The 72,089-nt window shown below is 48.0% G+C and overlaps 1 protein-coding gene across 1 annotated transcript; it reads right to left on the reverse strand.

Annotated features, from left to right (window-relative positions):
* Positions 1-1,673: 1,673 nt before the first annotated feature.
* Positions 1,674-50,493, reverse strand: LOC144726636 (zinc finger E-box-binding homeobox 2-like). Its single transcript, XM_078605417.1, has 9 exons — positions 49,936-50,493; positions 14,084-14,368; positions 12,525-12,599; positions 9,293-9,457; positions 8,021-8,196; positions 7,267-7,372; positions 4,983-6,859; positions 4,113-4,305; positions 1,674-3,227 (listed from the first exon to the last, which is right to left on the reverse strand). Exons 1-9 carry the CDS (start codon positions 49,991-49,993, stop codon positions 2,683-2,685), a joined length of 3,480 nt encoding a protein of 1,159 aa, XP_078461543.1. The 5' UTR covers positions 49,994-50,493; the 3' UTR covers positions 1,674-2,682.
* Positions 50,494-72,089: the final 21,596 nt, after the last annotated feature.

The following is a 72,089-nucleotide window of genomic DNA, read 5'->3' on the forward strand; positions in this document are numbered from 1 at the left end:
CGAGTACCCCACGGCCCCCAGTCAACGTCACTTCAACCACGACGCTTCAACGACGGCACGCCGAGCCGGTGAGCACCCGGGTGAGGGTTGACAATCAGCACTCGGGTGTGGTGTGAAGAGAATGAGGTAGGTCCGTGCAGTGGTTCGGGGGGGGGGGGGGGGGGAGTGCTGCGTTCGTCGAGGGCGAGGGCCGTCCACGCTTCTTTCGGGACCGGACGTCATACCAGGAATCTCTCCGCGGTGCTCCATGTGGCTCACAGACCCTCGTGCCGTTCACAGATCAGGGCAACAGGACTCAAAGCTGCCCTCCCCTGAGCTCTCTCTCTCCCTGGCCGCCGTGAGCTCTCTCCACCTTTCGACCAATCCCTTGCTCTTCCGTAACATCGCTCTGGTTACCACTTTCCTGTAAACCCACCTCCCCCAGTATCTGCTCTCGCTTAATCTCTATTCCCAGTCTTCACTCTCCCTTATCCTCTCTTTCCAGTATTTGCTCTCCTTTAACCCCCCCCCCCCATCACTGACTTTCCCTTAACCTCTCCTTGGAAGGTAGCGCCTGTGTGGGTTAATCGGACACAATGACGGGGGAGCAAGATGCCAAGTCACAAATCATGAAATCACTCTCATTCACTCACTCGCTTATTCATTCCTTTGTTCCCATTCACAGCCTCTCATTCACCCACTTGCCCACCGAAGGGACACTGTTGGTCCCCCCCCCCCCCCCCGATGTGAGTGATGGCCTTTCGCCAGCTTAAATATAAAAAAGTCGCGCCTTTTGACAGGAATTGCCTGCGATTCCTTCGCATCGGCAGTGCGTGAGGAAAGTCCAACGGCGCTTGCGTGAAAGGGGCCCGGTTGAGTGACCGCGGACGCAATGGCGCAAAAGAAGAAGAAAAAAGGGCGACACCACGCGGCCCTTAAATCACGTCTTGCGATGGTGGCTGCACGTGGGGTGTGTTTGATCGCGAGCTTCTCTTTCCTGTGGCCCTCTCGCCCGTTCGTCACGGCCTCGCCACCGACTGAACTCTCTCGCCCAATTGCTCTTCTGTCCTGCGAAGTCGCCATCGCCACCACCGCTATATTTGGAATTTTATTTCACTTAAAATACACCCATGAAATGGGTTTTTTTTTTATTTCGCATTTGAATAAAAAATGCATTCGCTCGTGATGTGTGTTGAGCCTCTTTCGCACCGCACGTAGCAGACCGTGCTACAATCGGAGGTGCGGGGGGAGGACAACACACACGCTTCTGTTTACTTAATGGGAGAACGTTAATTTCGAACTCTGGTTATACGCAAGCAATGGAAGTGTGCGTTTCTTGTCCTAAGAGAGGATCGCGCATGCGGGAGGTGCACACCGACACCACCCACCCCCCGTGGCCCCCTGTCGCGTCGAGATGTACCTGCGCCCGGCACCACCGTGTGGGAACACGCGACTCGGCTCGTGGACACGTCGCTTTGGATTTGTGCAGCCGAGCAGCTCGAGACAAAGCAGGGGACAAGGCCCAGGACCACTCACTGGGGCAGCACAATGGGTCTGAAACAGGGGGGGGGGGTGGCAGGGAGGGAGGGAGGGGGGGGTGGCGGGCAGAAGGGGGGAGAGGGGGCAGGGTGATGCCCCCCCCCCCCTGGCCCGCATTGCAGAGCAATGCGATCATTACGATAAAGACGCTGAGATTTATTTCTGAGTTTTAATGTACAAATTCAAGTGTTGGCAGCCTTGGCTGCATCGGTAAACAAAATGTATTCAAATGGAAGCTCGTTAAAAACGGGGTTGTACATCCAGGAAAAATACTGACGTTTGTCAAACAGCAACTTCGAAAGAGAACGCTGAAATGCACTGCAAAAATAGTACGCGCAGTACAACGCAGACCAGTGGTCTGAACGATTTGTGAAAATGTTACAAATATCTTGCTCAAAGAGTATTAATACTGAATCATGTTCTGGCTGGCAATTAGAAACAACAACAACAACAACATCATCATTCTACTTGCATCTAAAACGGAATGAATAAATTACAGAGATGGCAACGTGTAAAAAAAAACAAACATGAAAACAACGAAACATAAATTAACGGTCACCACAGCTTAAGAGAGACGACGGTGCACGTGGGAGCACCTCTAGGGTGACGATGATAATACCGTGACGACGACAACAACAACAACAAGAACCGAGGAGGAATTGCACAAACAGTGTAAACTACACAAGCTGCATGCTATGTCAAATAATACTGTGTGAATGTTTAGCAGAATACTTTTATCTTTCCGAGACTAACAAAAACAAAGCTTTAACATTTTAAACATTGAGTAACACTGCTTTTGTAAAAGATGGCACTGGTAGAAAACTTATTATTTTTTTAAGTATGCATATAAAAGGCTTTTTCCAGATCGTTCTTGTATCTCCCAACTACAGATGTTCCTAATCATAGCATTATCTATCCACATTTAACATGCCCATTTTCTAACTCCGTCTTCCACCTCTTTACAATCATTTTAATACGAAAAACACCTAGCCTGTAGTACCCACTCATTCCAACAGCATTTGAGTTAGTCCAGAAATACCTTTGTTCAAAAAAACCGTTCCTACATAATTTACACATTCTGTGTCCAGAAAACATACTTCAGGCACGGCAGTGGTCTAGTTGCAACACAACACATTTGTTCTCAGAAAGTCAGAGGCAGACCAGTTAGTCATCACAAGTCAAAGCATCATTGTCATTTGCCCCATCAGATCCGGATTTTGTTTCTTGGTCTTCACCCGGCGGAGCCTCCATCACAGTATCATCTCCGTCAGCACCGTTCAACTCAACGGCGGGATCTCTCTCTTCGTTTCCCACAGCCCCCGCGCCGCGCGCATCCTCCGACTCTGCCTCGTCATTCCGGTCCTCTGCGACGGCACAACCCTCCGCCCCGAATCCGTCCTCGCCCTCGTTGAGCTCTTCGGCGCTTTCCTGCGACTCCGTCGCCCCGAGCTCCGCTCCCAGCGCCCCCAAATCCGCTCCCGACAAGCCTTGCCGCCCCCCCGGCGCGCCCGGCTCCCCGGGGTCTCCGCGCCGGCAGTACGAGTAGCGGTGGTTCATGTGCTGCGAGTAGGAGCCCGAGTGCGAGAAGCGCTTGCCGCAGCGGTCGCAGCGGTACGGCTTCTCGCCCGAGTGCAGCCGCGAGTGCTCGATGAGGTGGTGCTTGTGCTTGAACGCCTTGTTGCACACGTCGCACTGGTGGGGACGCTTGCCTGCGACGGACAGGGAACGGCGGCGCAATGTTATCACCCTCGCCCGGCATGCAGGTGGTCACGGGTTCGATCCCGGCACTGATAGCCCGATGTATATTTGGAGTTTGCGTGTTCTCTCTCCCCATGGTGGCGTGGATTTATCCTCCAGGCGTGTTTGGTTCCCCCCCCCCCCCCCACATTTATAAACATGCATTTAGAGTATTTGGCTGCTATAAATTTCCACGTGAAAAGCCACTTAATTGGGCTACAATTTGTGATCGCTAGGTCGATTCTGAAAAAGAGCTACGTAGCTCAGTGGGCCTTACCTGGTGAAAATAAGAGTTAAGCGGGTTTTTTGTTGTTGTAAAAGAAAACATCAGCGAGGCTGGGGAGGCTGCGAGATTCATTGCACGTGGCTAACGGTATGAAACCAGGGTGGTAAATACAGCGGTGCCCACTGGGGATACTCTTCATCGCCGACATTATAAGCCCCAACATGAAATCGGTTTTACAAATAAACACCAGCTGTGCTGCTAATTGCACTCCGGCTTTGTTGCACGGGAGTGTTTCTCTCATGCTGGTGGGTGAGCAGCGTGTTGACATTACGAGGCAGCGACACCCAGAAACCAAAAATACCCAAGCGAGCGGGCACACGCACGCACGCACGCCCAACCGCGCACAGAATCGTGTTTCTGGGCGACGCCGGTTTATTATACGGCGTGTCCGTCATGCCATTCATTCTTCCATTTCGTTCAAAAATTAAGCAAGGAAAACAAGCGACGACGGTCGTGCGTCACCCGATTATAATCAATCATCTGCCCGCACCTCCGGAGAAGTCGTGCGAGAGCGCGCGACGGACGAAACCCGCCGCTCGCGAGCACAAGCGCGCGGGGACGCAACGCGTACCTGTGTGCTCGTACTTGTGGCGCAGCAACGAGCTGCTCTTGTGGAAGGTTTTGTCGCACAGGTCACAGGCGAACGAGCCCCCGGGCACGCACTCCCCCCTCCTCTGCCGCTTGCGCGTCGGCACTCCCGAGTCGGAGTCCGTCACCTCGTCCGAGCCCACGGGGCTTCCCTCTCCCCGCTCAGGAGACTCTCCCTGTGGAGCGCGATCGCCGGTGAGCCGAGGTTAACCGACGGAATTCCTCTCCTTTGCGTATTTGTCTCTCAGCGACCCACTCGGCCACCCGCTCAGCCACCCACTCAGCCACCCACTCAGCAACCCACTCAGCGACCCGCTCAGCGACCCACCCGCTCAGCTACCCACCCACTCATCCAACCGTTCAGCTACCCACTTAGCCAACCGTTCAGCTACCCACTCAGCAACCCACTCAGCGACCCACTCACTCAGCTACCCACCTACTCAACTACCCACCCACTCATCCAACCACTCAGCTATCCACTCACTCAGCTACTCACTCACCCAGCTACACCCACTCAGCTACATCCTTATGGATGTGCACAATGTCAGCAGCGTTGATTCAGAACAAGCAAATTCTGGAATCGATATTCGACATACAGTGTCTCATCAGCCGAGGCAGACTCGCTTGCATCAACATTTTATCTGCAGGGACCCTCTCTTTAATATGTGGATCCGAGTTCGACGCAAAATTACATAATACGAAGGATATAAGCAACGAAACATTCATACATCTATCTCTCCGCACAATGAACAAGGTTCAACACGTGAATTGTAAACCAATGGCACCACCTGTGCGTGTGTGCACATGCTTCCGTGTTAGTCCAACAGCGCAATCTCGAAGCCGTTGCTCTTACGTGTGCAAAGTGGCGCATCTGAAGGCCCCTCTTGTCGTGGAAGTCGGCGAGAGCAGCCGCGTCCGCAAGGCCTCTGTACGGTGACATGTGGGACAGCAAGGCTGCTTGGTCCAGGCCCATGTAGGGCCTCAGGCCGGGGTAACCCATGTGGAGGGCCGGAATCAGACCGGGCGGCGACGAAAAGGTGTTGAGCGGCGGAAAGGCCGTGAACACGGGGCCGTTGCCGTAGCTGGAAGTGACCATGTTAATTATTGGTTTGTTCTCGTGTAAATGGTCAACACTGTTGTTCGATGAGCCATTGGTCATGTAAGAAGCACTCGAGTCGAGCTTGGCGTTCGATTTTCTTTTGACGCTTTTCAGAGCTGAGGATCTCTTCATGTAAGTTAAGTTTAACGGCTCCTCTTTGCAATTAACACCGCTCGAATTATGGAAATTAGCGAAGCCTGTCTCTCTAAGCCTCACTTTGCTCAACTTTGGCACCGACAAGTCGAGCGGCTGGGCCTGTTCTTGACCGTGGTGAAGGCCGTTCGCCACGCCGTTGGGCTGCCCGTTCTTCGCGTGACCTGCTCCGGGGCCGTGCAGGGCGCCTCTGCCTCTAGGCGAGTCGGACCGGGCACCCATCGGCGAGCCCAGTGGGTGCTGCACCGGACTTCCCTCCCTGCCGTAGCCGACCTGCCCAGCCGGAGAACAGCCGCGGCTCACCGGTGACAGGGCGAGCTTGTAGGAGGGCGAGCTGGACGCACAGTGCTCTTGCACTCTGCCCGCTGCGTTGGATTTCTTATCCAGCCACTTGGAGAGAACGTCTCTGGGGAGGCTCATGGCCAACGATATCTTAATCAACTCCTCGGGACTTGGCTCAACATTTCTGGCAAAGCAATACGACTTCAGGAAAGCCAATTGGTCTCCGAGCGCCGTTGCGCGGCTCCCTTTTAACCCCTTTCCAGCCGACAATTTCAACTTCTTTGGTTGAGCCGGAGACGAAGGTTGCGGCGCTGACGGTTGAAGCACCGCCTTGATCTCGTCGTTCATCTTGCAGAGATAGCGCTCGTGTTGGTGCAGAGGTATTGGACTTGGAAATGGTTCGTTGCAATACTGGCAGGCGTGGTGAGCCGCCCCTTCCACGTGGGAAGAACGCTCGTCCAGATCCGGCTCTTCCGTCTTTATCTTGACGGACGGACGCCGCGTGGCCTCCAGCCCAATGCTCCGCAGGAAGTCCTCCTCGTCGGCGTCGAACTTTTTCTCGGAACGCGCGCCACAGTCGTCCTCGTTGCCATCGTGACTTGAGCTCTGGGTGGATTTGGGAGACGTGGCGGTGGTCGCTTCCCTCTTGACGGCGTCAGCCATCAAGGCACCGGCAACTGGAGATGCCTTCGCCTGGCAATGGAAGCCGTCCGCGCCGCCGTTCCTCTTCCCCGGGCCGTGCGCCGGATGGCCGTCGCTCGCCGGCCCCGCCGCGCCGCGCTGACCGCCGAGACCGAACTCGCGGTCCCACCGCCGGGCCGCGGCGAGCGCGTGAGCGGCCGCGGCGACGCCCCCCGTCGATGCGTAGCCGTTCAGGAAGGGAGCGAGGCCGGAGAGTCCGCGCGACGCCACGACGACGGTGCCCTCGTAGTCGCCGCCCGCGAATTCCGCCGGCTCTTCCTTGACCCGCAGGTGGGCTGTGGGGCACTCTGCCGAGGGGGGGCTGGCGGCGGCGGCGGCGATGCCGACGACGGGGGAGCGCGGCGGCGAGGGAGCCCGGCACGGCGCCGCGGCCGCCCGCGCCCTGCCGTTCACCGGGACGGAGCCGACGCACTTCTTGCTGCTGATGTGCGAGCTGTACGAGCCCGAGTGAGAGAAGCGCTTCTTGCAATTTGGGCACTCGTATGGCTTCTCCCCTGCAATTACAAACAAATATATCGATGGTAGAGGTTTCCGGGTTACATCGCGTAAATATAAATGTGTCGTTAAACCCGACACAGCCAATTCGTTAAGTTTGCTGACGCGAACAAAACATGGAGATTCATTACTAGCTTAGCACGCCGGTGTGCTGGAGAGTAAACCTACGACATTTACAATTCAAGTACGACGTTTCGCCAGTAATTACAACCAGCATCATCAGGTGGACAGCCAGAATTGTGGATCATATTGGTCGCGAAGGTCGCCGTGTTAAACCAAAAAATATGTACGCATCATCCAAAGTGCCATGTAGTGCAGCGAATGCAGCCTGCGCTGTAGACATATGCGCAGGAATGAAATCAGTGGGTGCGTTCTGCCAAACGTTACGGTGTTCCATCACACTCACCGCTGTGGATGCGGAAGTGTTCCTTGAGGTGGTGCTTGTACTTGAAGGCTTTCCCACACTCTGTGCACTTAAACTTGCGGCTCCCGGCAGCGGGAGGCTGACCCTGCTGCGCAAAGACGGAACAGAGGTGCGAAGTGAGAATCAGAATATTTTGTATTTCCTGGAGGAATCGGATGAGCTGTAAAGCTCTTTAGCACAGATGTTCGGTAGGGGCAAGTAAGCGCGACTCCGCAAGCAGCTCGACGACGCAATGCGACGGCGCAACGCGGTTCAAACTTCTTTTCCCCCGCACACATTCAAACGGACGCATTCAGACAGACGTATTCAGACGGACGCATTCAGACGGACGCATTCAGACGGACGCATTCAGACGGACGCATTCAGACGGACGCATTCAGACGGACGCATTCAGACGGACGCATTCAGACGGACGCATTCAGACAGACGAATTCAGACGGACACATTCAGACGGACACATTCAGACGGACGCATTCAGACAGACACATTCAGACGGACACATTCAGACGGACACATTCAGACGGACGCATTCAGACAGACGTATTCAGACGGACACATTCAGACGGACGCATTCAGACGGACACATTCAGACGGACGCATTCAGACGGACGTATTCAGACAGATGCATTCAGACTGACGCTTTCAGACAGACACATTCAGACGGACGCATTCAGACGACCGAGCCGCCGCTGTAAATTGCCCACGTGCGACGATGCCGGCAAACGTGGTCAGTTACCTCGCCCGCCTGGGGAGGAGGAGGCGGTGCTTTGTGGAGATCCACGACGCCACCGTCGCCCGCGGCCCTCTCGTGCCGGTAGCGGATGTGCTCCCGGAGCGAGCTCAGCCGTTTGTAGCCGCGGTCGCAGTGCGGGCACGCCAGCAGCGCGGCAAATGCGCCGGGCGTCCTCGCGCCTAGCGGGGAGGCACAGGATGAGGGATCGCGTCTAGAGGTGCCCCTCCCGTCACGCCCCGCGCAGCCGAGATGTGATCCGACCGATTTAACGGACTGCTATCGAGTCGGAAAGATCGGCATTCCCGTTGACGAATTGCGCGCGTAGCAACTGATATGTATAGATTCGTGTATGTTGCAGGTTCAAAGGGTTACGTGATCCTTCCAGACACTGGTGGCCGCTACGTTCAGCGCATTGTTAATAATGAGAAGATAATGATTGTTCTCGAATCAAATTCCGACCCTGAATTGTAACGATTCACCGGGGAGGTGAATCACTGTATCTCCATTGTGTATACAGTTGACGTTGTTATTGCCCATTAACACTCCGCGAAATTGCTTGTGCTTGTACTGCCCTCGGCATAAACGATGCTGAATTTTTGCATTATGCATTCCAGCTCCAACCCCTGAAGACGCACCAAGGAATGTATCAGCGGGCATTCGGTGTTCATGTAATGTTCAACAGAATGAAGTTAGCATTTCTGAAATCATTCTACTGTCATCTGGTTTTCAGAAGGGGCTTTTGAGTTTTTAATTTTAATGTGGTCCAATAAAAGCCGCGTTATGAAAGCCGGCAATAAGTCTTTATTGTGACGCAACTTTAGACACACGCTGCCGTCACCGAGCGGAGCAGCGCTTCTTACTGCGCACGCACATCACAGCTGATCATTAAAAGACATTCAATTCAAATCAAAATAACTCGATGCCCGAATTGAGCATACAGCAGTGCTCATCGCCACTGGGGAACATCTGCCCATTTGTAGAAATGCCATGTTCCTATGACGGGGCCAGTTTATAGAAATAAAAAAAAACGACTCCTGACAATCCACAAAGTGGTGCTAATTGTATCAACCCTGGAGCGACTATGATGATGACCGATTCAACCCAGAACCACAATTTGAGCTCGTCACCTTACGAGCGCTTTAGCACAGTGACATCGGCTGTTACACCGCCAGTAGTAGCAACAGCAAGCGAGCACCAGCAATGGCAAACAGCAGCAGCTGCAGCTGCAGCAGCAGCAGGTGGCGGCGGCATCGAAGGGCGTGTGCGTCCGCTCACCGTTGTGCCTGCGGAGGAGGCTCTCGGGTGAGGCCCGGTGCCCTGGGCCCTCGTCGGGGTCCTCGGGGAAGATGACGGCGGTGTCGCGGCGCCGCAGGAACTCGGCGAGGCCGTCTTCGCCGGGCCCCTCGCCGCCGTCAGCGGCCGCGAGCCCCTCCTGCGCGTCTGCCGACGGAGGGGGGGATTGCGAGCGTCAAGGTTCCGCCACCGAGAGTCGTCGCACGCCCCGAGCAGCACGTGGGCACGCGCGAAGCGTGGCAGTGGTCGAACGTTACCGCGTTGAGAAGGTTTTCCGAATTCGAAGGCAAGCGGGGTTCTTCATTTTCTTCGCCGAAATAAGATATTTGCTTACTTTTTTTTTTAACTCAGGTGCACTGTGGCACCGTGTTTGCGACTTTTGTCCGCGGAGTTTCTGTACTCCCTGGCAATGCCGCGGTTTGTGCTCTGGACTGGGCTCCTATTTAAATATAACCAAAAAATTAATCACGTTTTGTAAAATGCTGTTCACGTCTCTGTCGAGTGGGGGAGGGTCGAGATGAAGAGTGACACTACGCTTACGCGATGATCCGACCCAAAAGTAACTTGATTGTCAATCACAATATTGGTCGTGAAAGCCGACCTATGAAATCAACAACCCATGTCCCCGACAGATTGATGCACATTACGAGATAAACATCTCTGGGCAAGCAACAAGCAACAAGTTTATCTCTAAAAAAGAGCCAATAGCTCAGTGGGCTTTACCTGGTGAACATAAACAATTTACGTTTTTAAGTTTATCTCGTCACCGTAGCAATAAATGCTCCTCTCATCTCACAGTTATTTCTAAAGACGGCCTCCCCGATGCTTGGCGTCACATTGAATTCCCAAACGCAACATTACTAATGCTCCGAGTGCAAATGGGCCACGTTGATTGCGGTTATTTCCCACAGGCGAACACGCACGACCGTGAACAAAACCACTCGCGGCCAATCTCACCGCGCATGGACGATGGCAGAAATTGGGACGCGTCAAGATTTTCCTAACAACGTTTATTTTTCTACGCTTTTCTTCACAGGGGCATGTTCGCCAGCTGGCCTTCAAAGATAAACACGAGCAAATAGTTTTTATTTTTTTAAATCAAGCCCCATATGATTTTTTTAAACAAAGAACAAAAGTGCCTCGTGAAATACCGTCAATATTTCTTTAACCATATGCTATCAAGATCGTGGACTTTATTAATGCGGCGAGTCGGCAGCTATGCTGCTGCGTGGGTTTGTCGTCTTAAGGGGCGAGGCATCAGCCCCTTTGAACGGTCCGCACAGATGCTTTATCTACTGCCTCCGCCAACGTATCACACAAACACACGTTTGGGCAATAACACGCTTTTAACTACAGCTCAAGAGCATGGCTCTCTGCAGTAACCATGACTGCTGGCTCATAAAACACGTTAATGATAATGCAACGCTAATAACTAATTAACGCTGCTCGGTGTCCACGATGCATTAAACTCTACAAATATTGAACGCGCAACCTTTGTTATACGGCGAATCCCAGGCCTCTTAACGCCACCGCCGAATAGTTTATGCACGGCTCACTTTCGCCCACCGTAATGCGCACTCCCGCGTTTGGCTACGTACGACGCGAGAGAGGTTCAACATACACACATACATTGCACTGCACCATTTGGCACGGCCTCTGCCATGAGAATGTCGAATTTCCACCGCTGACCAACGAGACCAATTTCGATCGGAACGGAAATCGCGACTACCAAGAAGATGTACGAGTTGGAAGACACTTTGACTTCCACACCGCGTAGAGAGCTTTTGGGAACAGAGCGATCAAAAAGTTGCGGCGACCTCACATTCAAAGTTTACTTTTTAGTTAAGTGAAGGCATCCGCTGCACGCTCAAATATCGCTTGACAGCGCTCTTCACCCTCACTGGCCACCTTGGGCTAGCGGTGGACACTCCATGTTCTGATGGTGGGGGGGGTGATCATTACAATGGTGTGTAGAACAATACACGCCAGCCTCCGAGTTGATGTCCGATTCTTAAAAACAGTGGCCACTAATTATACACCCCCCCCCCCCCAACTTAATGTCACCAGCACGGTGGCGAGATGTGAACTCCCTCGCCTGGTATACAGAAGGTCGTGGGTTCTATCCCAACCCAGACGCCTGCTGCTGCTGCTGCTGCTGATGATGCTGCTGCTGCTGCTGATAATGATGCTGCTGCTGATGATGATGCTGCTGCTGCTGCTGCTGATGCTGCTGCTGCTGCTGCTGCTGATGATGCTGCTGCTGCTGCTGATGATGATGATGATGATGCTGCTGCTGCTGCTGCTGATGATGCTGCTGCTGCTGATGATGATGATGCTGCTGCTGCTGCTGCTGATGATGCTACTGCTGCTGCTGATGATGATGATGATGCTGCTGATGATGATGCTGCTGTATATTTGGAGTATATTTTGAGTGGTCTCGTGGATCTTTCTCCGGGTCATCCGGTTTTTCCCCCCAAATTTAGAATCAACGTGCATTTAGAGTATTTGGCTGCTATACATTTCCACGTGATAAGCCACTTTGTGGCCAGGTCACTTCTGAAAAAGAGCTTCCTAGCTCAGTGGGCCTTATCTGGTAAAATAAAAATAGTTTAGTTTTAACTAAATATCAACTCTGATAGAGAAGCGTTCCTCGCGGTGAGTTCTTGCCTGAGTGTTAACAGCGTGTGACTGACCGATCGATCGATCGAACACACGCTATTCGTGAGAGCGCATCCATCGTGTTGGCTGTACTGCAATGGATACGGGGCAAGGCTCTAGAACTGAGAATGACATGGGTTCTATGGAATCAATCGCTGCTATGAAAACAACAAAGTTTTATGTTTGCAAGAGTTCGGTGCAAAGGTGAAACACGTGTGAGATTTTATTACCAAATTTAAATAACTCATGCTCTGAATTATACATTTGAAAATAAACATTAAAAAGTCTTGCCGATTGCATCGTCTCTCCAAAGGTTACATTCTTTCCCTTTTGATAGTTTTTTTTCTCTCCCGATTTTAACCATTAGGAACACGTTGGGCCATCATTGTTTTTCTAAACAAACTGTGGGCGTGGGAAACGCAGGGCGTGTGAATGACAATGACATTTGAGTGAATCTGCCGGGGAAAGAGGTGCACCTTTAACAACGGGTTAATTACAGAGCAGGGGGCAGGCGGCTAACGCACCTATGAGTGGACACTTAATTTGATCGCTATACCTGGGTCGTCGACACGTCCTTGAGAGCCGAGAGAGGCTTCGGTGCCCGGGGCGTCGCTGTGATCTTCCATTTCCTCTGAAACGCGGACAGAGAAAGAGAAGAAAGGATGGGGGGGGGGATGGTGGTGGAACTCCATGAGCCAAAGTGATTGCGCTTGTTTCTCGTGCGGCAAAGGCCCCCGCTGGCTCACACCTGCTGAGAGGAAAGGCCGAGCTCCGACAGTTTTAAATGAAGGAGAGGGTGTCAAGCGTTTGCCCCGCAGTCGCGCATAATACCTGGCCGTATTGCATTGGGCTGCCCGCCTCCCTCTCACTCCAACCCTCTCACTTTGCCGCTAGCTCTCATTAATTCCTTGCGAGTAAACAGTGGAAGTCTTCGGAATGTTAAGCCACTTTTCAGAAAGTTTCTTTCTCTCGCATTCACCCAAGAGCCCCCTCCCCCCCCCGCCCCCCGCCCCTAGTTTGTCGCGATGCACAGACAAGCGCTCACACGGGGCAAGCAGAAACAAATTAGCTGGCGACACTTAAGCCATATAACTTGGTTGACAAGTGTCATTTAGGCTCAGCGTTTGCTTTAAAAAAAAAAAATCCCTTTTTTTAAATCAAGGGTGAAACCTCTGCGAATACGTAGCTTAACGGAGATGCCACCGCCTGTGTTGGAAAATACGGCACTGCCGGCTGTCTTGCGATACCGCTGCCGGCAAGTGTGGCACGCCCGGCTCTGGTTGGCCCACCCCGAACCGCTGAACGTAATTCTCACTTGGCGCGACGTTGTGCGCCGGTGAAATTCGCCGCAATCCAAAATAACGTGTGGCCACGTGGCCCAGGGGTAGAGCGAGTGGCTCGCAATCGGAAGGCTGCGAGTTCAAACCGTCGTTTGGGGGGGGGAAGTTGATTCAGCCCATCATGTCGCCCGGGGTCGTTTAAACGAATACCGCTTTATTCTCCCACCGCCATAGGAAGATGAAATTCCCACCAGTGGCAATGAATCGGTACACGTGAGACGATCACAGCTGCCTCAATGCTCGCTGGAGCAGAACATATACTTTGTGGATTTTGATTTTGTTGTTAAGTCGACAAATTTTCGATTTAAAGCTTTCGCGACTGCCGGGATTTATCTTCTTGGTTCTTTCGGTAAAGTCACGTAGAAGGGAAATAATAATATAATAAAAATAAAACATAATAAAATAAAATACAATTGTATTTATTTGTATTTTATTATGTTTCATTTTTATTATTAATAAAACATAATAAAATAAAATACAATTGTATTTTATTATGTTTTATTATGTTATATTTTTATTATTTTATTATTTCCCTTCTACGTGACTTTACCGAAAGAACCAAGAAGATGAATCCCTGCAGTCACGAAAGCTTTAAATCGAAATTTAAACCACTTCTATGTTTGTGGCTCTGTGCGAGTGGGGAGCGGTGGTGCAGCGATTAGCGCTGCGCTTTGAACCCGGCGACCCGAGTTAAATTCCCACTCACGGCCAACACCAGTGACGATTATCTGACAAATGCTATAAAAGTGTAAAGTATGAGTACGTGCGCTCTTACCACGGTGAGTGGCCCCACTGCCCGGGACATCGCACTCCGCCACCATCCCGTCCTGCCTGCCCAGCGGCTCGGCAGTCTTGTCCACGCCGGGATTGCCGCCTGTCCCCTCTAAGTTCGTCTCTTCCTCCGCCGCCGCCGCCGCCGCTTCCTCCTCTTCGTCTTCCTCCTCGTCTTTCTCCTCCTCCTCCTCTTCTTCGTCCACCTCCTCGATGATCTGCAGCCTCTCCCCCTCGTCGTCGTCGTCCGGGTCACAGTCTCGCATTGCCGCGCTCGCGTAGCTCACCACTGCAACGGTAAGCGAGCAGAGCGGCGCGTCAAGAGCGTTTGCCGCCGACGCCGCCTTTAAAGTTTTACAATCTTACCTTCGAGGGTGTGACTCAAAGGAAACAACCAAGAGGGCAACTGTGGTGGGCATTGGTTCAGGCTCGGTTCTAAAGATCCATTGTTTTATTATTATTATTTTCTCCCCCCTCCCGCTCCTCTATTCCCAGTGTGTGGTCTAGCACATCCGACACGAACATCATCACATTAGCAGCGAGGATGACCGGGCGAGACTGACGCCACGTGTTTTGCCAAGGCCAGTTTTTTTTTTCTTCCTCCCTCCCACTAATGACTTAGGTCTGTGAATAAACTTTTACATTACGGAGGATCTGTATGCCTATGAGGAAGTGTTCCTGCATGTGGCAAAGACTAATTCCATGCCGTACTGGCTGACCATTCATGGTTACAGCAACGCACAGTATTGCTACATGTTCCACGTTTTGTTTGGGTTTTCTTATCCCAAAAAAGTTCGCTTTATTTGACGACCGTACGCATATTTTTCACCGTTGCTGAAAAATATCACTAAAAAATTTACCCGTAAAAAAATGTTTTCACTATAAATCCTTTATATGCGTGGCGGCTAGAGTCCTCTCGTCCTCTGGCTCGAGATGGCTGCCACCTATGGGTCAGATGATTGCCTGCCACCATTAAGCAATTGGTAATTAAATATATATATTTTTTTCCTAAACAGTGTAAAAATTTGGAAAGAAAATTTCACGAAAATTAATTGTCACGCACAAAGAGTGAACACCGCTTGTGCTGATTTCATTTTTTTTTTAATTGCACGCTCAACCCACGTTTTAGGGAAGTCAACAATTGTCGCCCGATGGATAGACTTGCTTGCGCCACTGAAGCGACCTGGCCATAAATGACAACTCAATGAAGTGGCTTAATCATGTGGAAATGTATAGCAGACAAATACTCTAAACGCACGTTGATTCTAAATGTGGAGGGAAAAACCGGAGGACCTGGAGAAAAATTCACGCGACAATGGGAAGAAGATGCAAACTCCAAATATACAGGCGTTAGGGTCAGGATTGAACCCACGACCTCCTGTATACAGAGATGAACAGAGCCACAATGGCTCATGTGATCATGGAAATCACTCCACCATTTAACTTTATACAATTTACAACACCCTGATAATTTTCTAATCTTTTTTTCAGCCAGGTAGGTGAGCAATGTGTTTCCTGAGCTACGAGCGTTTTTATTTCTCTGCCGTGATAAAGAAAGTGCCTGGATCCGTTCCCGGTGCAGGAAATGATGGTTACGTGCCTCTTGAATCGATGCAATGCTCAAATTGGCCAACACATGCACACACCAGCTGTTTCCCACACTCACCTCAAACACAGTCGCAATACAGAAGTGCACAGACGTTCTCTGACGGTGGTTTTCTTATCTATGTTAATGGCAAAAGTGTTGCCATCTTTTGGTCACCTTCAGCCCACAATACCTGGCAAAACCCGAGTGGTCATCCGTGCAAGTACTGACCACAGTAGATTTTCAACGTTTGTACAGTATACGTGTCAATTCATGTACGATATCTATGTGGCAACTGACACCCTGGACAACCTTGCAAATGAGATGTTCCATCTCAAGGGATTATCCACGTGAAATATTTTAATTAAAAATAACAGGCTCAATCCCACTCGGTTTCCGACATCCAAAGAGATTGGGCACACTTAGGGTGATTTTTTTCCATCCCCTGTGTGGGCCACAATGGCACGTGTGAGTCCTGACACAGGCGGTGGTGATGTGACAGCACTTGACAGGGCCGCCCAAATGGGGAGGGCAAAAGGGGCATTTTGCCCAGGGCCTCACGCAAAGGAGAGCCCCAAAACGGGCCTGTTGCGTTTCTTTCTCCGTCGGTAATGAATACCGGGGGCCACACACGTGGTGTTCTCATTATCAGAATATTTATTTGGACTAGAGAAATCCGATGAGCTATGAAGCTCTTTTTTTCACGAGTGTCCAGTAGGGGGCGGGTCAGAACGTGACAACAACAAATGATTAAAAAAACACACGATACGAGTGCAAAGCAGAGGAAAGGTAAACAAATGACTTAAACAATTGTTTTTATTTTAGCAGCTAAAACCCACTTAGCTATTAGCTTATTTTTCAGAAGTGGCCTGGCCACAAATGATAGCACAACGAAGTGACGTATCGTCATGTGGACATTTCTAGCAGCAAAATAATGTGAATAATCTACGTGCATGTAGATTTCTAAACGTAACATTCTGCCCAGGGTCTCCAGCCCCAGGGTCATGGAGCAAGGCTGCAACATCCCCGTTACAAGACGCAGTCATAAGCACATGACGAACACAGCCGGGGAGGATCAGCCCACACCTTAATTAACACACGCGAGCTCACTCTGTAATCAAATTTTACAGAATAAACAATGCTCCTGCAAACCCCATTTCTATTGCCGTTTAATTATTGAAGGTATTTAAAATAAAATGCAAATGACAGCGGCACAAAAAAAAACCTGCACTCTTGCCATCCGACACAACGTATGAAAGGCGATGCATGTGGGAAATTAAAATTTCATGTCCGTCATCAAACATTGAACAGGAATACATCATCGCAGAGTTGTTGTATTCATTAGCGTTTTTTTTTCTTTACAAGTATAAGCACCAGCAGCAGACCCATGTTTCAACGCGGATTTAAGTTGTATATATATGTACGTACGTATCGCTAATGATATTACGACAATAATCCACTGCGAGCGAGCGACAAAGTCTTGTGATCAGGCAAACCGCAGCCACATGTGCTCACGGTTTTACACGCTTCAGAGCAGAACGCACTTGGGTTTGAAATGTCCGTGCCGCCCCCACCCGCCAAACACAAACCAACTGCGAGTTTTTTGTTTCATGTTTCCTGTGACAATAGTCATGCTGAGGTTGAGGATTACGAAGAGGCGAATGCTGGGCCAAGCCGAGCAGCCAGCTGTGATTCATGATCTCACAAGACGCCAGGACGTCCAGGCCTCCGCTTAAGCATCCCGCCGCGTCACACAAGTTCACCCCAACACCACGACAACGTCACACAAGCTCACCCCAACACCACGATGTCACATTCTCACCCCAACATCACAACGTCACAAGCTCACCCCAACACCACAAGCTCTCCCCAACACCACGACGTCACACAAGCTCACCCCAACATCACGATGTCACATTCTCACCCCAATATCACAACGTCACAAGCTCTCCCCAACATCACAACGTTACAAGCTCACCCCAACACCACTACGTCACACAATCTCACCCCAACATCACGATGTCACACAAGCTCACCCCAACACCACGACGTCACACAAGTTCACCCCAACACCACGTCACAAGCTCACCCCAACACCACAAGCTCACCCCAACACCATGACAAGGTCACACAAGCGCACCCCAACACCACGACAATGTCACAAGGTCACCCCAACACCACGACGTCACACAATCTCACCCCAACACCACGACATCACAAGCTCACCCCAACACCATGATAACTTCACAAGCTCACCCCAACACCACAACATCACACAAGCTCACCCCAACACCATGATAACTTCACAAGCTCACCCCAACACCACAACATCACACAAGCTCACCCCAACACCACGACGTCACACAAGCTCACCCCAACACCACAACATCACACAAGCTCACCCCAACACCACGACATCACAAGCTCACCCCAACATCATGATAACTTCACAAGCTCACCCCAACACCACAACATCACACAAGCTCACCCAACACCACAACATCACACAAGCTCACCCCAACACCACAACATCACACAAGCTCACCCCAACACCAAGACGTCACACAAGCTCACCCCAACACCACGACATCACAAGCTCGCCCCAACACCACGATAATGTCACAAGCTCACCCCAACACCACAACAACATCACAAGTTCACCCCAACACCACAAGCTCACCCCAACACCACGACAATGTCACAAGGTCACACCAACACCACGACAATGTCACAAGGTCGCACCAACACCACAAGCTCACCCCAACACCACGACACGTCTGAAGCTCACTCCAATACCACAGTCAGCTTTCCCAGAAATGCTCTCACTTTTACAGAGTTTAAAACCCGACAATGATACCACTTTAACCGAGCATCGATATTTCCCAGGCCTCCTGCCACTCTTATCCCACGTGTACAAGAATAAAGGCAAGCCTGATTCTCCGCAAAGCGCCAACGTGCATTTAAGGCACACACAAAAGACAAAGATCCCACCTACATCCTGGGACAAGTGCTGTTAGCGAGCACCTATGAAGGCCGGCATGGCACGCGGGGCACACGCACAAGCGCAACGGTTTCGACAAAACGAGCTGTAAAACATACCTCTCTGTAGGTTTACAGCCATGGTCAAAGCGGACTTGACGAAGAACAGAGAACGGCGATATTCGAACGTAGGCTCAACTGTGGCGTGCGATTACAAACCAGCGCGAACGACGACTGCGCGCGGCTATCAGCGCACACCGCCTGGTGTGGAGCCGAGTGCGCGCACCGCTTTTTATTGCCAGAGGCCCCAGGTGCAGAAATGCATGTGGCGGCCGTAGCAGAGCGCACCACTTCATCTCTCGCCTTGAATGCCACCTGAGTCCCTTTCACCTGCCACGGGGGCACGGAGGGGGGGAGAGATGAAAAACTGCCCGTCCCAGCAGGAGACATGGAATGGGGGCTGAGCTTGACAGGATTAGCATGGCCACAGCTCATTCCCCCATTGGTTGTCAGGAGCAAGAGGGGGGGGGGGGGCTCGTCCCTCCGCACCTCAGTGGCCGTTATTCCTCGAGAGCCATCGGAGCGCGCGGACATCCCCATTGGACGGGGCTGGGTTGGTTGTCCCCATGGAACTTTTTTTTTGACACGGGCTAAATTGGATTGGTTAAATGACACGGGGCTGCCATTGCACATGTGCCGGTGAAGAGGTGGGGGGGGTGTGGAACAGACGCACTGCCCGTCGCAGCAAGGAATCAAAACCCCCTCGAGGAGAGGGGGGGGAGGAGGTCACGGTAATTAGCCACAAGATATGACACAATAGATAGTGCCTCCTGTGTCCTACCTGCTGTGCGAGGACATGTGGCTTTAATACCCTTTTTATGGCCACCAAAGCGAAGAGTGTGAAGCCCCCACGCCGTGTACGTGCAAAAAAAAAACCAGCATGGGTGCAGCGTCTCTGTTTTATCTCGACAGCACCCTCCTGGGTTACTGAACTCTTAGAACAACAGCGGAATGGTGGCTTTAGCAGGTTAATCCCTTCCTCGTGTGAGCCAAATCAACGGCACATGTGGGAGAGGGCGTCCACTCAACCTGCAGAAGGCTTCGTGAAGTTTTGGTCACTTGAAGTAAAAACAAAAAAAATCAACAGCCACCACTAATGAGATGGGGACCAGAAAGATGATACTCATAAGCCTTTTGCTATTGCTGAGCTCGTAAGGTTTTGGCTGCTCGTCTTGCCGAAGGCGCGCAGAGGGTAATTTATATGTTTTAATATAAAGCACTACTGTCTGCTAGCGTTAACAGCCTGAATATTTGATTGGTGTAAACAATTGCGTTTCTCGGTGCGTTATTGCGGAAGTAAAGGTGATAGAAAAACCCAAAACTCGTAACCTGAAATTTACCATTTCCATAACCATCACAGTGAAAGCATATTTGGAATTGAAGATGATAACTATAATATCAATACCGAACACGTATAGTCTGCTAAATGGTGAACATTAAATGTACGGTTGCATTGTACTGTATGGAGAATAATGTGTAAACTGTGGAGGAGGCTGATTGGCTGCGGGGTCAGACCACGGAGAGCCGCCACCACTGAGATCATGAGCTCGGCACACATCTGGAATAAAACCGGGGTTCTCGAATTTAGCGAGTTGATCGTCGCAACCCCCGGTCACCGATGACTGCATGCAAAAAAAAAAATCATCACATTCAAATTTGGATTTTCACTTTATTTGCCTCGTTGCAATTCAGGGACTTGACAGAAAAAAATGCTTGGACTTGACACTGCGATTAACTACAATTCACGGGGCATTCAAACACTGTGTCTCTATGCTGCACACGGAGGCCGAGTGTGTCACCTACCAGTGTTACCTGAACGGTGCATGACCTGAATGTTGTTTTCCTCCAATGTGTTGTGCTACTCAGTCTGCAATGTTATCATTTATCCACTCCCGTAACTTCCTCTTTCTTTCGCCAAGGTCCTGCGCGGGTCATTCTTGTAAAAACAGCTTAGCGGGTGAGCGCTTCCTCGCCGCATCGACAAATAAAATCAATCGATCAGTCGATAGTGGAGTGACCTCAGCAAGTAGTTCTGTGACGTCATCTTCTCCGGCTATTCGATCACACAGGGTGGTGCACCGCCAGCTGCAGAGTTCCCGAGCGGAAATCTCACGGTGCCGATATCACGATTGTAATATCATCGGGATGAAAAAAAAAACTTTTATCTACCGATGTAGCGATAGAAATGTATGTTGATGAGCATGATATCTACTGTCAAAATACATTTTGAAACAAAATATTTAGATTTTAATAATTCTTTATTATTAATAATTTTGTATTCTTGGTTCTTACGGTAAAATCACGTAGAAGGGAAACAATAAAATAATAAAAATATAAAACAATAACATTCTCACGACGTTTCGACTGCAACACAAGCAAAGTCGAAACGTCGTGAGAATTTTATTGTTTTATATTTTTATTATTTTATTGTTTCCCTTCTACGTGACTTTACCGAAAGAACCAAGAATATGAATCCCTGCAGTCACGAAAGCTTTAAATAAATTTTTTTTTAATCATTTTTATCTATAAGGTGCTCTTAAACAATGGATCTCAGAGCGCCATGCATATAAAAACTAAAGCTACTACTTTTATTTTACTCGGTAAGGCCCACTGAGCTGTATAGCTATATTTCAGAAGTAACCTGGACACAAATAATATCTCAATGAAGTGGCTTATCAAGTGTAAATGTATAGCAGCCAAATACTTTAAAACGCGTGATGTCCATTCTGAATGTGGAGGGCAAAGCCGGAGGACCCGGAGAAAAATCCACGTGACCACGGGGACCAGAGAGAGAGAGAGCGATGGGCAGGCAAACTCCAAATATAGAACGGAGGGATATAAGTGAGAAGCAACTTGGGGGAGAGACCAAAAAGAAAAACACGAAAACCAAAGAGAGAGAGAGACAGGAGGCCTTGATAAACAGGTGGTGGGGCCTTCGGCAGCACTGAAAAGTGTCCACAGAATATGGGCTCCCTGGCCTCTGAGCGCAGGGAATTCACGAGCCGGGCTCTGCGCAGACAAATTGGAAACCAAAAAAAAAACAGAAAAAAGAAAGTATATCTCTTGTGGATGTCAATACGCAGCGTCACATCCAGGCTACATTCTGAGTGGTTAGTGAACCCTTGGGACAAATCGTTTCTCAGCGAAAGAGATCTCCTGATTCCCCACGTTTTACTTATTGCACACAATGCACTCCGTCGCACGTTCGAAAACGTGCCTTACGAATACCAAACGTACCTGTAATAAATGGGGGACGTCCAAATAGATAGGAAACTGTAACGGTGGTTAATATGGAAGTCGCATTGTCCAACAGATGCGAGTGCTGTCGATACAAAAAATTGTTAAAATATGTACAATGATTTAATCTACATTCAATAACAATGTATTGTTCTATGATGTTACTGTGTTTTTTTGCTATCAGAGAACAATGATGTGATGTTCAGGTCGTGTAATAAATCCGTTCACAAACTTCATCTGACCCAAACATCTATTAGGAATCACATTGGTCGTGAAAGCCAATGTGTTAAACTCTGTAAAGTATTCATGCGATTATTAAACTGTAGACTTTGGAGGTCCATACAATGCATTTTACTGCAGTGGACAGAACACCAAGTCAGAGTCAAGGTGGGTGGCGCTCAACTCTTCTGGTGGCCCTAATGCAGCGAGTAGAAACTCCACGTTCCTATGGCGAGGGCGAGTCGAGGAATCGGGCGACCTCTGCTGACTTCCCACAAGGCGGTGCTCATTGCATCGCCCAAAGGTGGCGATTCGCGGAGCGCTGACCTCCGACCGGGATTTTTGAAACAGCGACTTTCGGGACACTGGTCAAGGGGACGTGACGTGTCCATCGGCCGCCCGGATATTTACACCGCACACGTGACGCCCTTAAAGTGGGTACGCTGAAAGCCGCCGCATGGCCAATTTATGGTCGAGCACCCGTTGCAGGCTTGTGCCGTAGGTGAACCTAGGGTGATCCGGCGACCCCCATGCACAGAAAAGGGCCCTGGAGGGGCGCCATCTGTTTTAGGGGAGGCGCAACCTGCACCCACTTTTGAGAGCGGGGGGAGCGGGGAATAAAATCCCCGAGTGATGAAGACCGTTACGCACGTTGTTCTCACGATATCGTTACGAGCCTCTTTGCAGCGGGCCGTCGTGCGTCCGTTGCAGCGTGTGTTCTTTTGCGGCGCGGGTTGGAGATTCCGGGCGTCGCGATTGCTACGCGTTGGGCAGCTCGCCGTCCGACGAGCTTGCACTCGGTCGGCCAAAACGAGCGAAGTCGAACGAAGGCAACGGCGGCCCCGCACAAAAGACAAACCGCTCGTGTCGCCTCCCGCGTAATGTTCGCAACCTAACGCGTTTTGGAACGCAATCACTGAAAACCTTTAGTTCCGATTCATTTCATAATTAGAGTTAATGCAGGTTAATTAATATGCAAATCCCCCGGCAGATGTGCGGCAGTGTGGCCACGAGCATACAAACGTTTCCCCCCCCCCCCCACACATAAATCTTCTGTGTGCACCTCTCCCCAGGCGCCTGCTCTGTGCACAGCCAGCTGTCAGGCCTGCCGCCCCCCTTGCGTGCGCACAGACTGCTCCTGGCGTCTTGTAAACGTAAGGCGGGAGTGATGCGCTCGCATCTTTTGGGTGCGATTAAATAATTATTCAAGACAACGCGCTCAGGAGCTTTCCGATTAAAACCACTGCGAAAAAAAAAACATTGAGCTGGACCGAAACGTGGTTGAATGAAAACCCCCAAAAACATGGATTCACAGTGGCCATGTGTTGGGGCACGCACGGGTAATCCAGAAACTTGGAAGGTGGGGTTGGTGTGGCACGCTGAAAGTGATCTTGTTGACGAAACTTCCACCCGTAATAGCTAATAATTAGCGCCGTTAGGCGAGAAAGTACTTGCAAGTACAATTTTGATTTAAAGCTTTCGTGACTGCAGGGATTCATATTGTTGGTTTTGTCGGTAAAGTCACGTAGAAGGGAATTAATAAGATAATACAAATATTAAGCGATAAAAAAATACTTGCAAGTAGGTTTGCTCAGCTCTTCCTGTGGCATTTGAGCATCTGATCTGCGGCAGATTACTCCACATACTCTGGTTTCGTTCCACACGCAAAAGGGTACTCACAAATTATCCAAACGACCAGCGGTAAATTTTCCAGAATAAAATAGTTTACACTCAGTGAGATTCCCCTGCAAAAACAAAACAACCTCTGAATTTGAATGAATCGCTAAAAAGTTTACAATGATTTCAAATGCAATTACTTAAACCGTCTGATTATGCATTTCAAATACACAAAAGGAATCGGGCTGATGTAGATTTTGCAGACAATAATCTTCTTTAGCATGAGCAACAACAAGAAGCCAACAATTGCTGACCCGTCCAGTTGTGTCCAGCCCCCCTTTAGCTTATCAACGGTTGAATCACCGGGAATCCGACGGTGACACACAAAGTTGGACTTTCATCTGCGGTCGCGAGCTGCCACCGATGATTCTCCCCGAACTGACGTCCGTGAACACGTGGGCAACGATGCCATGTTTTTTTTACGCAGAGCGAAATTATTTTCAACACTGACAACTGCCCCGTTTCACCTTTCAAATCAAGCACAACGGAGAGTTTATTTACTACTGACGCTTATGAAGACATCATAACCAGAGACGCTCGTTCTCACGAGAGAGCCGACTGCAAACCTCGACGATACAATGAGTGCCTGTGGGAGTTAGGTTACAATCGTGGACGTGCTAGTGACAGGTTGTCACTCATTAGGCCTGAACGCTTCAGTTACTGTTGGATGTGGAGTTAAAAATAGGTTAAGGCGCAGCCCTGCTCACGCCACCGCTGGCAGAGGAAGCTCTAAGAGACTCCCTCTAGTGGAGGGGTCTTGGGGGAGAGGAGCGTGTACCCACAGTTGACCCCACCACACGTGGCACGCCGATGGATGAAGAACGGGCGTGGCGTAGAATTGACCTGCGATGAGCCCCGTGCGACACGCTACTGGAGGCCCGCGCTCACCACTGCCGTGCACGTGGCATGAGGATTCCGCTGAACACCTTGACATTAATAGCGACTATCTGATGCAGACCCTGTGTTTGACGTTGAGAGATCGCAGGTAAAAGGCAAACAGTGTGAGCCCTATCAAATCATGAGTCACTGCGTACAAGCGATGTGCGTAAAATGCCGCAGACATCAGACATTCCACACCAAGCGCGAGATAGCGGTAATATCTGCAGGAGCCATCAAGCGCCCCATGTAACTTATTGTATACTGAAGTGATGACAGTGAGGCTTATGACTGGGGGTAAACACGAGTGGCAGCATGTGTCATGCGGTTTTTCATTTAAAATTCTCCACATTGCACTTGCCAAACCTATTTTATTATTTTCCCATCAGATTCCCCGCCGCAAATTAACTTTTGAACGGAACGCGTTTTTTTTTGTTATATCCGCGTCGGCGTAGCGAGCAGGCGAGTGTTTGAGCGCGCACGCTCGCGAGATGCGAGCGGCAGCGACGTCCCGGTTGCCCGAGTGGTGTGCGCTCTCTATTGACAATTGTGGAACACCTTATCGCGCGGAGGGATAATTCTCCTTGTTTTACGTTACACTAATCCGTTCCGTAAAAAACGCAAAGGAACGTTGACAAATATAAAACACGTGGCAGACCGACGTTTATCTTTGACGTCAATAGTTCGAGATGGCTTCACTTTTAATTGTTCGATTGTATAAATCAAAATCAAGAGGGAAAGTATTGCATACGCCTAAATGTATTGCGAGTAAAGGAAAGGATTTGTCTGGCAAACAGTGCATTGCATGTATTCTAAGCTCACACATTTCAAACTGATCTTAAGAAATGCAAACTGCATTGATTACATTACGCGCTCATTGGTCTTCATTTTCGAAAGAATAGTCCCAAAATGACGATAACATTATGTTAAGCTATTGTCATGCGTCCAAAAAGATAGCGAATTTCATGTTTACCTACGTCTCGACCAACACCTCCCAGAATTATTTTCCAACTTCCAGAAGGCCACGTGGGTGATGGAGCGTACCGATGGGATGTGTACGACAGATACAGGAAGGAGGTGCATTGTCCGCTTGTTTATTTTGTCCAGAGTTATCACAAGCCACTGTGTCTGTTGGTCACAAGCGAAGCTCTCCGCCAGGCTGCACCCTAAGCTGTCACCGTATTTTTTCAAACCGAGCAGAAAATGAAAACAGCCAAGCATGTGTGAATCCCGCGTTCAGAGTTCATTAATCTCCAGTGGGTACGTACGAGAATTTATGTTGACACGCAGGAAAAGATTAATACGAGAGGGTCACTATTTAGTGGAACCTGGCCATAGACGTGGTGGCCAATATGTTTTGCAACTGAGTGTGGGTGACTACCGTGGCAAGTTTGCGAGCTGAAAAAACATCCTGTGGATTCTCAGAAATCTTTCCGGCGCGTCTCACGCCCCGGTGAGCCAGTGCTCGGCCGCATCACCACCCACGCGCGGCTCGCGTACTTACGCACGCGCGCACGTAAGTACGCGGGATGCGCTCGTGACTCAGTGAGGACCGTGTGGGCCCAAGGTAGCTGCGGTCTGCCGCACGCGCCCCTCAGATGTTTGTACAACTGTGGCATGTGCAGGCGTCTGGTGGAATTCCACAACGAGAAAGTGAGGAACAGCTGCATTGAACAGCAGGGGAGGGAAAACAAGCCACTTCAAACCCTGCACGTCCACTTCCCGCGACTCCTGACGTAGCTCCCAAGTCTTCCATGATACCGCAGCATGAAGTTTGTGTAACGCGACGGCGTTAACATGGAATAACCGTTCTCTTTGGTTCTTTCGCAGCAGACATCGCGGCTGTCGCGATTTTCACCTGAAGACGGGCGCTTGTGTTGCGTTCGAAACGTCGTGATTCATTTTATTCTATTTCTAACCACGTGACTTTACCGAAAGAACCAAAGAGTATGGATTCCTGCAGTCACGAAAGCTTCAAATCAAGATGGAATAACAGTTGACGCCGTCGTTGTAGAGACGATAAAGCGGCAAAATAAATAAGCAGACAATCTGGTCCAGAGTTTGCTCGCATTGAACCAACGCTGTGGAAATGGTGCATTACCAGATGGCCGTGCGGCTGATGAGATGTGTAAAATATGCCGTTCTGTTTTATGTGCAGATTGTCTGTTTAGTAATTTACTAACTACGTAATTATTATCATTACACCTACCTAACAGTAATCATTTATTTAAGACAACTACTAAAAGGCATACTCTTAGTTTTTTCGGTAAAGTCACGTAGGTAAAAAGATCTAATTAAAATTAATAAAATAAAATAATAAAAATTACGACGTTTCGGAGGCAACACAAGTCTCTGTATCAAGTGATACAGCAAATCTGGCTGTGACGGTCCCACCTGATGACGGAGACTTGTGTTGCCTCCGAAACGACGTGGTTTGTATTATTTTATATGATTAATTTTAATTTAATTTTTTACCTACGTGACTTTACCGAAAAAACTACTAAAAAAATTACGGGCAGATGAACAGCAAACGCATCCGAAAGGGAGGACGACATATCTTGCGTTCGTTCGGCTTCGCAATCCAATATTCTTTCGCTGCGACTGTTGTTTGACTTCAAGGCTGCTACCGCTGTTGCATTACGACACAGCTCTGTGGTCGACCTGACAAATCCTTCCGGCGAGCGCTCCCCTGCACGCGCACGCCGATGTAATGACTCCACCGCCGTCAGGAATCAATTAGCATTGGCAAGCGCGGATCAAGCTGGAAACCGCGGCGCGCTGTTAATGCACGGAAACCACGATCGCAGTTACCAGAAGGCGATCGAGAAGTCGAGGGTCCGCGGGACATTAGCACCTACGCGCCGCCCTGCCAACTCGATACACTCATGGGATGAATCCCATCCCAGCTGTTTCCTGACCTTGCCTCCCATACAGCCGTGTTGAAAGTAATGCGGTGCCTGATTAGAAGCAGCTGTCCAGTGGTGGAACTAAATCGTGTGGACTCCCCCCCCCCCCATCGCCCGTAGGTACTGTAAACAGCTGCTTCTCCATTCCATTTTTTTTTCATTTAAAGGATTTACATTTGTATGGTAACTACCACTACCAGGCCTTCGTTGCTGTCCGGCGCTGAGCTCCACAATTTTTCTTTGAAAGGATGGGGCTTGGTTGGAAGCAGTGTGTGTGTGTGAGGGGGGGGTCTGTAAAATGTTCCATGAGAAATTATGGCATGGCAACTACCACGTAAAGAGTACACACACCAATTTGTGATTTTCACTTGTTCTTGCACTGCATTTCTCACGCATAAAGAACAGCTGTCATATCGTGGGAGTCTTACATAAGGAGTTGTGTATTCATACGCTGCTCCTGAAAAGGCTGGCGAGCGTGCGAATGCGCAAGACTTTTCACAAGGTGTTAGGACACTCGTTCAATTGCGCCAAAGGCAACAAGGCCAATATGAAAACAGGAAGGAGCCCTTGCCACGCAGCAGATTCCAGATGCAGGCGCTGAGCGAGGGACGTCTGCCAACAAACCAAAACGTGGGCACAATTTGACATTTACGCAGTGACCATTCGTGCGGGCTTTTTCGAATCCTTCCATAATTCCTCGGCCTTGGAATGAATCACCCCGTTTGTCTGGCATCTGTCAAGCGGGATACATTTTCGCTTATTACATGCATTGTTTTTTTTCTAGCAACCGATATCCATGGAAACTTTACACGGGGGATGGAATCCGCGAGGGACGTACGGTCGTAACGCTGGCAACAAGGGAGAACATGGCACTGGGGCAAGAGTGGGGCTCCCTCCCGCACAGCCACACTCCACCCGCAGCGCCACCCGCGCCGTTCGCAGCAGAACCGAGTCGCTCGTCTCAAAGCCAGGGTTCCAAGCGTTACTTCATCGGTAACATAGCAAAGCCATCGAAACCCCCGGCAAAACAACGCGCGTACCGTGACGAATTGTACAGAAGCGTAGGGGCGGCCCAGCGCGTCGGCCAGGACCTTTTTTTCAGAGAGGCCTCTTTCTCCGTAATGCTTCTTCCATGCGTAGGATATGAACCATTTCATTTCCTCCGAACCGATTTCAAGAGAACGATATGGCATCCTTCATTATTACATTCTACGCCGGACGATGTGGTAATGCGCTCGCGGCGCGAAGAGACGCACATGTTTTTCGTGGCGAGCGTTCCGAGCCCGGCGACCCTGCCCATTTGCCTTGTGCCCACGTGGGTCGCTCAAGAACGAAGCGCGGCAGAGATCCCAAACGCAAAGAGCCAGCGAGTGAGTCAGTCCTGAACGCCTTCCAGAAAATCTGTTATGCATTCACATACTTCCTACAAGCAGAAAAATCATCCCACCACCACCACCCACTCACTCACCCCCACCTCACCGACACATGAACAAACCTTTGGCAGAAATAAAGGGACAGAAAGAAAAAAAAAGATCCCCTGCACATTGTCAGGAAAGTGAGCAGGACATGCCTCGAATCTCCTGAAAGCTATCCCAAGTGTGACTGAGATGTCCCGAACATTGTACGTCGTGGCCTCATGTCCCTCGCTCGCAAGCAGCAGGCGATGCTCGCGAAAGATAGCGCAGAGAGAGAGAGACAAGCGGAGCAGCCCGGAGACCCGGACGATTTACACAATCACTGGCGACAAGTGCTCGGGGAGCTTGAACGTGATTGTATCAACTTGCCCGTGGCCGTGTGTGACCGTGGTCGTGTGTGACCGTGGTTACGTGTGTGACCGTGACGGTGTGTGACTGTGGCCGTGTGTGACTGTGGTCGTGTGTGCCGTGGTCGTGTGTGAGCGTGGTCGTGTGTGACGTGGCCGTGTGTGACCGTGGTTGTGTGTGACCGTGGTTACGTGTGTGACCGTGATCGTGTGTGACTGTGACGGTGTGTGACTGTGGTTACGTGTGACTGTGGCCGTGTGTGACTGTGGCCGTGTGTGACTGTGGCCGTGTGTGACTGTGGTCGTGTGTGCCGTGGTCGTGTGTGAGCGTGGTCGTGTGTGACGTGGCCGTGTGTGACCGTGGTTGTGTGTGACCGTGGTTACGTGTGTGACCGTGATCGTGTGTGACTGTGACGGTGTGTGACTGTGGTTACGTGTGACTGTGGCCGTGTGTGACTGTGGCCGTGTGTGACTGTGGTCGTGTGTGACGTGGTCGTGTGTGACGTGGCCGTGTGTGACCGTGGTTGTGTGTGACCGTGGTTACGTGTGTGACCGTGATCGTGTGTGACTGTGGCCGTGTGTGACTGTGGCCGTGTGTGACTGTGGTCGTGTGTGAGCGTGGTCGTGTGTGACGTGGCCGTGTGTGACTGTGGTCGTGTGTGACCGTGGTTGTGTGTGACCGTGGTTACGTGTTACCGTGATCGTGTGTGACTGTGACGGTGTGTGACTGTGGTTACGTGTGTGACCGTGATCGTGTGTGACTGTGACGGTGTGTGACTGTGGTTACGTGTGTGACCGTGATCGTGTGTGACTGTGACGGTGTGTGACTGTGGTTACGTGTGTGACTGTGGTCGTGTGTGACGTGGTCGTGTGTGACCGTGGTTACGTGTGACTGTGACGGCGAGTAAGCGTGGTCATGTGTGACCGTGGTTACGTGTGACTGTGGCCGTGTGTGACCGTGGCCGTGTGTGACCGTGGTCGTGTGTGACCGTGGTCGTGTGTGACTGTGGCCGTGTGTGACCGTGGTTACGTGTGACTGTGACGGTGAGTAAGCGTGGTCGTGTTTGACCGTGGTCGTGTGTAATCTGCCCATGTTCGGTCAGGGCATGGAATGTCGATCCAGGGCAGGACCAAAGTTCCTCCACAAAATAACAGGCTTTGCCCTTTTTGCGTAAAAGTTCCTTTAAACACGCACTTAGCTGCAGCCTCGAAAACAGTTTGCTGTTTAGTTTGCACAAGTGGTTGCAGTTCTTTTTAAAACAAACTAACCCTTTTTTTTGTCAAGGTCCACATCGGATACCCGGAACATTTCCCAACAGATGTATGCGACCGCAATCATTTTTTTTGCTTTCTTTGTGGAAAAGCGGAAACAGCAATTAATATCCGAGAACATACATACAAACAAAGTAACGGTGCGAGTCAAACGCTGCCAAACATCTGGCTTTCAGTATCTCAGGAATGATTTCTTCTCCCGTTCTGTGGCCAGGAGAGCTAAAAAGTTCCCGGTGCGCCCTGGAGCCAGAACGGAACACTTGGCAGGGGTAGCATCATGATCGCTAAAAATAGCGACCGTTTTTTTGCTGAATCTGCTTTTAAAAGTAGTTTTTTTCTCTCTTAATAAGCGGAAATTGTTGTTGAAGTAAGTTTCGTTGTCTTGCGACTCGCTGCCTAATCAATCACCTTCAAGCACAAAAACTGAACAAATGAAGGCCTTGCTTGGAGCACATGACGATATTTTTTAAAGCATCGGCTACAGATGGATAACCTAATAAAGAGTAACGGACATCTATCATGCCGACGCGAGTTACACGTGTGAGTTTTGAATTTAGAACATTCGCATTCGCTGCCAATGATGCAAACGCGGTATTTATTCCGCAAGCCGGCGGTGGGAAGGTGCGAAACAGAACCAATCGTGCCGCTCTCTGCGACCGACCCATACGCATGAAAGATGTCACACAGCTGGCAGGAAACCACCACGTTCCTTTCATTGGCCGCCGTGCCCTCAGGTAGCACAGTTATTGGTGACCGCGGGGAGCAACTGCAGGCGCCCGTGCACTGGCTGTGCGAGGGTTAACAGGCAGCTTTGTGCAGCTGTGACTGGGGTCTACCCTAATCAGATTAATCCAGCAAAGCCAAAAGCCCCAAAGTTCCTGCTCCCGATTGCAAATCTCAGCTCAGTGGTTTCCATGCCCCCCTGCCAGTCGCTTCCTGGCCTTTCGAATTCTTATAGAGCCGCCAAACACAAAACTCTTGTTTCTTATCCACGGCACAAAAGAACGTGGCAATGCTTTGGCTGAAGCAAATGGGATTCGCTAACTGCTCCCGCCGACAAAGCTCTGGGCTGGAATTGCCTGCATGTGAAATTGAGTCACGTTGTTCATATCTGGGGAGGGGGGGGGTAGGTGCACATGCGCGCCCAGCCCTTTTCCCACGCTGTGTATTATTCCTGGTTACTTTACAATGCTGGATATATCCCCAGCTGATTGTGGAATGTAAACATTAAGCGGCTCTCTGAGTTACTGACACCGGAGTTCACTCTCCGCTAATTCGACCAAGCAGGGCATAGATGTAAATCACTGTTGAAATGAAATCCTTACAAACAATTTCTCCGCCTTGGTAATTAAAGCGAAACAATCCGTAAGTTCCGTTGGTTCAAGTGAGAACTTTAAATAACACGATGCTGTTATATAACACAATATCTGTCACAATAGCACGTTCAAGCCTTGTGCACATACCGATGGAGGGAACGCTGCAAGAGGAACGGTACGGGGAAGACCACGATGTGACTGAACATCAAACCGTGAACGGGAAGGAAGCCGTCTCACTTGATAGATGCAGCGACAGAGAGATAAGTGGAGAGAGGCCACCACAAGGAGAAGGAAATGGTTACGCCCCCCAACTGTCCAAAGCGCCAAGGGACTGGACGGAGAAAAATAAGATGCATTTATTGTGATGGACGCTTTGCTTCCCGTCAATTGGAAAAGCGCACGGTCGAAGAAAAAAACCACGACGAGGGGCTAAATAACTAAATAACGAACAGCGCAGGTGAGCACTCTCGCTAGTTCAGCCGTTCTCCTGATCGGCTCAGGCACGCCAATTGAGCATCAGGAGCTAAAATAAACTGAGTGACAGGGGCCAGATGGGATAAATCGTCGTACGTAGCGCCTGCGTTGCACACACGTGCGCAAGCGGCGGCGCGCTCGGACAGAGACGCGCCTGTGAGCGGCCGCCACTGGTTCACCCCCCCCCCTCCGACGTTCGGAAATGTGGCACCGTGACCAAGTCTCACGCCCTCCTCTTGTTTCCTTCGATCACCGCACGGCTGCCGTGGCTGGCGAGTCAGCGAGGGCCACGGGGAGACATTCCGTCGGCTGTTGGGTTTACTGTGCGCGACCAACCAACAGCACGAATGGAAACGATGCAAATTTAGATTTTTAAAGCTTTCGTGACTGCAGGGATTCATGTTCTTGGTTCTTTCGGTAAAGTCACGTAGAATGGAAATAATAAAATAAAAACATTATAAAATTATTATAAAAATAAAATATAATAAAATATAAATGTTATTATGTTTCATTTTTTTTATTTCATTATTTCCATTCTACATAACTTTACCGAAAGAACCAAGAAGAGGAAACCATGCAGATATAGAACACTGATGGCATGGTCGTTCTTATGCTGCAATTTACATTGTAAGCGCGGGTATTGTCGTTAAAATCTCAACAATATCGTAGGAATCAATTTAGCGGAAGGCAATGGGATGGCAAATTGCGCCTGGATATTCATATTGGTGATGTGTTGTGTAGGTTGAAATGTTTGTCTTTGAGTAGGACACAAAAAAACCACGCATAAAGCAGTTGATAAATAAGGAAATCCTGTAAAAAGACACAAAATGACAGAACCGAATAGATAAGGTCATGTCACGTCTTCCTCAAGAATTCATAAAATTCCCGGTATTTATTTTAGACGTTAATTAACCTCGGCATCCCGATTTCGTGTTGTCGCGCGAAAGATCCTTTGTTGGTTTTTTTTCCACCGGTTCGGGAACACGCAAGCTTCAACGCGAAGCGGACGCTTTGTTTGAAATTGGCCCCTCACCTTTCGCGATTCTCACACGGCCCGCTAATTCGGTCACCTACCCTCATCACCATCACCACCACCACCGCACACCCCACCACACCCCAGAAACGCAGAAGAACCGCACACGGCCACCACAAGCGGCACGGCGGGCACCGGTGGCTCAGCTGTCAAAATAACCCCCCCCCCCTCAATCCGACCCCTGCTTAACCCAGCACCCCTCCCCTTGCTCAACCTGCCACCCCAAGCCCCAAACACTCAGGCCGCCCGCCTGCGGGTGCGTGCGGCGGGCAAACTAAATGGCGGTCGAAGGCGTCCCAACGCGTCGGCTTCAGAACAAGGGCTTTGCCGATTTTTTTGAATCGTCGTGTCGAAATATGAGTATAGGTTTTCCTCCTTTTTTCTGGCAACAAAACAGCTGTGTTGAGATGTTAAAACACCAAACTGAAACCTTTTACAAGGAATCATGTCTGCATTAATCACACTACTTGTGGTCAGAATGCAAACAAAAAACATACTCTGATAATATATGCATTGTCCTTGAAACTGATTGGTCCACACCTAGTCTCAAAACGGTGTTAGACCAGAGGACGTCAAAAGGCGTAAAAGGTTTCAGTTTGGTGTTTTAACATCTTAACACCTGTTTTGTTGCCAGAAAAAAGGGGAAAACCTATTCTCATATTTTGGTACTGGCAAAGGAGGTCCCATGATGAGTCGGAATATTTTAGCGGACTCCCAATGACAACGACGACGTTGCCGGACAAATGAACAATGGGAGAGAGGTCGTGCCGGACGGGATCGACGGCCGAACGGACGGGACGCCCCATCGCGGAGACGGAGCGATGAGGTCCGGGTTACGTGCAGGAGGCGAGATGGATGGTAGCGGCCTCTGGGCTAACCAGTGCGTCACCGCTCCACCCCAGAATACATTATGGGTGTCATATTACATTTTCCACGATTATGTCACGAACATCCTCATTCCATGGTTACGAAAGCGACCGGTTTGACCCAAGAAGTCAGGAAATTCACTTCTGCTTTACAGGTGACACACAATTTGTGATTTTGTCAGCTTGGTCAGTTTCAATATTAACTCACTTCCTCTGCTATGGTACAGTACAATCTGCATATCCCTATTAATTGCCAGAGGTGGGACAAAGTCATTGTTATGCAAGTCCAAGTCGAGTCGCAAGTCATCAAATTCATGACTCGAGTCTGACTCGAGTCCAAGTCACATGACTCGAGTCCACACCTCTGTTAATTGCTGCGTACCTTTGCAATCCAAACTCTCAAAGAGAGTCCACGGTAATTAAAGTAGTATTCCTCAAATTGACTCGATAAACAGCTCTTGTATGAACTGCGTTATCACTCCCATGCGATCTGGCCACCAAAGCGGCTTGTCGGGGAAACTGTTTCATATTCGGAAGCGAAACCCGCGTGTGTGTGTGTGTGGTGACACAAGTGGACACAAGGAGCCATAATCATCCTGCAAAAATAAACAATGTAGCCTTGTGTCGTGCTGCTTTTTCCATGAAGGCTAAGAGCCATCATGGGAACGATATCCGGGGTGGCAGACCTTTTTTTGTAGGAACCTGCCGCTGTCAAAACAGCACTACATGATAAGGGCAGCCCAAGAGCATTCGCAGATAAATCACAGCATGATCTGACAGTTAAACAAAGGCACTGACTCACCTTTTATATATCTGCTACTAGATTAAAATGTAGCAATGGCTTCACAAAGCATAAGGCCAGTTCTTAAAATAACCATTCTAATACCGATAAAATAATTAAAAGCCTACGCCGCTCTACGAGATATGAGTGGACGAAGAGAATATTACAGAGGTCCTCTTTGGCCCGTGCTAGCTTTATTTAATCTTTATTTAATCGTTGCGGTTTTGCTCACCCGTTTCCACCTTACAGCAACGCATCAGAGACTGCGTCACGAATCACGCTGTTAGCAAAGAGGCAATGGAAACAATGTTGCCATCAGCGATTGACAGACATACCAAACGGATGTTTAAAAAAAAAATGGCCACTGTTTCATGTGGGATAAACGACGATTTTTCAAGTGCCACCTGTTATCGATTTCCGTTGAATCGGGACTACTTTGTATTCCCTGCCTACACATCTCAAGGCCGTGTGACAGACGGCAAGCATTGCCACCGAGTAACCGCTGACGGCTGAAAACAGTCACCCGGGGAAATGACTCCCACCTTCGAACGTGGTGGCGGGCATGGGGCAAAGGCAGGCGGGCCTGGGGGGTGAGATGTGGAATTAACTCCAGATAACAAAATTTTGGGATGTGTGTGTGTGGTTTTTTTCGTTGCTACCCATCTGCTAACAGTTAATGACAACACGTTCCCACGATTATCAAAAAAGTTCAAGATGCAGGCCGTTAATGTTCCACCGAAATGTTAGCATTTTCCGATCGATGCGTTTTCGGATTGTACCTGCTGCGTGGTCGTTCGGCACGTTGTCCCGACGTTTCGCTCCACGCGCTGGCAGCCTCCGTTGGAAGCGTGTCGGCGTCAGAAACTGGGCGGGAGTATTCCCTTCAAGTGAAACGCATTCATTCGATTGAAATTGTTGAAATTCGCGCGCACAGACGCGAAGCACGAGGCAAATCGAAGCACGGTACGTTTTCGCAATCGTAAAAGGCGTTCGGCTTGCGGAGATATTGTATAACGGGCTGAGGAAATGCTCGAGACAACAATGTGCACCGTGTTTCCAAAGGACGGTTCTATTTTAAATCTCTGGTAGCAAAGTACCTTGTGCAATTAAACATATTACAATGGGTGAAACCACTCCACACTAAAGAATATATCGCCGTGTCATAAACAAAGAAAAAAAGTTGTATAGACATAAAGGAAACTTTACGTAACCCAGTGTTAATTACATTGGCATATTGGCCACTTAAAATGGAGTATCACCATTTGGCCGGGCATTTTCTGAGCCTTGTGATCAAACTGCCCTCCCCATAGACCTTTCTCAGCTTGAAGTGCATTATCCCCCTACCCCTGAGTGTTGTTACCACAGCAACAAACGAGCCAATAAAGCAATACATCAGCCCTGTTTACTGGCTGGCTTTCTCGGCGCACACGTGCGATGGCTGCTGAGAGGATGACAAGTGCTCCGGTCACCTCTGTAACCTCCAACCCCTTGCTCCCAGGAATGAGAGTTCTCTCGTCCCGTCTCAAAAAAGTCCTTCATAAAATATGCATGCGGCTCTGTAGCCTTTTAAAAAGCCCGAAATGATCACCCTGGGTATCTGCTGCTGCTGCTGCTGCGTCTTTGCGAGCAGGAACGCCGTCGTGTGTTTATCGCTTGCATTTTCATGAACAAAGAGACGCGTCCTTCGGCCGGTCAAACATAATGGCAAGTCTGTATTGATAATATTACGTTACGATGGCAAGCTAGCAAGTGGCAAACTGATGCATGACCGGCCCCAGAGATTTTATGGAAAATCTGATATTTAATCGCTAGATGACATTTTATGTAATTTTATGATGAAGAAAAAAATGCCAAGATTTGGATGGTTATTGAATAACCAATGCATTGGGAATGCCTTATTATCATTTGATTTAAAAGTTCTCAGACAAGTTATGCCAGTCAATTCAACACGTAGTCTTTCTCTGGCGATTACAGCATCACCAGCGAAACGTCGTACTCAATTTGTAAATATTGTGGGTTTGCTCTCTAGCACACCTTTGTTATAATTACGTAGTAACTAATTGGCACGTTTTGTTCATGTGCCAAACCTTACCAATTGGCTGTGTCGGGTGGAGGTGGGTTTACGACACATCTACATTTACGCGATCTAACCCAAAAAATGTATCATGAAGTTGTGTCAATACCAGCAAAGAAATGTAGGCCAATATCAAACTCGCGAATTGATCAGCGATTACAAATTCTGTCATAGCGCTTGCGGAATAAGTTCCATCACAGAGTGGAGTCGTGATTTAACCAACATTTCCTGGCAGCCAACAGCCACCCAGCCACCGGATCGACTTTCATAACATGCCATCTTGGCCTCCTCCCTTTTACGCTGGTGCAGGAGAAACAGAAAGAGCACGGCCTATGGCTGGCCCCGTGGTGAAACCATCGTCTCTAAGGGAGTAAACAGGAAGTGGAAGTCATTTGGCAGCGGAGTGGCAAAAGCCTCCGGGAACACCGATTATGCGTGGCCGTAAATATCAAATGGAAAGTACCGCAGCTGAATATCGCCAGCGTACAGGGACATGTCTGCTTGGAAACATACACACACACTCCCTGTGAAAACAGGCATCATTGCTTGGAAATTCTGTGATTTATGGCAAAAAAAAATTAAAGTTCAACAATCTAATCAGAAGTGTATCATGGCTCTTTGTAATATGCTTGTGATCTAATCAACGTGCCTCCTTGCCGTATCGAAATGTTCTGCAGAGGTACGCTATTCAAGTTCGAGTGTGTAAAAGGTGACAGGACACTGCATGAAAGCATATCACCATCACCCTGGGACAAACATTTGTGGGGTGGTGTGGACTCACGTCACGGAAAATGGAGGTGAAAATGTTATTTTATATGCTTCTTTTATGACTCTTGCCGATGACGATAACTACAAGGACATTTCTTCACCGCTAAAAATGTGTGTTCCATTGTGACACCTAAAATTCACATTTAAGAATGTGGATGACCTAAATGGGGTACTAAAAACATTTAAGCAGAACATGAGTTTGAGACTTGGAACAGGAACATGTGGAAAATCTATATGAATGTTTTCGAAGTTAAAACCTCTTCTCAGTTTAATCATTGAGGATGGTGCCATTGCCAGGTAATCCCGTTAAAGTAGTTACACCTGTACAAATACATGGTTTAAAACTAGGAGATGAATTACAGCAACTTCACATGTTGTATTGTTCGTCTCTAAACAGTATTATTTAGACAACGGTAATGCTTTATCCTTGTATAATTAGTTAATGTGCTGGTGCTAGGTGGATTATATGACAGACTCACATGAGGTTGTGGTGGTGGTGGTAGTCGTAGTGACAGCTTGTGGAGGCCTTCATGTAGCAGTGGATTGACCATGGCTGATGATGAATGTTTTCCTATGCAAGTTATCTCACTTTACCTAACACTGTACTTTGTTCAGCTTATAATGTTTTCTTAATACGTTCTTCACTTCATACGTCAGATTAGCCCAGTTGGCTTCGTACGGTGCGAAATAAGTTCAACATACATACATAGGAGTATGTTTACGTGTATAGTATGTGGCGCCAAACCAGGGGTTTTGAGATATAAAGGCAGATGGCTCGGAGAGAGGAGATTTTAAATAATACAATATGCATAGAGTACTTGACCAGAGCCAAACCTGGGATATAGTTTACCCAGAAATTGTAGAAAAATAATTAGCATTTTTTGAAAATACAACAATAATATACCCAAAGGACATACTACAAACCCCTTTTAAAAAACGGAAATATTGTCATTTTCTTCTCAGTCGATGTATTCATCTCCTTGTATTTACAACATGCATATACATATAGTGAGTGACCTTTCATCCAAGGCCACGAAATCCCATGAGTTTTCCCGTCATGAATCCTACTATGCGACCCTTTTCTGCGATCCACTGGCGTCTGGACATTTGTCCCAGCGTTGTCCGCCAGTGCGCCCGTGCGCACTGGCGCGAACAAGTAGGACAAAAAGAGTTAGGGTAATGGAAAGGGCCCCAAGGCAGGTCGTCAGCACACAAGGGGAGTGCTCATGCCAACTTCACCCCGCGTATCCTGTAATTACAACGCAACCAAAGGACCTGTTGTCACAACCCATCCTTCTGTGCCGCTTGCCATCTCTCTCTCGAGAGGAGCGACTCATGCTTCAGACCTAAACAAATCAGGTATTGCTCTGAACAGTTTATTCTGGTCAATGGACAAAGGGTTTTATTTAGGCCAAGTCTGAGTAAGTGCTACAACCCGCAGTGACACATTAACAGGATGAGAGGCTCGTTTAATGAAAATGTCCTCAAATCTCCAATCACTTAAACTTTATAAAGGCCGCTTACATGAGGAAACCGAAGTTAATTTGATGTTGTAACATAGCTTAACTAACATCGAGTAAAAACAAATTTCGCGGGGGTTAATCTGTAACTCACAATACTCCCTTATTACAATTCTAATAAACTTTAATATGGCATGTTTTTTTTGCATGCAAAACTACAGCATTCACTTTAAATGTCGATGAAATATTAGTTTATTTTTAATGTGGGAACTTCACCAAATGTACCTACTCCAGTTTACCTTTTTCCCAGAATAATTTTTCAACCAATGATGTGGGTTTATCGATTTTAATTGCGGAAGAGCATGGTGGAGGAAATGACTTGTTAAATATCCTCACTTCTGGAGGAACATTCATTATGTACAACGAATGGGGAAAAAAATACGCATCCAATCTAGATTTGAAGTTTTCGTGACTGCAAGGATTCATACTCTGTTTTTTTCGGTAAAGTCACGTAGGTAAAAAAAATGCACTGGATACAGTAATTTTGCTGTGACGGTTCCACCTGAAGACGGTCGCTTGTGTTGCCTCCGAAACGTCGTGCTTTAATTTATTTAAATTTTTTACCTACGTGACTTTACCGAAAAAACCGAAGAGTATAAATACGCATCCGTCGACCATAGCGCATGTTGTGCGCAGCATTTCTGTTGAACTTCTTTCGCACCGTACGTAGCTAATCGGAGCAGTCGGGTTGTGTACGTGCATACTTGACCCGCGTCAAGGTATGGTCTCATTGTTGACTTCATCATGTCTCAAAAACGACAAAAAACGATACGTGCAAGAGCCCAGTACGCCAGTGTGTGCACGTGCGACAACTGAACGCCCATATGGATACTTGCAAAAAAGCAAAACATCGGCTTTCTCTCCATGCACTTGTGTGCGTGCAAACGTGTAAGGAATCATTGTTGATTTACACAACGATTTACAGTTATTTTAAATGTTGGCACTGGGCTGATAAAAGGCAGCGGAATAATCCCTGTCGGTTGATGCATACGTGCGTGTACGTGGGTGCGAAAGTGATCTAAATGCAATTTCCTGTACACTCCCCAACACTTTTTATTCTGACCTAAATCGGGAACCATTTTAGGAAATTTGCAGATCTACTGAAAAGAGTGATTCAAAAAGAAACTGAGGTTGCATTACTTGCCACGGCAGCAGGAAGAGTGTGTATGCTGTTTGGTTAATGTGCAACACAAATGAGCCCAATAGGAGACCCATTACTGTTACAGGCAGTGACAATTAGGTCGACAGGACTCCTCTGAGGCAGCTTGGAAGATGATGGTCAGGCACACTCTGCAGAGCTAGGTGACAAAGTGACTGTCAATACTAAACACCATTTAAGTATCGTTCCTGTGACTATTTTACTCCAAGTTTGGATGAGTTTTGTCACCAGGAAAAGCCACAGACAAAAAGAATTGGGACTTTTTTCTCAAATTAAATATCGAACGCAATAACCTAAAACCAACGTTTTTAACCAAGTCATTCTCTTTATATTTTGGTGAAATATAGTCCGAAACTCTTTATCTATAACCGTATACTAATTCTCATACTCTTCAGTCTCCCAAAAAGCAACACGGTTGAAAATAGTACGCTACACTTGCTTTAACAATTTGCAGAAAATTATTCTTTTGTTCAACCCGAATAATGACTGATGGTGAAGAAAACATGAAATGTACTTGTTTGTTTGTAACTTTGAAGTCACCGTTGATTCTGTCGGAACAGAGATTCGTTAACAATCCTGCATACAAATCATAGCTGGATGAAGCCAAGAGCTCAAAATGAGGCAGTGAAGAGTTGCCCTTTGAGTTAAAAGCATCCCGTTCCGATGGCTTTCCTTTAGAGGTTTCATGGGCATCACACATGAGAAAATGGCTGACTGAATGCAACCTCCTGATGCTCTTTTCATTTGCCACTGAATGGAGCCCCTCGCACAATAAAAGCCTCTGCTGAAACACTAGCTAACATAGCAGGCTCAAAGTTTGGTAAATGCTTTGGTATATGACAAACTATAACTTACTACACGTAAAGAAGCAAATGTGTTTTCCTTCACTTATGCTAGTGGCCTGGTATTTAGAGCACGTAAAATTACACTTGGTTTGTCCACTATTATTTTCTTCTTTCACAAATTAACCACGGTGAACAATGGCCGATCAGACAATGTTAGCATCATAGATTTTACTTGGTGTGTGCAGACAAAATCGATCAGTGCACTGTTCTGCTGGGTCGCACAATAGGGCCCTTTCATGCTTCACAACTGCTGCCACCTTCACATAGCCGATGAGCTTGTTAGCACATCTCCTCTCTAATTCCAATCACGGATGCTACATATGGGCCTGGGCATGCCAAACTAAAAGTTCAATTGCGAATACTTTGAGCTCTGAATATATAGTTTAAATCACAGTATACGTTTGTCAAAATTCCAGAATTTGAAATGTACCTTTTTCCAAATGTCATTCTCTTCCTGCTGAAATCAATTATATCTATTGATCTACTTTGAGGCGTACAAAATCGTATACTGTAGGATCAGTCCCATCTGAGACGTAAAACTAAGGAATAGTTAATGTTCATCTTTTATTTTAATACCAAGAGCTGGCTTAGTGAGACATTTTTTGTTATTGAGCGATATCTCCATATCAATAGGAAGATCATCTTGCCCTGACAAGAATGCCAGATGGGAAATCTTTAAAAAGGTAATTCACTACTTTTCCCATGACACAACACACAATTCAAGGTCTATTTTTCATTCACGCAAATTAACAGATGGTGCACTTATTGGACATTATTCCCACAATGCCTTTGAACAAGTGCTCCCTGAGCTTGATAGCAAAGTGTGTAAACCACCAACACGATCTTACCCAGTCCCAGTGCCCATGTGAATTAAAAAGGCAAATTTGAATGTCACTTCAAGTGGACAACAAACAATATATTGATATAAAAACATTAGATAACGTCGAAACATCCCAAGTGTGTTGTAGGAGAACTCCTCATATCTGTGACCCCATGACCCCAGATTCCAATGATCTGCGACAGCCATAGGGCAGTGAAAACTCCTATAATCCACGGCTTTCTTTTTCCTTTTACGTGCAATTATTGATAATTATTTCCCCCACGGATAAATAGAGAAAATTCGCGGATAATCCGGTGGATAATAGGATCCATGATATTGGTCCGCCACATCACTGTGGATAAGAGAACGTCCATTGCACACGTGTACATGATATTTTTTTTACGTCACACAAATAAGCTTTCTACACCTAAAACTTCCTCTGCAATCAACAGAAACCTCCACAACATGCCCAACACACAAGCGCGCCAATGCTAAGCAGATAGCAATGACACCACGGGCAGCAAGAACCCACACATGGCACTGTGCTGACAGATGGCTCATGAAGGTGGCTTTTCTCCCCGTGCCCCATGAAGCCACTTACTCCCACCGTACCTCCCTACCATCCAACGCCTGTCACTCATTCTTTCTCAAGCCTGTATCCAGGGGAAGCGTGCACAATAGCTGGAGGAACCCCAGCTATTTCCCCTTGAAACGACTGAAACCTTCCTTACCTCCCAAGTCCCAGGCACCCCCACCCACTCAAGCTCTAGCCTCATACGTGAAATGCAAATTTTGTTCCCTGGATTGCTGTAAAAAGAGGCTGGATTTAGCGGCGTGTTTGTGTGTGGCTCCTTCGCAAGAAGAGGCATGCTTTGTTCTCAATGGATTGTAGGAGACCAAATAGAGGAATGTAGGTCACCGCTTTTCCTGCACGAGAAGAACAGCGCAGGACTGGGGTGCCCACACACACACAATTGAGTTCTGCAAAATCTTCATCACTTTCTCACTGATACTTTTAGGGCAGTCTCAAATTATCCCAAGCTACAAAATCTCTACATTAGCTATTATTGAAAATACTTGTTTTTGTATTTAGTTATGATGTATCAAGCAGGGAGTCGTATTTTCACTTTTCAACTGCAAGTAAAGCACTTTCATTTACTCTCCTACGAGTTTAGAACTAAATCAGTTCGCACGTGTAAAGTGTATGTTCTAAGAAAAAAATGTTCGGGAAAAAAAGAACGTTCGAAAAAGTTTAGCCTTAATATTTTTTTAGCAAAATTAGAAAAATACTGCTTGCACTTTCCACGCTTCAGCATTGACAAATAGATATTAATATGACTCAATGGGGTCATAAACGAAACACACATGGAATCACCTAAGCCACATAGCAACTGTATCTGGAAAAAAGCTTAGTCAATTAACAACGAGGGCACTGTAAAGCGGCATGTAAACATGAATCCCGCTCCACGTTTGGAGCTGAATAAGCACATTTTACGCTCTCGTTACTGAGCCCCGCCAGAAAAATATAGTGAACAGGCATTTTGTGTCATCGTCATGTTTACCAGCTACCACCACAACATGCAGCAACAACACTTGAGACATTAATAAAAACATGGTAAGTTTCGAAGCTTTGATTGCTCGTTTCATTTAGCCAGTACATTATGGCGTCAAGTAGAAGCCGTACATTTTTGAAGCGGTCGTTTTCAGTGTCGCGCGCAAAAAAAAAATGCAATGGCCGTGCAGAGTTTTTGAAATTTGTGAGCACATTTTAACACGACCCATCGCGATGAGCTAAAAAGCCTTTTGCCGTGCTCTCCGGGCACTGATTCATCGTGAGCCACGGCCGTATCATAGTTCTGCCGAAAACAGCTGGTGCTGCCCCTCCACACCTCGTTTCCACCTGATCCACGGACGCACAGGCAGAGTGAGTGTGGGATTAGAGGCGAGATTCATCCCGGCACTGCATCACCTGGCACCGAGAGAACTAAGGAGATCAGGGATCACGCAGCTTTGCTGGCTGTGCGAGATTGAATAAGAGCATCCCCCACAGAGAGGGAGGGCTGTGACTGTGACCCAGACCAAAAGCAGCCAAAACACAACCCGCAACAACACAAGGTTCCTTCGCAGGCACATTGTATGCGTGAATTCTACAAAGGCAAACGTATAGCCTTAACAGACTTTTTGAGCAAGTGCTGTTAGCGAGCACCTATAAAGGCCGGCACGGCACGTGAGAAAGATGGGTGGCTAGCACCACGCCCGGCCGCCTTTGTCTCCCTAGTACATACACACGCACACGGTAGAGTAACTAATATATGGACAGTATAAACAGGACAAAACTGTCTTCTTGGTTCTTTCCGTAAAGTCACGTAGAAGGGAAATAATAAAATAATACAAATTAAGCATAATAAAATACAATTCTCACGACGTTTCGGCCACAATGCAAGCAGCCGTCCTCAGGTGAAGAACAGGTCTGTCGGAAAGACAGCATTCTTCACCTGAGGACGGCTGCTTGCGTTGTGGCCGAAACGTCGTGAGAATTGTATTTTATTATGTTTTATTTTTATTATTTTATTATTTCCCTTCTACGTGACTTTACCGAAAGAACCAAGAAGATGAATCCTAGCAGTCACGAAAGCTTTAAATCGAAAAGGACAAAACTGGTTTTTTTTCACATTTCCAAAGAAACAATCACTAAAAACCATTCATAATCGCCACTCTGCACTCAACCAATACGAGTGATCGACTGTGCTGCTGACATGAGAAACGTTAGGCTCGTTAAAAGCTTGAATAGCGTGTGAAGAAAGTGCAGAGTGAACGCGTGGCAGTAGAGCGCCAAGTGGCACTCTAATGAGGCCACTCGGTTACCCCCTTGCCCGTCTCCCCCTGCTTTATCGGTGGTGTGCGGGATGATACATCAGTAGCATCGCATCACTCATTAGAGATCCTACGCAGGAGGACAACCACCAACCAAAAAACAGCGAGCGAGCACTCAGTCAAGGTGGGAGCTGAGAGAAGCCAATTGAGAGATTGCGGCAAGCTGAGCGAAGGTTGCCCATTAGTAATGTGAACTGGGGGTTGAATGGAGGGAGGTGACAGGGACCGCTGAGGGTTAGTGAAGAGATAGGGCCCCCCCAGAGAAAAGTCAGCGTAGAGGGGTCACCGAAAGGTAAGGTGGGCCACCAACAAAAAAGGGCATTCTGAGTGGGGCTTGAGATACGTGGGGTCAATAAGATAAATGAGTGACAGGGACGGCCAGGGGGAAGCAGGGTGAGCCACAGGAGGATGTGGGAGAAAATGAGGACACGGCAGGGGCAAGGCTTTTTCAGGATAGGCAAGGAGTAACGACCCAGAGAGGAGACAAAGTGCCAGGTCACAGTCCCCTTGGTGGTCTACGGAGATGCGTGAGGTCTACCAAGGGGGGGGGGGAGGGTGAAGGCACAGGGTTCATCTACAGACATCGCTATAATGTGGTGACAGCTGAAGCCCTATTGGCACTCAAAAGCAGAGGTTTTATATATAAAGGGGTCCTCCATACTACCCGAACACCTCACCCCACCACTCTCCTTGACCTCTCAAAACTTCTCCCGACCGTTTTACCCCATTGGGTGTCTGTGACCAGCTCACGTCAAGGCTCAACAAGAATAACTCATCCTAAAGGTCTTCCAGGGCACCTCACTCCAATGGTCATCAAGACCATCACATTTCAAGGGTCATCAAGAACAAATAATTCCAATGGGCATCAAGAAGGTCAAATACCAATAATGGTAATCAGAACATCATTAACATCACGAGGGTCATCAAGATCACCTCATTCCAAGGGTCAAGAACATCATATTTCAATGGTCATCAAGAACATCACATCCCAATGATCATAAAAACACATTATTTTTTTTTATCAAATAAGGCCCACTGAGTCATGTCGTTCTTTTCAGAAGCGACCTGGCCACAAATGATAGCTCAACGAAGCGGCTAATGTGTAAGTTTATAGCAGCAAATACTCTAAACGCATGTTGTTCCTAAACGTAGAGGTAAAAATCGGATGACCCGGAGACAAATCCACGCGACCACGAGGAGAACATGCAAACTCCAAATATACAAGCATCAGGGTCGGGATCGGGATCGAACTCACGACCTCCTGCATACCAGGCGAGGTAGTTAACATCTCCTAGCCACCGTGATGATGATGAGAGAGACACACAAACTCCAAATATACAGCAGCAGGCGTCAGTCAGGGTTGGTGATCGAACCCACGACCTCCTGCACACCAGGCGAGTTAGTTAACATCTCCTAGCCATCGTGATGATGATAATGATAGACACACAAACTCCAAATATACAGCAGCAGGCGTCAGGGTTAGTAATCGAACCCACGACCTCCTGCACACCAGGCGAGCTAGTTAACATATCCTAGCCACCGTGATGATGATAGAGACACACAAACTCCAAATATACAGCAGCAGGCGTAAGGGTTGGTGACCGAACCCACGACCTCCTGCACACCAGGCGAGGTAGTTAACATCTCCTAGCCACCGTGATGATGATGAGAGAGACACACAAACTCCAAATATACAGCAGCAGGCGTCAGGGTTGGTGACCGAACCCACGACCTCCTGCACACCAGGCGAGGTAGTTAACATCTCCTAGCCACCGTGATGATGATGAGAGGGACACACAAACTCCAACTATACAGCAGGTGTCAGGGCCAGGATCGAACCCACGACCTCCTGTATACCAGGCGAGGTAGTTAACATCTCCTAGCCACCGTGATGACGATGAGAGAGACACGCAAACTCCAAATATACAGCAGCAGGCGTCAGGGTTAGTAATCGAACCCACGACCTCCTGCACACCAGGCGAGGTAGTTAACATCTCCTAGCCACCGTGATGATGATAGAGACACGCAATCTCCAAATATACAGCAGCAGGCGTCAGGGTTGGTGATCGAACCCACGACCTCCTGTATACCAGGCGAGGTAGTTAACATCTCCTAGCCACCGCAATCTCAATGTTCATCAAGAACACCTCCATCGCAAGGGCCCAGAGACGACTTACTCTCTTGTATGGCGCCATGAGAGTTAGTTTGCAAGGTGGTTACTGTATTACTGTACAGTAATACAGTAACCGAGTTCATCAACCCTCTGGGTTGGATACACAAACGAGGGGGTGGGAGGGGAGGAGGCTGGTAAGCAACTTGTTTTTGTGTGTTGCAAGTCAACCGGTGGCTTCCATGTGGGTAAACTCACGCCGTGGGAATGTGGAATTTCCACCAGCGGCCTCGTCCGTAAGACTTGAGGCGGTCGCCGTTCTCTCCACGCTTATCTGAGATTGTTTTATTAAAAACTGATATAGTATTGGCCAGTAGTAACTAAGTTTTTATTTATTTTTGCAACAGAAACTTCTCCACAAATCTGTCTGCCCGCCTGATGATGTCGGTTATTGATTACTACTCGATTGTGTAAAATGATGCCGATGTATTTATCTCCCAACCACACAACCGGTGTTGCTGTACCAGTAACGAACTTGCCGCCACGTTCTGTTGACGCCACGTGTATATTGACGAGCTCAAACACCGCCATAATCACCTCCCCCCCCAACAACAACAAACACAGCTATATGATGGCCGATATTTGACGCGAAAGCCTTTACTTAACTTCGTGTTCAACTGGCAACAACAACATGGACAAGTTCACAAGACAGTGGGAAAAAAGATAGCAGCAGCAGCGATAACAACAACAGCAGCAGCAGAGGCCACACAACACGCAACGTTTGCACGTGTCGTGTGGCCCCCCTTACTGCCCCCCTATCCCTGTGCCTCGTGCCCCCCCTTACTGCCCCCCTATCCATGAACACTCTAACCAGTTTACCCCTCGCCCTGTATCCCCGTGACCCCTACTCCTCGTCCCCCTATCCCTTTATCGGGTACCCCTCTCACATCACCCCCTTGCATCGTAGTGAACTATCACCTAGCCGTAGTAATCCCATATCACTGTACCCATACCCGCTACCCCTGCATCCACAATAGGTCGTATCCCTTACACCAGTAACCGCTGTCCCCTCACCACTCATCCCCCTTGTCCCGTACCCCAACCCTATTACATTATCCCCTAGACTCCAGTCACACATCCCCGTGTCTCCTATTCCCGTGTAGCCCTGTCCCCTATCCCCATACCCCCTGGCATTGTCCCCTATCCCCTCTGTCCCCCATAACTATCCCCCCTATCCCTGTGCCCCCCTATCACTAACCCCATACCCCCTATCCCTGTGCCCCCCTATCACTAACCCCATACCCCTTATCCCTGTGCCCCCCTATCGCTATACCCCATACCCCCTATCCCTGTGCCCCCCTATCGCTATACCCCATACCCCCTATCCCTGTGCCCCCCTATCACTATACCCCATACCCCCTATCCCTGTGCCCCCCTATCGCTAACCTCATACCCCCTATCCCTGTGCCCCCTATCGCTATACCCCATACCCCCCTATCCCTGTGGCCCCCTATCGCTATACCCCATACCCCCTATCCCTGTGCCCCCCTATCACTATACCCCATACCCCCTATCCCTGTGCCCCCCTATCGCTAACCTCATACCCCCTATCCCTGTGCCCCCCTATCGCTATACCCCATACCCCCTATCCCTGTGCCCCCCTATCGCTATACCCCCTATCCCTGTGCCCCCCTATCGCTATACCCCCTATCCCTGTGCCCCCCTATCGCTAACCCCATACCCCCTATCCCTGTGCCCCCCTATCGCTAACCCCATACCCCCCTATCCCTGTGCCCCCTATCGCTATATCCATACCCCCTAGCCCTGTGCCCCCCTATCACTAACCCCATACCCCCTATCCCTGTGCCCCCCTATCGCTATACCCCATACCCCCTATCCCTGTGCCCCCCTATCGCTATACCCCATACCCCCTATCCCTGTGCCCCCCTATCGCTATACCCCATACCCCCTATCCCTGTGCCCCCCTATCGCTATACCCCATACCCCCTATCCCTGTGCCCCCCTATCGCTATACCCCATACCCCCTATCCCTGTGCCCCCCTATCGCTATATCCCATACCCCCTATCCCTGTGCCCCCCTATCGCTATATCCCCTTATCTACGTCCCCTGCCCCCCCCCCCCCCCCCACGTGCCTCTCCTCCGCCCGTCTTCAAGTTGCCGCTGAATCCGGCGGCTTCTGCTCAACTTGTAGGAGTGGAACTGGCGGTGGGCCTGGTCGAGACCCCCCACCCCCTCCATCGTGGGACTCCCCCAGAGAATCCCCGTCGGTTGTGGGGGGGGGGGGTGCCCCCCTTAAGTCTCCAGAAGCAACAGTGGAGGAGGAGGAGGTGATGGTGGTGGTGGTCCCGGCAGGGATAACGGTGCCGAGCGGACGCACCGAGAGGCACCGTTAGTCGCTCCGGGGAGGAGTTGCCCAGGTGCGAGCCCCCTCCTAACACCTCCTCACTCCTCATCCTCTTGCTCTCTCTCTCTTTCCCCTACAACCCTCCCTACTTACACCACTCAACCCCCGGCACCGGACGAATCCCACCGGTGTGAAGAACGAACATCGCGCGTGGGTGGACGACGACGACGACGACGCAGCAGCAGCAGGTCCCCCAAGCTCAACTCATTCCACTCACCGTGCTTGCGACGAGGGTTCGCCTGCTTCCTGCGCTTACACCTGCGCGGCTCGGCCATGTCGCCGCCTGTTCGGCGACTGTGGTGGTGGTGGTGGTCGTGGTGGTGGTGGTGGTCGTGGTGATGATGGGGAGGAGGAGGAGGAGGAGCGGGGGTTGGGGGCGAGGTGCTGCTTCCTCGGCGCCGCGGCTGTGCGCACTCATCCCGCGGCCCCGTCGCATTTAAATACGCGCCTCCCCCGCTCGGCTCGGCTCTTCACTCCTCTCACTCCACTCACTCACTCACTCGTCCACTCTCTCTCGCTCTCTCTCTCGCTCGCTCACTCCACGCACTCCACCCTCTCGCTCGCTCACTCCACTCGTATTAACTCGCACACGCGTTGCGCGCTCTCTCTCTCTCTCTTTTACGCACACTCTGACACGCGCTCACTCGCTCACACTCTCACACACACTCACCACGTTCACTCTCACTCACGTTCACACTCACACACACACTCACTCTGACACGCGCTCACTCGCTCACACTCTCACACACACTCACCACGTTCACTCTCACTCACGTTCACACTCACACACACACTCACTCTGACACGCGCTCACTCGCTCACACTCTCACACACACTCACCACGTTCACTCTCACTCACGTTCACACGCACACACACACTCACTCTGACACGTGCTCACTCGCTCACACTCTCACACACACTCACCACGTTCACTCTCACTCACGTTCACACTCACACACACACTCACTCTGACACGCGCTCACTCGCTCACACTCTCACACACACTCACCACGTTCACTCTCACTCACGTTCACACTCACACACACACTCACTCTGACACGCGCTCACTCGCTCACTCACCACGTTCACACACACTCACCACGTTCACTCTCACTCACGTTCACACTCACACACACACTCACTCTGACACGCGCTCACTCGCTCACACTCTCACACACACTCACCACGTTCACTCTCACTCACGTTCACACTCACACACACACTCACTCTGACACGCGCTCACTCGCTCACACTCTCACACACACTCACCACGTTCACTCTCACTCACGTTCACACTCACACACACACTCACTCTGACACGCGCTCACTCGCTCACACTCTCACACACACTCACCACGTTCACTCTCACTCACGTTCACACTCACACACACACTCACTCTGACACGCGCTCACTCGCTCACACTCACACACACACTCACCACGTTCACTCTCACTCACGTTCACACTCACACACACACTCACTCTGACACGTGCTCACTCGCTCACACTCTCACACACACTCACCACGTTCACTCTCACTCACGTTCACACTCACACACACACTCACTCTGACACGTGCTCACTCGCTCACTCACCACGTTCACTCTCACACAAACTCACGTTCACTCTCACCCACGTTCACGCTCACACACACTCACCACGTTCACTCTCACTCACGTTCACACTCACACACACACTCACTCTGACACGTGCTCACTCGCTCACTCACCACGTTCACTCTCACACAAACTCACGTTCACTCTCACCCACGTTCACGCTCACACACACTCACCACGTTCACGCTCACACACACACGTTCACTCTGACACGCGCTCACTCGTTCACTCACTCACCTTCTCATCAACGTTCACTCTCAATCACGTTCACTCTCACACACACTCACCACGTTCACTCTCACACACACTCACCACGTTCACTCTCACACACTCACCACGTTCACTCTCACACACGTTCACCATGTTCACTCTCACACACACCCACGTTCACTCTCACACACACTCACCACGTTCACTCTCACACGTTCACCATGTTCACTCTCACACACAATCACGTTCACTCTCACACTCACCACGTTCACTCTCACACGTTCACCATGTTCACTCTCACACACACTCACCACGTTCACTCTCACACACGTTCACCACGTTCACTCTCACACACACTCACCCACACTCACGTTCACTCTCACACTCACCACGTTCACTCTCACACACACTCACCGCTCACTCTCACACACACTCACCACGGTCACTCTCACACTCACCACGTTCACTCTCGCACACACTCACCGCTCACACTCACACACACTCACTCTCACACACACTCACCACGGTCACTCTCACACTCACCACGTTCACTCTCACACACACTCACCGCTCACACTCACACACACTCACCACGGTCACTCTCACACTCACCACGTTCACTCTCACACTCACCACGTTCACTCTCGCACACACTCACCGCTCACACTCATACACACTCACTCTCACACACACTCACCACGGTCACTCTCACACTCACCACGTTCACTCTCGCACACACTCACCGCTCACACTCACACACACTCACTCTCACACACACTCACTACGGTCACTCTCTCACTCACCACGTTCACTCTCACACTCACCACGTTCACTCTCACACACTCACCGCTCACTCACTCACACGCTCACCGCTCACTCTTTCACTCACTCACCCTCTCACTCACGTTCACTCTCACACACAATCACGTTCACTCTCACACACACCCACGTTCACTCTGACACGCGCTCACCGTTCACTCACTCACACGCTCACTCACGTTCACTCGTTCACTCACTCACGCTCACCGCTCACTCGCTCGCTCACTCACTCACTCACCCTCTCACCCACGTTCACTCTCACACTCACGTTCACTCTGACACGCGCCCACCGCTCACTCACACGCTCACTCACTCGTTCACTCACTCACCCTCTCACCCACGTTCACACTCAATCACGTTCACTCTCACACACACTCACGTTCACTCTGACACGCGCTCACCGCTCACTCACTCACACGCTCACTCACGTTCACTCTCAATCACGTTCACTCTCACACACAGCCACGTTCACTCTGACACGCACTCACCGCTCACACGCTCACTCACGTTCGTTCACGTTCACTCTCACACACAGCCACGTTCACTCTGACACGCACTCACCGCTCACACGCTCACTCACGTTCGTTCACGTTCACTCTCACACACACTCACGTTCACTCTGACACGCACTCACCGCTCACACGCTCACTCACGTTCACTCTCAATCACGTTCACTCTCAATCACGTTCACTCTCACACACAGCCACGTTCAGTCTGACACGCGCTCACCGCTCACTCACTCACACGCTCACTCACTCGTTCACTCACTCACCATCTCAATCACGTTCACACTCAATCACGTTCACTCTGACACGCGCTCACCGCTCACTCACTCACCCTCTCACTCACGTTCACACTCACCCACACCCACGTTCACACTCACACACACTCACGTTCACACTCAATCACGTTCACACTCAATCACGTTCACGCTCACACGCACGCTGCCTCGCTCGCTCGCTCACTCGAGCGCTTATGTGATGCCCCTTCGCCTGTGCATTGTGGTGTAGTTGCGTGTCTGCCTGTCCACCCGGGTGATCGCCTGCCTCGCAGAGGCACCTGCCTGTGTACCTGCTGTCTGGTCTGTCTCGTTTAATGTGGCACGCGTCTGCTCATCGGATAATTTGTTCATATTTCTGTTTGATCGCCTGTGTGTTTCACTGCTTATATGTCGGATGAATTTGTCTATTCGCCTGTCCATCTCAGCACACATCTGCCTGTTCATCTGTTTGTCTCATTGGGCAGCTGTCCACATCCCGGACCCCTCTTTGTATCACCAGGCCTCTGACTCTGTCTCACTGGACACGTGTTTGTACGTTCACACATCTGACCACCTCTCCTGTCTGTCCCACTCCCTGCATGTCTTTCTCATCGAACACCTGACTTTGACCATCTACCTGCACCACTGCCTGATCATCAGTCTCACGAGCCACCGGGCTGCCGAGCTACCTGTTACTGCACACCTGTACGTCTATACTCGTTGGTTCTTTCGGTAAAGTCACGTAGGTGAAAAAAAATAATAAAAAAAGATATAATAATAAAATAATAAAAATAGAAATAACTAAATGAAATCACGACGTTTCGATCGCAATACAAGTAATCATCATCAGGTGTGAAACCACAGCGAGAAAAAAACTCAACTCGCTGTGGTTTCACACCTGATGATGATTGCTTGTGTTGCGATCGAAACGTCGTGATTTAATTTAGTTATTTCTATTTTTTTTTATTACTCTTTTTTTTCACCTACGTGACTTTACCGAAAGAACCAAAGAGTATGGATCCTTGCCGTCACGAAAACGTCAAACCTGTGCGTCTGTCTTACAGCCACTCTGTCTCACTCTCTGCTAAAATACTTACCCAACTACTTAAGTTTGTCTATCCGTGTATTTGTCTGACTACCTATCAATTCCATCTCCCTATCCATCCGTCTGCTTATCCATTTATCATCTTATCTGTTCGTGTACCTGTTCAATCGTTTGTCTGGCCGTTTTATCGTCCATATGGCAACCCACCTATCAACCTGTCAACCTGCCTATCTACCTATATGACTACTCGTCTTTCAATGTGTCAATCCACTATTCTTATCTTGCACGTCTCTCTATATAACTGCCTGCTTTTATTAGTTATTACTTAGTGTGTCTGTCCATCTTGCTGTTCACTATGCTGGCAGTCTGTCTCATATCATCATATATACCTGTCAATGTATCTGCCTGTGTGTGTATTTTACAGTTGTTCCATCGACCTAATCACCTGCCTGTGACATTCCCCTGTATGAACCTGTCCATTTCTGTGTCTGTCTTATCTGTCAGCCAGTTCGTATTATGTAATCATGGGGGCAACGATTGCATGGAGAATACGTATGTTCAACTTCTTTCGCACCGTACGTAGCCCGCCGTGCTAATCGACGACAGGACTCGGGACCTATGCTAGTAACTTGTGACACATGGGGATGCAGGCAGTGGGACACAGCCTTGCCATGGAGATGAGGAGAGACAACATGGGACATGCATAACCGTATTCCTGTACAGGGGAAGTGAGTTCTCAGGCCCATGCGGCGTACATCCGTTTCAATACGTGCAAAGCAACAACAACAAAATAAAGATTTGTTTGTGTTTCTCCCTTGTGATGGGACTTTGTAGGATGAACGTTGACATTTATAAGGGCACCACGGGGTGACCAATACGGTCTGAATTGATCTGTAATAAGGTAGGGCACTGATAAGGGGTTTGTCAGGTATAGACATGGCCACATGAGACCATCTCAATACACTGAGACAAGCAGAAAACAACAGCGTATGGTATGAGGAATGGACACAGGGACGGACACATGGAAATTCTGCCAGAACACCGGGAAACACCACGACACGACCGGTTTGTATGTGTCACGATGTGTTTCCGATCACATGATCACTGTAAAGTGGTCGTTGAGACGCGAGGTTGTGACATCGGGCACTGAACGCGGAGGCGCGAGTCGGTTATTCCTCGGGCAAATCACTGAGTGTGTGGACACATTCCAGGAATGCGTATTTGCCTATTTGCTCTTTGCAATTGTGATTATATGAATAAAATATAACCGAGCCCAATAACGAATTAAATATAATGGGCACTAATTTGCACATTCACATTCTTTAGTAAATGTATATAACTTTTAAAGCAAGTTTTACAACTGCTGCAATAGATTAGTGGTTTATGTGCTGTAGAATGTACAATTATAAATTATATTGGGTTGTTTTTACAAGAGTTATGAATAATTGAGTAAAGGAATGTATGTTGATGTATGAAAATAAACATCGCTAGGAATCAAAACACAGCTCGCATGCATCATTACATGTCAAATATGAAGCAAAAACCAACTTAACTTGAACCTTTTGCCTCCATGGGAAATTGGACGCCTTTTCAGGTGCGTTTAACATCTTCTAATTCCAGCTTGAAACCACTTCAGAGTTTGTCAATCGGCACAATTATTGACGGCAGACCTCGATCCAAATCACTGAATGAGAGGCGAGCGAGAGAAGCTTTGAGTGCTTTTAGACCACTGGATTTGAGAGTGAAAAGCAACGTACCAATGTGCCCCAAGTGTGTCATCGGCGCATATTATCCTGCTGTTGCATATGGATGAAAAAGACATTCACACTGATGAAGAAAATTGAGAACTTTCTGAAAAATGCACGAAGATGAGTGGAGAGGCCGCATGTTTAGAATGACACAAATATACAGAGATGCACATGGATCAGAGAACATGCACAAGTTACAGACATCAAGTTAACTTCGTAAAAGCAAGTAGGCTAGAAGCGGAAACACACCACGAGAAGAGATAATGGCCGATGGCTAACACTGATGACGGAATGGCAGCCAAAAGGAGGGAACGCGTCTGAGAAGATGACCGCTGTGAAGAGAGACTTATGAGATCAGCTGATGTGCGGGCCCCATATGATTGTGGTTTCGCGCGAGACCATGGGACATGGCGATTCACCTGATGACTTGGGGAATCCTGTGGATTTGAACTTTAACTAATTTATACGAAAGCACAGCAACGAAAAATCAAATTCGGAGGTATACAGCACGAGATGGCAACTCTTAGTCAAACCTTATATTCTACTTTGAAATAAGATCACAGCTGAAGTAACATTATAAATACGTGTATACTCTCCCTGGCAGAAAATGAACATCTTCACATGTTGCCCAACTGCCATTTACTCAGGAAATATAAACAGTATAGTTCTCTCATTTCTCCCGCATAGAGTACACACCGCGAGATTCTTGTGACAACCTGTCCATGTACGTTACACGTGCAGTGCACGGGGGGGACGTCACTGAGTACGTGGGCAAGGGCTCAAGGAGGCCACGTGAGAGATCGAGCAGCTCCTCCGAGGTGCTCATCCCCCCCCCCACCTGACCCGGCGCTTGCCTGATCCCAGCAGACCAGACGGAGAGAATCGGGTTTCCTGTCTCGCCATTCCAGCACCCGGCGAGTTCACGGATTCTCCAAGTGCTTATCTGGAGATCGCAAACTTGGCCTCCGCTGTTGCTCGTGGATTGGCACATTTGCAGTGTATCCGGTTACATTATGAGAGTCTAACTTCACGTTGTCATTCCAAGTGAGCCCGGAGGCTGTCCAGGATTGTTAAATTCTAGATTTGAAGCTTTCGTGACTGCAAGGATTCATATTCTTAGATTTTTTTCGGTAAAGTCATGTAGGTAAAACATAAAAAAAGTAAAATAAAATAAAAATCACGACGTTTCGGAGGCAACACAAGCTTCCGTCTTCAGGTGGTACCGTCACAGCCACGACAGCTGTATCAAGTAAATGAGAGATTGCAGGAGCTACCACTCAGCTACCACTGAGCTACCACTGAGGAGCTACCACTCAGCTACCACTACCACTGAGTGGTAGCTCCTGCAATCTCTCATTTACTTGATACAGCTGTCGTGGCTGTGACGGTACCACCTGAAGACGGAAGCTTGTGTTGCCTCCGAAACGTCGTGATTTTTATTTTATTTTACTTTTTTAATGTTTTACCTACGTGACTTTACCGAAAAAACCTAAGAATAGGATTGTTAAAGGATGGAATGATATACTGTCGAGGCAGAGTATGTGAGGTATTTAAGGTCCCTGACACCTGCCTTTGCCACTCAACAGAAAGATGCTACCTGATCCGTGCGCCTAATTTTTATTGACACTTTTATAATAAATAAAAATCACCTGATGCCAAACACACTTTTAACCTCTGGCCATTTCCAGGTAATGTAAACTTATGACGAGTGTCATTATCTAAAAGGTACTTCAAATAGGCATTTCGACATACAGGATAACAACTTTACTTTGATTAGGGAATTGTAATTACATTGCAGTGTTATCAAGACCAGAGTCCAAAGTACATTGGCTCATGTTATCTTGTTTACTGGACCCTGACATGAAACGTGCTACACTGGGCGTATTTTATCTAAAGCATATTGAAGAACACCTCAGACACTATTGCAAACATGGAACAAATGCATTGAGTAATGGACTGTTTTTTGTCTACAATTCCAACATACAGGGTTGTGCCAGTATTGGTCATTTATTTATACCGAACATCTCATGACAAAATAGAAAAGCAGAAGAGTTGATGTCGTATGACCTCTGGGATTTTTAATACGAGGAAGCGTGTCACAGACTATCTCTTCTAAATTCAGGCCACCATGCAATGACTAAGAGCAGTGGCAAGTGATAAATGTACTATGTATGCTGAACTTCTTTCACACCGTACGTAGCCAACCGTTGTAATCGGAGGCGCGGGCATATCTGAGCGGCTCCTGCCTACCCCTTTAACCCCACTCTGAGACCTCATGGTGCCCCCACCCTCGAGAAGCAGTGATCCAGCAGTGGATGGAAACAGGGCTGTAAATGATTGTATTTGTCTTATCTCCGTTGGCGTCTGAATAAAAGGACACGCTTGCGAGGAGTTGGCCGACACGCAGCCATGCTAAAGCTCTGAGTAGGCCTTGGTATGCCATTGGCTGGCAGATGGAGTTGATGTATGTGGTATTGAGACGTGTTTAAGTCAGGTAATGAGATATGTCTATGATAGCAGCGCTCGGTGCGTGGAGGAGGAAATTTGCTATTGATCTCATCGTCTCTGTCCTCATCCTTAGGCGAAACATATATTTGGCATCCACTATTGAATGCTAAATGTTTCATAGTTATGTAATGGTTTTAATGATTGTGAATTGTCAATGTGTGATTGCGGCTGATGACGACTTACGAATGCCTTCATTCAGTAGTGTATTGTGGATGATGGTATGATTTGGCAGGTGGTAATCGCTACAGGAAACTAAACAAACACTTCCCTTTCTGCTTTGGCCCTAGCACTGTTCGTCTTCGGAATTCCCTCCCATTGTCTTTTTTTCCCCAAGTTCTGCTAATAATAACCTTGCTCAATTCAACAACCGCGTTACCTCTAACAACATTGATATTGCTGCGTGTTTCTGGTCGCCTAAAATTGATTTTTTTTCTCGCTGCTGTGTGTTCTCATTCGTGAGCGAATTTAGCATTTTCTTATTTTCTTTGAATGACATTTTTTCTCCAGGACAAAGAGCGCTACCGCGAATCAGCATTATAAGGGGCCGCGCTAAACAAGATCTGCCTGTAACTTATTAATGCAAGCCTTGCATTATTTTTATATTTAAAGCTTTCGTGACTGCAGGGATTCATCTTCTTGGTTCTTTCGGTAAAGCCACGTAGAAGGGAAATAATAAAATAATAAAAAATGTTACATAATAAAATACAATTCTCATGACGTTTCGGCCACAATGCAAGCAGCCATCCTCAGGTGAAGAACAGGTCGGTCGGAGAGACAGCATCTCAATGGACCTGTTCTTTCCGACAAACCTGTTCTTCACCTGAGGACGGCTGCTTGCGTTGTGGCCGAAACGTCGTGAGAATTGTATTTTATTATGTTTAATTTTTATTATTTTATTATTTCCCTTCTACGTGACTTTACCTTACATTATTATTCAGATATGTATTGAATTACAAAAAAATACTAATAACTGCAACGTTTAAATCAGATAAGAGCATTCATTCGAAAACATATCCAATTTTGAAAAATAAATCAATGTAACAACGCCACAACTGCTGCAATTCATTGTATGTGCGTCGAACTTGTTTCGCACCGTACGTAGCCAACCGTACGAATCGGAGGTGCGGGCTGAACGACAACAGACAAACAAACACTATGTCCTGCATCTGTACACAATCTGACACGCCCACCTAACGCTCTGTGCTAACAGGTCGTTCAATAGAAAAGCACTCCGAAGCACTCTGCCCATTAAATGCACCCCCTATAAATCACATCGGATCCCACGAGAATAGACGCACGCACCCCCATGAGACTGAACTGGCATCAAAACGATGGACGATTGGTTGGTGCCTCCGAAAATGCATCGTGCAAATCGAGGGGTATATCTGTGGTCCACCCAGCGAAATTGAAACGCTGAACGCGTGGCAGTGGTCGCTAGAGTTTACGCCATCGCTTGAGCTTTACACCAGCCAATCGGCTGCCTGCAGGGACAATACCCCATGCAACGTGGCCTCTGTGATGTCATAGTTCCCTCCTTTAAGCCCATGTGTGGCTGAGATAAGATGTATAGTAGTATTTTTTTTTAAGTTGCGTGTGATTTTGTGTGCGTGTTTTAGTGTCGGTATGTTACTTGAAACGGGAGAGTCTTAATATGTGTAAACGTGTGTTTTTGTGTGTCTTTATGTATTTATCAGTTATTTTGCTCGAGTACCATTTTCTCCACTTGTAACTATATTCAAAAACATATTTCCTATAAAATGTTGATCAATTAACGATATTGCGGATCCTATTATCTATCGGGTTATCTGTAATTGTACTCCGCTTATCTGTGATAATACATCACGGATATTAGGAAGCATATGTCCGTGGATAATCGGAGTTTTCGCAGACCCAACGACTCCCGTGCACAATAGGAGTCGCGAGTAATAATAGGGTAACGACCAAGGCAGGTTATGTATAAACACAAATTCAGGACAATGCATATATTATCAGAACGTGTTTTTTGCATGTTCAGCACAAGTACGTGTGGTTACTGCAGACTTGATTCCTTGAAAAATGTTCTTATACCCCTGTAAAAAAATCTTCCTTAATCTTCTTAATTTTTAGTGTTTGAACATTTTAATACATCCTGTTTCATCACCAGAAAGGGTAAAACCCCTTTTTATATTGTTTTTAACTCCATTGTAAATTAATAACATTAGGATATATCATTATAGGTTTATTTTTTATTGTAGCACGGCCCTCGTGAATGACCAGATTCTTTTTGCACGTACAGCATTCGCAACGCATGTTGTTTTTTAGTTACTAATGCGCAGAAAAAAAATGTTTATCAGCTGTTAACCGGCATACAGGACCAGCTTTATCCCTGCTCTGGGATTTGGGTTTTACACTCGCAGCAGCGTGCTGCTAAGTTGCCTTGGAGAGAAGCCAGCTGATATTCACGCCACTCAGCTGGCAATAGCAGCCCACTGACGTGTCTTGGAGCTGCAGTCGAGTTGGTGGTGGTGGTTGTGCCGAGCTGAAGAGACACCGCAGGGGTTTATAGACCCATTCAGAGGTGGACATTTGCTGTTAGCACTTGGACAATAATTTATGATCAACTTGGATATTAACATACACAAACGTGTTGTGTTCTCACTCACTTCAGCTGGGGTTGTGTATGCTCATATCCAAGTTATGGGTAGAGGCAATTTCGTAAAGCATAATTACCAGTACAGACAATTTTCTGTAACATGTAAGGAATTGACAATTGTTTTAAAGTCCTCCATTGTAGCATTTGAAGTCTTTACGAACACATATTTACTGTAGTTTGAGTCTACTCCCAAAAAATATATATGATTATTATCAGACACTTGAAGCATTGTCACAGGTACTACTACTGCAGCATATCGAATGATATTTGCAGACATTCAAATATAAATGACTGTAACCTTGGTAACCCCGACACGGATTTGTAGTCACATGATGATGTAAACATGTTCTATTGTTTAGTCATTGGCGTAACCCTGCACTTCTTGTTTTTTTTCTAGATTTGAAGTTTTCGTGACTGCAAGGATCCATACTCTTGGTTCTTTCGGTAAAGTCACGTAGGTAAAGAAGATAAAAAAAAATGAAGGTACAAAATAAATACATTTAATCACGACGTTTCGATTGCAACACAAGCAATCATCATCAGGTGTGACAACCACAGCAAGACATTTTACTGAAGTGGGAGAGAAGCCGGAGTCAATGGGGTTTATACTGGGATAGGTATTACCTTTTTATCTTTAAATTTTTTTCTATTCTTTACCGAAAGAACCAAGAGTATATATTATTTTTTTTTACCGTGACAGAATAAGCACCACGTCTCACGGGGGGGGGGGGGTGGAGGGGGGATACTGGAATACTCACAGGTTTAAATTACCCAGCTCCAGGTTAGTTTAGCCCCCACCGCCGCTGTGAAGTCTGCTAACAGATGTCTTCTTTAGTGGATGTTTTGTGTTGTCGTTACACAACACAAATCCCAGCTGCATTATTAATAAAGGGGACAAATGACCACGTTTACGGGCATGGAATTTGAGCATAACTATCCATGTTAGCATCGCATCTGGTTGTATTTAGACATTGAAAAAAACATCTTTGCGTGGATTTGTTTTTCTTCTGCATATAACCAAATAATAATTTAATTATATTAAAAAATGGTTCACGTTATGGCTTTCATTATTCACTTAATGAAATGTTAATATCAACACACTGTACTGTCATGGCTGTAAGGTGCTTAAACATTCCATTGGCAATGCATTTTGCAGGGCCAGGTATGATTAAATTGTTTTCACTCGAGTTAATAGACATGTTTATGTTATATTACCGTATTTATTTAATTACAGTATTGCTTTTTTAACCGGCGGTTATGAGTTCAGCAATCCCTCCTGCCTTGTGAAAACAATCGCGCGCACACACTTCTAGAACAAAGCATGTTAACAAGTTCATGTTTTGCAAATCGCACACACAAGTCATTAGAGCTTGCGAAAGCCTTTGTCCAGCGATGAATTGCTCGTGGATGGTGGTGGTGGTGTTGATGAGGATGACGATCACAATGAACACACAATAGTATCGCTGGGTATTTTTCGATTGACCGCAGATCTGCAAAAAGAGGAACGTACTCTGAACTAATTTGCACAACACTAACATTCCAACCGGGGCCTTTCTTAAACCAGCACTGTCATGCCGGTTACAAACGACAACAGCAAACTCAACACACTCGTCAATAACGCTGCCTTAAAAGGAAAACAATATATTCTTGGTTCTTTCGGTAAAGTCACGTCGAAGGGAAGTAATAAAATAATAAAAATAAAACATAATAAAATAATTCTCACAACGTTTCGGCCACAACGCAAGCAGCCGTCCTCAGGTGAAGACCAGGTCTGTCGGGGAGACAGCGTCTGAATTCATTCAGAAGTAACCAATGGAATTCATTCAGACGCTGTCTTATTATGCTTTATTTTTTATTATTTTATTACTTCCCTTCTTCGTGACTGTACCGAAAGAACCAAGAAGATGAATCCCTGCAGTCACGAAAGCTTTAAATCGAATTTTTATAATGTAAAATTTTTATTATTTTATTATTTCCCTTCTACGTGACTTCACCGAAAGAACCAAGAAGATGAATCCCTGCAGTCACGAAAGCTATAAATCGAAAAGGAAAACAATCGATGGTATAGGTGACGTTTCCGGCTATGACCCTTCTGCATCATAGCACCTAAACGGAGAAGGCAGAGAGACGGAGTGGATATTCCCCACGCAGCTGGATGTGACAACGGGGCGATTGGAACGCGCGCGGGGAGACATTTTAATGCACTCGGTCCCCCAGGTGAGCTTGGTAATTGATGTCGTTAAGTAAACAAGGCCTGTTTAGCCCCCCGCCCCCCCCCCCCCGTATTTTTGTACGGACACCTCAAGTCCGTTCAAGGCAGACTTGGCAAAGGGTAAGAGATCTCCATGGCTCCAGATGGCTTCCATTACCGCCACGCTGAATATTTACAAAAACCGCCTTCCCCCCCCCCCGTACCGACTGAGCAGAGAGAACCTGGCGGAATGGGGGCAGAGAGCCAGGACTAATGTTTGTGAGCCGAAGCGTCCCCTCCAGGGATCTTGTTGGTCTTGGACACGGATGCGTGCGAGCGGGCGAGGATGGAGGAGGGAGGGGGGGGTGGCATTTCTGCGAAGGAGACATAGACGAATTTTTTATTCGTTTAAAACTCAAAAGGAGAGATGTTTTCTGGAGGATGATGTTGTTGGGGTTTTTAAGTAAATGTTGCAGGTGGGGGCGTCAGTCGGTCGAGGGCGCCCACCCCACAAGCAGATAAGGGGGTAGTTAGCTTTTACGTTGCATCAGACGCGGTGACGTTGAGAAACATCAGGATGATCCGTGAGCCATTGGTTACGAGAAGTAAATTGTCACGCCGAGTACAAAAAAAAGAGGTTCTTTAAAAGAAATGTATATATTGTTTCCATTAAACGTGGTGTCATTTAGTATTTCTGAGAAAAGGTCTGATATAAAAAAATGAGAAGTTTTGCAACAGCTGCCGATGTTGCAAGTGTATACTGTAGAGTCGGATATAACGATATTACAGTATGTACGTATGTTGAACTTAGTTCTTCCATACGTAACCAACAGTCGCCAATCTGATACACAATGTGGGAAAATAAAACAATTATTTTATGGATATCTGTCAAACGAACTTTCGTGTACAATCAGGAAGAAAACCTTTGCAATCATGGACAAACACATTCAGCAACAATAAGCACTGCGAGTTCGCATCGAGATTGAGGATTATTGTTGTGCTTTTACGATTCATACAATTCGTCTGCATGCGCCACATAGATGTTGCTACGTGGGCTTGTGTCACATCGCAAATATACGCGTGCATAACGCCACGTGGCGTTGAGATTGGTGGCAAGCAAAGTGCTTGCCACAGATGAACCACAATACCTCGCTGATCTTGTTAAGGAGCATAAACCATCATCACGCGAACTCTGGGCCTCCTTGCAGCAGCAGCGGCTTTTTGACGAGTCGTTGAAACAAAGGCGGCGGTCACCGCTTTCAGCTTCTGCGGCCGTCTGGAACGCTCTTCCTTCCGACATTAGGAAGCCATTGGAGCTATGCACTCTTCAATCCAGATAGAAAACTAATTTCTTTAGAGTTGCTTTTCGTGTTTAGTTTGTTGTATTTCCCCCGCACATCCGATTAGCACGGTTACCTATGTTCGGTGCGAAAGAAGTTCAACATATATACTGAAATGTTATATGTTGCACACCAAATACGTGTTCTATACCGAGCAGCGCACACTGCTGTTTAAATACATTCAAGTATTCCGCACCCAATGCATTACTGTGACATAAACATGTGTGGCATGGGTGCAGTGCATCACAAGCAGTGCTGGCGAATGAGCCAGATATAGGTTTGAAGAGCAGCTCGAATTTTACCACACACACACCTCCGAAAAATTGGAAAGCGTGCATCATTATCAGCAGAATCATTCTGAAATATTTCATCACGAAATGTCATGGAGTATAAGCTTTCGTACAATACATTGAGTACATCCATGGATTCGGCAGTCTAGTGCTTGCTTCCCTGCACCAACGTCAAATTCATCCAGCAGTGGATTGACAAAGGGCTGTGTGAAGTAGAAGGAAAAAAACAACCTTCACTCCCATCGCACCAACTCACACGCCAGGTGCACGTTGAGCAATCCTTCGCCTTGCCTGACCGCACAACCACTTCACCTGACTCGGGTCGACTCCGCGCCACTACACCAAACCAGCCAGCCACTTCATCTTAGCGAGCATCGCTATTCTTGTTTTAATCCGGCCACAGTGACCACAATCGGACCGCGCCCTGAACTGGTGCATGGCGTCAGTTGATACCAATACCACTAAGTGGCGGCGACGTCACCACCGCGCCTGTGCCAGGCCAGGTGCACTTTGAGGCCACGTGAAGTGTCGAAAGCTCGCTGACAGGTCACGGGACAGACCCAGCAGGTGCCATGGGTTGGCTGACTGAGATGACTGGCAGATGAACCAGCTGTACCTCCTACTGTGCCCACTTGCTGCATTTTATTCGCCCGGCGCTCCGCTCGTTGTTGTGAGTGTCACTCCTCTGCCCTCAGTTGTTGTTGGAGGGCGACTGCCTCCAACTGCCCATGCCGTGTCCTTCACGAACCTCCTCAATCTGGCCACACACACAGCTACCGGATTATAATACGCACCCCCAACTTTTCTTTTAAATTACAGGGGGAGGTGGGGGGAGAAAGTACGTCTTACAATCTGGATAATGCGGTAATTATCTGAGAGTGAGCCTGTTTCACTAGCTGGGGCATAGCCGTGCATTGTCTGTTGTCCTTCCCCCGCACCACCGATTAACACGTACGGTGCGAAAGAAGGTCAACATACATACACACCGTCACGTTTCCTGCCTGACAAGCCATCACACAACACCAGACACTACCAGCCCTTTGCATTGATGCGAGTGTTTGTTTGGTACGAGTGATATAAAGGTAGATTTGAAGCTTTCGTGACTGCAAGGATTCATATTCTTAGGTTTTTTCGGTAAAGTCACGTAGGTAAAACATTAAAATTAATAAAAGTAAAATAAAATAAAAATCACGACGTTTCGGAGGCAACACAAGCTTCCGTCTTCAGGTGGAACCGTCACAGCCACGACAGCTGTATCAAGTAAATGGTTTACTTGATACAGCTGTCGTGGCTGTGACGGTTATTTTACTTTTATTATTAACGTCGTGATTTTTATTTTATTTTACTTTTATTAATTTTAATGTTTTACCTACGTGACTTTACCGAAAAAACCTAAGAATATGATATAAAGGTGTCATTTGCACTATAACCTTCCAGTTGTAATTATGGTTTATGCCGTAGTGGCCTGGTGTCTTAGCAGCAGAGCAAGCAGCTCCTAATCAGAAGGTTGCAAGTTCCGATTCTGTTTGGTGGTCGACTCAGCCCATCAACCCCGCTTGAGTTTAATTAACGAGGCCCATTTTGTGGAGAAATAAACAGTGATTGTCCCATGGATAGCTTTGTCCCTGTCCAATGAATGTGGCATTTCCACCACTGGTGCCTCAGTGCTCATTTGACAGGAAATCAGAGAGTTTCTTTTAAAGATACAAGCCAAGGCTAGATTTTTGGGAAATTTAGCAACCACAGGTCTGCCGGGGTTACTAAAATAAGCATGATGTCTGTATTATGGAGACGTGATGGCTCTGTGATAGTTTTGCAAACATTATTCCAACTTGGTGCGAACGAACCTAATCTTAGCACTTGCCCCTATTACTGCGGTGTGAATGTTGCAAGTAACGTTTTTTTGGCCCCGCATTGAAACCTTCAAAGAATTGGCACACAAAGTGACATTGACAAAAGCCTACGATTTGAGTTAGGTGACGTTGCATTGCGTAGGCTTTTCGCGGTTGTGGGTTATGGCTCCCTTGCTTCTCCGATCTGTGTTTTCCGGGTTGAACTACGTGTCACAAAGCACCCGGTACAACCATAAATCACATCGGAGAACTGAGTCAAATTTACCGGAATTTTAAAGGCAGGCTTTGCGGACTTGCAAATTACAGGGGGTTTTTTTTCTCAATTTTGTATTTCACCGTACATTTCGTTATGTATCTCTAAGCAAGGTGAAATACGGATATCAAATATGAACTGGAACTTCCCAGCTTTAGCCCAAGCAATGAAGAATTTGGTCATGTATTTTTGTTTTCAGATTAAATAAATGAACAAACAATATCCCAGTTCGACCAACTTTGGCACGGTTGGAACCATTGGCCCAACATTGGCCTCACACCGGCCCAGCATCCCATGTTTACTGGGATGCGTCCTTCCGCATATCTCATCATATACAAAATATACAATTATTTATTAACACACCGCATCAGCCACACAGCCTTTTTTTTTTGAAAGACAAATACAAATCTGTTTAACAAGTGCCAGAGACCTACCTTGGGTGTGCACTCAATACTGAGCTTAGGGGATCATACCTAGGCAATGAGCATGACCCGTGACAAGGAGAATCGTGAGACACGTTCACGGCGTGCACCTGAGAAGCACAGGTGTGGGTGTCGCCGGTGGAGTCGGTCATTCCCTGCACCCACCTGTCTCCCAAGTGGCTTTCGCAATGTTGATTTCTTCGTATTCATCATTATTTTCCTAACGCCTGCTTTGTATTGACATGACACAGATAATAATAATTAGCGCCTTTAATTTCAAGGATTATTCAGGAGCGCTTTGTACGGTGACGATTGCAGTTGTCACATTCGCAGAGCATGTTCTGCCGTCATGGGCATAGCGTGTAAGACAGCCACCGTCACGCGTTGGTGAGATATGCAGACGGGAGCGCTGCTTAGCATGACCGGTGCGTGCTCTCCCAGCTGCCTTTGGGGAATTCTGAGAGTGCGGGTTTTCAGCCCTCATTACCGTAACGTAGCAATTAATGATCAGATGGTTAATGCGCGCACATCAGGGCGCTTTGTGTGGCGACGATCAGCAAGGTCGCCGCTCGGCTACTGTTTGCTTCTCGCCGTGCTTCGCTTTCACGGCGCGTTACCATGCCGCATCGCAGTTGATGTTCGTCGGGATAATGCTGCAGTGTTGATGACTTAATAAACCTTGCAGCAATTTGTATCTGCGCTGGTGGCACACCTGCTTAGAGCAGCTGGTGCATTACATAAGAGCGCTCGAGATAAACCGTGCCCCCCCCCGCCGCCCCCCACTTAGCTGTAGCTATGAAACGTAAGTCGGTGAGCGTGCAGGTCAAATCGACCACACGTCAGTGTAAGGAATGGGTTAATTTTTTGTTTTCTTCCCCCCCCTCCCCCATTCAAGGTTTAACAATGAAATAAATAAACTCCGCTCGAAACGATGGGTTAAATAGTTTTACATTACGAACACCTCCACATGTATTCTTGGTTCTTTCGGTAAAGTCACGTAGAAGGGAAATAATAAACTAATAAAAATAAAACAATAAAATTCTCACGACGTTTCGATTGCAACACAAGCAATCATCATCAGGTGTGAAAACCACAGCAAGATTTTTTTTTTAAATATGAATCCTTGCAGTCACGAAAGCTTTAAATAGAAATTCACCTCCACGTGTTTTAGCATTTAGATTGGGCGCGTTATTAAACCGCTTCGACGACAACAATTTGGAGGCTGAAACCATCAAATAGTTTTTTTAGCGCAGCAGCGTGCAATAATCACAAAACAGCCAGGTTGCTAAAATCCTCAAGCAAAAATGACATCAAATAAAATTCCGTAATTATTGATGTGAAAGGTACGACTTGCAACGGCAACTGGCCATTTTAAAATGCTACCCCACAGCTACGTAAGTGCTTTTAATGGGCAGAGGCATCCTCTGTTCCTTTGTTGGTTTACTGAGCTCACAAGAAACCCAGGGGGGAATGTGAGGGTGCATGGTGGTGGGGTTCAGTCATATTACACCTAATGAGTGTTTCCCTTAAAGCGCAAGACGCGCGCCGAGTGTGTTTAGCATGCTGCGGCGGAGAGGACGTCCACACTTTGATGCATTGTCTGGCAATGCGATGAGATGCGGTGCTTGAACAGGACGTGCCGTCATCATCATCATCGTCAACACTGCCTTATAACAGGACTAATATTTCGGGCAATGTTCCCGCTACGCAGCGGATGAACGAGTATTCATCTCTGATCTTTTATTGCGTGCTTTTTATTTTCCGCGTGCTGTTCGCTCACGGCACGTGCGGCAAAACGTCGGACATCGCGCCGAACAACAACCGCGGCACGACTCGAAAGAACGCGGCACGACCGTGACAACAACAAAAAAAACCCTGCGAGGTGGTGGTGAGGGTGTCCGTGCCAGCGGTGGTGAGGCGTTCTCAGTCCGTACTTACGCGGGCCCCTGCCAATGAGTCTATCTCCTGACGTTCTGTTAGACGCCGACACAATCTGGTGGTGCGAGTGCGTCCGAGCAGACTGGCACACGTGGCGTTTGCTAGGTGCGGCCCTGCACTCTCCCGTGAGTAGTTTTGTCACGAGCCCCAGCTGCTGCCCAGCCCCTTGGGGTGACAGCGTCGCAGCTCCCCATAATCTCTGCATTATCCCTGCTCAGCCTAGCCTGCCTACCCCCCTGCAGTGTCCGACACCCCCCATCGCCGCACTCCGCGTGGGCCAGGGAAGAGGTGATGTCATCCCTGCTGCTGCCTGTCTTGTGACTCCGCCGAGTGGAACAAACACGTGCTTCTTCATGCTACGCAGGCCTTGGGGGCTCTCACTTTGTGCAAAGGCAGCGGGGCACAACAACCAGAGAGAAGTGCAATAATCGAATGTTACCTGTTGGTGGGAGTTTATTTATTTATATAATGTGAAATCAATACGGTGGTACAATATCACGTGACTGTTAGGTCGACGTCACTCTGAGTGAAATGCGTCGATGGCCAGCGTAACTCATTCGTACGCTCACACGGACAGCGTCGGATGGTGCGTGTTCGAATGAAGGGCCAAGGAATTGTGTAAATGGCATGCGGACGATGGGCTCATATCGCACGTAGCGAGTTGCCGCGTCGGTGAACTCAAAATTAAATAACAGATTGGAACAATCACGAAACCGTCACTGAGAGAGAAAATAAGATTTCGAAATGTGAGCCTGAATGGTCTTTATCTCCTGAAGAAGGCCAGTTGGCCGAAACGCTGAGATCTTAATATGAAAAAAAACTCTCACTTATCTTAAGGATAATAAAGCAAAGACATCTGTGGATTTTAAATCTGTGCCTGCCGGACAGGAAAACATAAAACAATACAATTGAGATGGCAAAAACAAGGCAAAAACAAATGTATTGATTCTTGAATTAAATCAAACCCCTGAATCGTGAAAATGTAATTGCTGGGGGTGAATTGTCACATGCACAATCGTTTTCGCGAGGATGTGTCTATAAATTAATGATTGAGACAAATACACGTAGTCGTAGCAGGTTCTTGAAATGGTCATAGTTTGTTTTTATCCTTTGCAGTACTTAAGACAGTTGTCGACATGCGTTTAAGAATAGGAAACCCTGCTTGCACCTAAATGAACAATGCTGAGTGTTCATGACAGCAAAAGAATGTATGTAGCGGCTGCCGAGAGCAAAGACGTGCAGTGTAACGCCAAGATCACTTTCAAGTAGCTCGATGAATAGCCCATCACGAATAAAGTTGACCCCACTATCCGCACGGTTATCCGCAGAAAAAAATTGCAGATGAAAGAACAGGACCGCTGGATAATTAGAGTATCTGCACATCTAACGGTTCCTGTCATCGAAACTGCTTTCCGTGTTAAGTTTTACTATGGTTAGGTTGCTGTCCTTACCACACACCTCCGATTAGCGCGGTTAGCTGCGTACGGCGTGACATAAGTTCAACATTTAAACATGCAACGCACGACACCGTGATAGCCCCTGATTATCAGGGTTGGCTACGTACGGTGCGAAAGACGTTCAGCACACAGATCACACGTACGCGTGGTGACTAATAGATGTGAGAAGTTCGGACAAGAGGAGTTACCCCGTACGATACACACACGTGTGACTTGGAGGCTGTACCCTGCGTCGCATTCATACAAAGAGCCCAGAGCCTTGCTTCGGTAACGTTGTCTGGTGGCGAGCAGTGTTTCTTTATCCTGCTGCGGGGGTGGACACACACACACACACTGCTGTGACTGCCACCACTCGTCACAGGGTCGCATTTCAGAACAGCGCTTCTCTCCCTGTGTCCGACGTTTTACCGTTACCTGCCTTCGAAGTTTCGGCGACTGGGCGTAATAATTGTGTGAACCGCCAAGTGCTTTTTGCGTGACACTGCTCCTACGCTGCTGAGGCTAATATAATTTAGTGTGCATGCGTGGGGACCAGACGGCGTTCGAGCAGACGCGTGCATGCATTCGGGGTTTTTTTTCCTTCCACACGGCACCCGTTGGGAGTCTTCCTATTGTATTCATACAAAATGGCTTTAGTGCTGCCCTTTGTCAAAGGACAATTTTTCTTTCAAAAAAAAAAACACCTGCTTAATCAATTTAGGATAGCCTCAGCGTCCTCCCCCCTTCACCCCCCCCCCCCCCCAATATAACAAATAAAGGCAAAACCTGTAATCAAATTAGTTGACCGTGAGTCTAGAGCACCATGATCAGGCAGTGACAAAGTTAACAATGTCTGCTGCACAGCAGCTGTTTTGAAGGGGTGATTAAGTGAACAGATTTCTATAGGCATAAAAGCCACGGATTAGTTAATCAAATCAATTAATTCTCACTGCCCTTGTTATCCAAGTTTCATCTCCTTTCTTATTTAAAACTTGCCGCCAGCGTGCCGTGTTTCTCAGGTGATGTCATGAACCGTGCGTAGAATTGCCGCGGCGGGATTTTTGGCCGGAACAGATGGTGACAAAAGGCTGTTGCCAAGCCTTGGCGGGAGGAATCTGGGAGGGTTAATGCCGGATTGTTTGTTCCAGGTTTTTGCTGGGGGTAAAACGTGGCCCAAGAAACCGCCCACAGAGCCTGCGGTGCCTTGCCCGCTGATTCTTTTGTTCGGCAAGCGACCGTTCGTTGAGGCGCGGAGAAAGGTGGTTTGGCGCTGGGTTTAATCTCCAAGCGTGGAGACTTTGTTTTAAAA

Source organism: Lampetra planeri, chromosome 1 (genome assembly GCF_965212315.1).
Source record: "Lampetra planeri chromosome 1, kcLamPlan1.2.h2, whole genome shotgun sequence".
Classification (NCBI taxonomy): domain Eukaryota; kingdom Metazoa; phylum Chordata; class Hyperoartia; order Petromyzontiformes; family Petromyzontidae; genus Lampetra; species Lampetra planeri.

Excerpts from the sequence above, each read along its gene's own strand:
- LOC144726636 (XM_078605417.1), bottom strand. The coding sequence starts at position 49,993 with ATGGCCGAGCCGCGCAGGTGTAAGCGCAGGAAGCAGGCGAACCCTCGT. Across the intron at positions 12,600-14,083 it reads CAGTGGGGCCACTCACCGTG|AGGAAATGGAAGATCACAGC; the intron begins GTAAGAGCGCAC and ends TCCGCGTTTCAG. Across the intron at positions 9,458-12,524 it reads AGGACGTGTCGACGACCCAG|ACGCGCAGGAGGGGCTCGCG; the intron begins GTATAGCGATCA and ends CTCCGTCGGCAG.